This window comes from Papio anubis, chromosome 1, assembly GCF_008728515.1.
Source record: "Papio anubis isolate 15944 chromosome 1, Panubis1.0, whole genome shotgun sequence".
Taxonomy (NCBI): Eukaryota; Metazoa; Chordata; class Mammalia; order Primates; family Cercopithecidae; genus Papio; species Papio anubis.
The window spans coordinates 128935167-129006785 of NC_044976.1; the positions used below are offsets into that span (position 1 = coordinate 128935167).

Sequence of the window (71619 nt, forward strand, 5' to 3'; positions counted from 1 at the left end):
TTGAAGGTAAATGAGCTAAACACCCCACTTACAAGGCACAGAGTGGCAAGTTGGATAAAGAAACAAGACCTGGCCTCATGCCTGTAACCCTAACACTTTGAAGCTAAGGCAGGCAGATTGCTTGATCCTATGAGTTTGAGACCAACCTAGGCAACATGGCAAAACCCTATCTCTACACACACACACACACACACAAATACAAGAAAATTAGCTAAGAATGGTGGCACATGCCTGTAGTCCCAGCTACTTAGGCGGCTGAGGTAGGAGGATCACCTGAGCCTGGGGAAGTGGAGGCTGCAGTAAGTCGTGATCATGCCACTGCACTTCAGCCTAAGTGACAGAGCAAGATCCTCTCTCAAAAAAATAAAAAAATAGGCCGGGCGCAGTGGCTCACGCCTGTAATCCCAGCACTTTGGGAGGCCCAGACGTTGGATCACGAGGTCTGGAGATCCAGACCATCCTGGCTAACATGGTGAAACCTCGCCTCTACTAAAAATACAAAAAAAAAAAAAAAGAAAAAAAAAAGAAAAAACAACAACAACAACAAAAAAACACTTAGCTGGGCGTAGTGGCGGGTGCCTGTAGTCTCAGCTACTCCGGAGGCTGAGGCAGGAGAATGGCGTGAACCCGGGAGGCGGAGCTTGCAGTGAGCGGAGATCGCGCCACCGCACTCCAGCCTGGACGACAGAAGGAGACTCCGTCTCAAAAAAGAAAAAAAAAAAAAAAGGAAAAAAAAATTAAAAAAGAAAAGAAAAGATAAAAGAAACAAGACCTACCTGTTGTCTTCAAGAGACCCATCTCACATGCAAGGACATCCATAGGCCAAAACTAAAGGGATGGTGAAAAACCTGTCAAGCATACAGGAAAGAAAAAAGAGCAGGGGTTGCTATTTTTATTTCAGACAAAATAAACTTTAAACCAACAACTATCAAAAAGGACAAAGAAAAACTATTTAATGATAGAGGGTTGAATTTAATAAGACTTGGCTATCCTCAATGTATATGCACCCAACACAGGAGCACACAGGTTCATAAGACAAGTACTTAGAGACCTAAAAAGAAGCTTTGGTTATCATAGAATAATGGTGGTAGACTTCAACACCCAATTGACAGCATTAGATAGATCATCAAGGCAGAACACTGATAAAGGTATTTGGAACTTAAACTTGACACTTGACCAAAAGGACCTAATAAACATTGACAGAACACTCCACCCAAAACCAAAAGAATATACATTCTTCCCTTCTGCACATGTTGCATACTCTAAGATTGGCCACATGCTGAGCCATAAAGTAATTTTTTAAAATTATACTTTAAGTTCTAGGGCACATGTGCACAATGTGCAGGTTTGTTCCATAGGTATACATGTACCACGTTGGTTTGCTGTGCCCATCAACTCATCATTGACATTAGGTATTTCTCCTAATGCTATCCCTCACCCAGCCCTCCAGCCCCTGAGAGGCCCTGGTGGGTGACGTTCCCTGCCCTGTGTCCAAGTGTTCTCATTGTTCAATTCCCACCTATGAGTGAGAACATGCAGTGTTTGGTTTTCTGTCCTTGTGGTAGTTTGCTCAGAATGATGGTTTCCAGATTCATCCATGTCCTTCCAAAGGCATGAACTCATCCTTTTTTATGACTGCATAGTATTCCATGGTGTATAGGTGCCACATTTTCTTAATCCAGTCTATCATTGATGGACATTTGGGTTAGTTCCAATCTTTGCTATTGTGAATAGTGCCACAATAAACATATGTGTGCATGTGTATTTATAGTAGCATGATTTATAATCCTTTGGGTATATACCCAATAATGGGATCACTGGGTCAAATGGTATTTCTAGTTTTAGATCCTTAAGGAATTGCCACACCGTCTTCCACAATGGCTGAACTAATTTACACTCCAACCAACAGTGTAAAAGTGTTCCTATTTCTTCACATCCTCTCCAGCATTTGTTTTTTCCTGACTTTTCAACGATCACCATTCTAACTGGTGTGAGATAGTATCTCATTGTGATTTTGATTTGCATTTCTCTGATGACCAGTGATTATGAGCATTTTTTCATGTGTCTATTGGCTGCATAGATGTCTTCTTTTGAGAAGTATCTGTTCATATCGTTTTCCCACTTTTTGATGTTTTTTTTTTTCCTTGTAAATTTGTTTGAGTTCTGTATACATTCTGGATATTAGCCCTTTGTCAGATGGGTAGATTGCAAAAATCTCCTCCCATTCTGTAGATTGCCTGTTCACTTTGGTGGTAGTTTCTTTTGCCATGCAAAAGCTCTTTAGCTTAATTAGATCCCATTTGTCAATTTTGGCTTTTGTTGCCATTGCTTTTGGTGTTTCAGACATGAAGTCCTTGCCCACGCCTATGTCCTGAATGGTATTGCCTAGGTTTTCTTCTAGGGTTTTTATGGTTATAGGTCTAACATTTAAGTCTTTAATCCATCTTGAATTAATTTTTGTATAAGGTGTAAGGAAGGGATCCAGTTTCAGCTTTCCACATATAGCTAGCCAGTTTTCCCAGCACCATTTATTAAATAGGGAGTCCTTTCCCTATTTCTTGTTTTTGTCAGGTTCATCAAAGATCAGATGGCTGTAGATGTGTAGTGTTATTTCTGAGGACTCTGTTCTGTTCCACTGGTCTATAAATCTGTTTTGGTACCAGTACCATGCTCTTCTGGTTACTGTAGTTTCATAGTATAGTTTGAAGTCAGGCAGCATGATGCCTCCAGCTTTGTTCTTTATGCTTAGGATTGTCTTGGCTATGCGGTCTCTTTTTTGGTTCCATATGAACTTTAAAGTAGTTTTTTCCAATTCTGTGAAGAAAGTCATTGGTAGCTTAATGGGGATGGCATTGAATCAGTAAATTACCTTGGGCAGTATGGCCATTTTCACGATATTGATTCTTCCTATCCATAAGCATGGAATGTTCTTCCATTTGTTTGTGTCCTCTTTTATTTCATTGAGCAGTGGTTTGTAGTTCTCCTTGAAGATGTCCTTCACATCCCTTACAAGGTGGATTTCTTTATTTTCTTTGTAGCAATTGTGAATGTGAGTTCATTCATAATTTGACTATCTGTTTATCTGTTACTGGTGTATAGGAAGCTTGTGGTTTTGCACATTGATTTTGTATCCTGAGACTTTGCTGAAGTTGCTTATCAGCTTAAGGAGATTTTGGGCTGAGATGATGGGGTTTTCTAAATATACAGTCACATCATCTGTAAACAGGGACAATTTGACTTCCTCTTTTCCTAATTGAATACCCTTTATTTCTTTCTCTTGCCTGATTTCCCTGGCCAGAACTTCCAGCTCTATGTTGAATAGGAGTGGTGAAAGAGCGCATCCTTGTCTTGTGCCGGCTTTCAAAGAGAATGCTTCCAGTTTTGCCCATTAAGTATTATATTGGCTGTGTGTTTGTCATAAATAGCTCTTAGTATTTTGAGATACGTTCCATCAATACCTAGTGTATTGGGAGTTTTTAGCATGAAGGGCTGTTGAATTTTGTCAAAGGCCTTTTCTGCATCTATTGAGATAATCATGTTTTGTTGTTGTTGTTGTTAGTTCTGTTTATGTGATGGATTACGTTTATTAATTTGCATATGTTGAACCAGCCTTACATTTCAGGGATGAAGCCGACTTGATTGTGGTGGATAAGATTTTTGCTGTGCTGCTGGATTTGGTTTGCCAGTATTTTACTGAGGATTTTCGCATCAATGTTCATCAGGGACATTGGTCTAAAATTCTCTTTCTTTGTGTGTGTGTCTCTGCCGGGCTTTTATCAGGATTATGCTGGCCTTAAAAATGAGTTAGGGAGGATTCCCTCTTTTTCTCTTGATTGGAATTGTTTCAGAAGGAATGGTACCAGTTCCTCTTTGTACCTCTGGTAGAATTCAGCTGTGAATCCGTCTGGTCCTGGACTGTTTTTGGTTGGTAGACTATTAATTATTGCCTCAATTTCAGAGCCTCTTATTGGTCTATTCAGAGATTCAAATTCTTCCTGGTTTAGTCTTGGGAGGGTGTATGTGTCCAGGAATTTATCCATTTCTTCTAGATTTTCTAGTTCCTTTGTGTAGAGATGTTTATAGTAATCTCTGATGGTAGTTTGTATTTTTGTGGGATTGGTGGTGATATCCCCTTTATTATTTTTTATTGCATCTATTTGATTCTTCTCTCTTTTCTTCTTTATTAGTCTTGCTAGCAGTCTATGAATTTTGTTGATCTTTTCAAAAAACCAACTCCTGGATTCATTGATTTTTTGAAGGTCTTTTTTTTTGTGTGTGTGTCTATATCATTCAGGTCTGCTCTGATTTCAGTTATTTCTTGCGTTCTGCTGGCTTTTGAATGTGTTTGCTCTTGCTTCTCTAGTTCTTTTAGTTGTGAAGTTAGGGTGTCGATTTTAGATCTTTCCTGCTTTATCTCGTGAGCATTCCGTGCTATACATTTCCCTCTACACACTGCTTTAAATGTGTCCTGGAGATTCTGGTACATTGTTTCTTTGTTCTCGTTGGTTTCAAAGAACATCTTTATTTCCGCCTTCATTTTATTATTTACCCAGTAGTCATTCAGGAGCAGGTTGTTCAGTTTCCATGTAGTTGTGTGGCTTTGATTGAATTTCTTAATCCTGAATTCTAATTTGATTTCACTGTGGTCTGAGAGTTGTGATTTCTGTTCTTTTACATTTGCTGAGGAGTGTTTTACTTCCAATTATGTGGTCAATTTTAGAATAAATGCGATATTGTGCTGAGAAGAATGTATACACTGTTGATTTGGGGTAGAGAGTTCTGTAGACGTCTATTAGGTCAGCTTGGTGCAGAGCTGAGTTCAAGTCCTGGATATCCTTGTTAACCTTCTCTCTTGTTGATCTGTCTGATTTTGACAGTGGAGTGTTAAATTCTCCCATTATTATTGTGTGGTAGTCTAAGTCTCTTTGTAGGTCTGCAAAGACTCACTTTATAAATCTGGGTGCTCATGTATTGGGTGCATATATATTTAGGATAGCTCTTTTTGAATTGATTCCTTGTAATGGCCTTCTTTGTCTCTCTCTTTTTCTATTTCTTTTTTCTTTTCTTTTTTTTTTTTTTTAAATGGAGTCTCACTCTGTCACCCCGGCTGGAGTGCATTGGTGTGATCTCAGCTCACTGCAAGCTCCACCACCTGTGTTCACATCATTCTCCTGCTTCAGCCTCCTGAGTAGCTGGGACTACAGGTGCCCATCATCATGCCCAGCTAATTTTTTGTATTTTTAGTAGATACAGGGTTTCACCATGTTAGCTAGGATGGTCTTGATCTCCTGACCTTGTGATCTGCCTGTCTCAGCCTCCCAAAGTGCTGGGATTACAGGCCTGAGCCACTGCGCCTTTGTCTCTTTTGATCTTTGCTTTTTTAAAGTCTGTTTTATCAGAGACTAAGATTGTAACCTCTTTTTTTTTTTTCTTTCCATTTGCTTGGTAGATCCTCCTCCATCCCTTTATTTTGAGCCTATGTGTGTCTCTGCACGTGAGATGGGTCTACTGAATACAGCACACTGATGGGTCTTGACTCTTTATTCAATTTGCCCATCTGTGTCTTTTAATTGGGACATTTAGCCCATTTACATTTAAGGTTAATATTCAGTGTGAATTTGATCCTGTCATTATAATGTTAGCTGGTTATTTTGCCCATTAATTGATGCAGTTTCTTCCTAGCATCAGTGGTCTTTAAAATTTGGCATGTTTTTGAAGTGGTTGGTACCAATTGTTTAGTGCTTCCTTCAGGAGCTCTCGTAAGGCAGGCCTGGTGGTGACAATATCTCTCAGCATTTGCTTGTCTGTAAAGGATTTTATTTCTCCTTCACTTATGAAGCTTAGTTTGGCTGGATATGAAATTCTGGGTTGAAAATTCTTTTGTTAAAGAATGTTGAATATTGGCCCCCCCTCTATTCTGGCTTATAGTGTTTCTGCCGAGAGATCTGCTGTTAGTCTGATGGGCTTCCCTTTGTGGGTAACCCTACCTTTCTCTCTGGCTGCCCTTGACATATTTTCCTTCATTTCAACTTTGGTGAATCTGGCAATTATGTGTCTTGGAGTTGCTCTTCTCGAGGAGCATCTTTGTGGTGTTCTCTGTATTTCCTGAATTTGAATATTGGCCTGCCTTGCTAGGTTGGAGAAGTTCTCCTGGATAATATCCTGAAGAGTGTTTTCCCACTTGGTTCCATTCTCCCCGTCACTTTCAGGTACACAAATCAAACATAGATTTGGTCTTTTCACATAGTCCCACATATGCAGAATTCACCCATCTTCTGCGTCAGTCACGCTGGGAGCTGCAGACTGGAGCTGTTCCTATGAAGCCATCTTGGGGGATGTTGCAATTTTCAACACATTAAAAAAACCAAAATCATACCAACCACAAACTTGCATCACAGCACAACAAAAATAGAAATCAAGATCAAGAAGAGTTCTCAAAAACTATACTATTAAATAGCAATTAAACAACTTCTGGTCCTGAAAGACTTTTGGATAAACAATGAAGTCAGAAATCAAGAAATTATTCTAACAAATAAAAACAAAGATACTACATGCCAGGATCTCTGAGACAGAACTAAAACAGAGTTAAGAGGAAAGTTTATAGCACTAAATGCCCACATCAAAAAGTTAGAAAGATCTCAAATCAGTAACGTAATCTCACATCTAAAGGAACCAGAAAAATAAGGAAAAACAAAAAACAAAAAACAAAACCTAAAGCTAGTAGAAGATAAGAAATAACCAAATTCAGAGCTGAACTAAATAAAACTGAGACATGAAAACTATATAGAAGATAAACAAAACAAAAAATTGGTTATTTGAAGGAATAAATAAAATTGGTAGACCACAGGCTAGAATAATACAGGAAAAAAAGGAGAAAAAATCCACATAAACACAATCAGAAATGACAAAGGGGACATATAAATACAAAAACCAGTCAGAGACTGTTATGACCACCTGTAGGCACATAAACTAGAAAACCTAGAAAAAATGGATAAATTATTGAAAATATGCATTCCCAAAATTGAACCAGGAAGAAATTGAAATCCTGAACAGATCAATAATAAGTTCCAAAGTTGAATCAGTAATAAAAAGGTTGCCAATCAGAAAAAGCCCTGGAGCAGAGAGATCTACGGCTGAATTCTAACAGATGTATAAGGAAAAGCTGGTACCAATTCTTTGAAAACTATTCCAAAAAATTGAGGGGGAGTGATTCTTCCCTAACTAATTATATAAGAATCATTGTGATATCAAAACCCAGTAGAGACACAGTAAAAAATTAAAACATCAGGCCAATTTCCCTGAAAAATATATATGCAAAAATCCTCAACAAAATATTAGCAAAGTAAATCCAGGAGCATATCAAAAAGCATTATCAAGTAGGCTTTATCCCTGGGACACAAGGTTGGTTCAACATACACAAATCAGTAAATGATTCATCACATAAGCAGAACTAAAAACAAAAACCACAAGACTATCTCAACAGATGCAGAAAAGGCTTTTGATAAAATTCAACATCTCTTCAGGTTAAAAACCCTCAAGAAACTAAGCATTAAAGGATCATACCTCAAAACGATTAGAGGCATCTATGACAAACCCACTGCCAACATCATACTGAATAAAAAAAAGCTTGAAGTATTCCCTTTGAAAACTAGAACAAGGCAGTGATGTCCACTCTCACCACTGCTATTCAACATAATACTGGAAGTCCTAGCCAGAGCAATCAGGAAAGAGAAAGAAATAAAAGGCATTCAAATAAAAAGAGAGGAAGCTTCAAGGTATAAAATCAATGTACAAGAATCAGTTGCATTTCTATATACCAATAAAGTCCAAACTGAGAGCTAAATCAAGAACACAATCACATTCACTATAATCACAAAAAGAATAAAATACTTAGGAATATAGCTAACCAGGAAAGTGAAAGATCTCTACAACAAGAATTATGAAACACTGCTAAAAAAATCAGAGGTGATACAACCAAATGTACAAATATTTCATGCTCATGGATTGAAAGAATTAATGTTGCTAAAATTATCATATTGCTGAAAGCAATTCAGAGATTCAGAGCTATTCCTATCAAAGTACCAATGACATTTTTTCACAGAACTTGATAAAAGTATTCTAAAATTCATATGGAATCAAAAAAGAGTCTGAACAGCCAAAGCAATCTTAAGAAAAAAGAACAAAGCTGGAAGCACCACGCTATCTGACTTCAAACTATAGTACAAGGCTACAGTAATGAAACAGCATGGTACTAGCAGAAAAACAGACATGTAGATCAATGAATAGGTTAGAGAACCCAGAAATAAAGCTGCACACCTTACAACCATCTGATTTTTGACAATGTCAACAGTAAGAAGCAATGGAGTGAAGACTCCCTACTCAATAAATGGTGCTGGGCTAACTGGCCAGCCATATGCAGAGCATTGAAAATTGACCTCTTCCTTTCACCACATACAAAAGTTAACTCAAGATGGATTAAAGACTTAAATGTAAAACCTAAAACTACAGAAACCTTAGAAGAAAACCTATGAAATTTCATTCTGGACATAGGCCCTAGCAACGATTTCATGATGAAAACTTCAAAAGAAACTGCAATGAAAACAAAAATTAAATGGAACTTAATTAAACTAAAGAGCTTCTGCACAGCAAACAAAATTTTCAACACAGTAAGCAGACAACTTATAGAATAGAAGAAAATACTTGCAAACTATGCATCTGACAAAGGTCTAATACCCGGCATCGATAAGGAACTTAAATTAACAAGCAAAAAAACACAATCTCATTAAAAAACAGGCAAAGAACATCAACAGACACTTCTCAAAAGAAGACATGCACATAGCCAACAAGCATATTTGAAAATGCTCAACATCACTAATCATAAGAGAAATGCAAATCAAAACCACAATGAGATGTCATCTCACACCACTCAGAATGGCTATTACTAAAATGTCAAAAACTAACAGATGCTAGCAAGGTTGCAGAGAAAAGAGAATACTTACACTCTGCTGGCGGGAATGTAAATGAGTTCAGTAACTGTGAAGTGCAGTTTGGAGATTTCTCAAAGAACTTAAAACAGAACTTAAAAACTACCTATGGCTACTATGCTAATTACCTGTGTGACAAAACATTCCGTACACCAAACCCCCACAACGTGCAATTTACCCATGTAACAAACCTTCACATGTAGCTGCCGAACCTAAAATAAGAGTTGGAAAAAAATAATTTTTTAAAATCTATCTGCTCTTTAATGGGCATGTAGTATATTTCTAGCTTGAGACTTTTAAAATAAAATCTATTTTTTAAAATGTGTTTTGTTATTCATTTGCTTGTGTTTAGTTACCAGCTTGGAATAATTCAAACTGGGGTGAAGTAATATCTCATTGTGGTTTTGATTTGCATTTCCCTACTGATTAGTCATGTTGAGCATATTATATTTACCTATTGGTCATTTGTATGCCTTCTTTTGAGAATTGTCTAATCAGGTCTTTTGCCCTTTAAAATTTAAATAACTTACTTTTTGCCATTGAATTGTTTGAGTTCCTTATATATTCTGGATATTAATCCCTTTGGATACATAATTTGCAGATATTTTCTACTGTTCTGTAGCTTATTTCCTTTGCTGTGCAGAGCTTCTTAGTTTGATAAAATTTCGTTTGTCTAGTTTGTATTTATTACCAGTGCTTTTGAGGTCTTATCCAAAATCCTTTCCCAGACCAACATGAAGCATTCCCCTATATTTTCTTCATGTGGTTTCACAATTTTGGGTCTTACATTTAAGTCTTTAATCCATGTTCATTTGATTTTGTATATGGTGAGATATAGGGCTCTAGTTTTGTTCTTCTGCATATGGATATCCATTTTTTCCCAGCACTATTAATTGAAGAGACTGTTCTGTCCCCAGTGTGTGTCTTGGCACTTTTGTTAAAAATCAGTTGGCTGTAAAGGCAGGGATTTATTTCTGGTTTATATATTCTGTTCCACTGATCTATGTATCTGTTTTTATACCAGTACCATGCTGTTTTGGTTACTACAGTTTTGTAGTATCTTTTGAAATCAGGTAGTGTGATTTCTACAGATTTGCCCTTTTTTGCTCAAGATTACTTTGGCTTTTGGGGTCTTTGGTGGTTCAACATTAATTTAGAATCATCTTTTCTATTTCTATGAAGTGTGTCATTGGTATTTTGATAGAAATTACATTGAATCTGTAGATTGCTTTGGGTAGTATGGACATTTTAACCATGTCAATTATTTCAATCTGTGAACATAAAATATATGATTTGGCCCCATGTCCCACCCAAATCTCATCTTGTAGCCCCCATAATTCCCATGTGTTGTGGGCGGGACCTGGTGGGAGATAATTGAATCATGGGGACAAGTCTTTCCTGTGCTGTTCTCATGTTAGTGAATGAGTCTCATGAGATATGATAGTCTTAAAAACAGGAGTGTCCATGCACAAGCTCTCTTCTCTCTTGCCACTGCCATGAAAGAAGTGCCTTTCACCTTCTGGCATGATTGTGAGGTCTCCCCAGCTACGTGGAACTGTGAGTCCGATAAACCTCTTTCTTTTGTAAATTGTCTAGTCTCAGATATGTCTTTATTAGCAGGATGAAAATGAACTCGCACAAAACACTTTTCCAATAATTTCTGTCCTTTTCAATTTCTTTCATCAGCGTTTTATAGATTTTTTTTGTAGAGTTTTTACCTCCTTTGTTACATTTATTCTTAAGTATCTTATATTTTGTAGCTATTGTACATGGAATTGTTTTCTTGATTTATTTTTCAGATATTTTGATGTTGTTGAATGGAAATATTACTGATTTTTGTATATGCATTTTATATCCTGAAATTTTACTGAATTTGTTTATTAGTGCTCATGGCTTTTTGACGAAGTAATTAGTATTTTATGTATATGAAGTTGTGGCATCTGCAAACAGGGATAATTTGACTTCCTTCTTTTTAATTGTATGCCTTATATTTCTTTCTCTTGCCTAATTGCCCTGGCTAGGAGTTCCAGTACAATGTTGACTAGAAGTAGTGAAAGTGGGCATCCTTGCTTAGTTCCAGATTTTAGAGAAAATTCTTTCATCTTTTCCCCATTTTGTTTTATATTAGCTGTGGGTTTCTCATATGTGGCTTTTATTGTGTTTAGTTATGTTCCTTATATACCTAATTTGTTGATAACTTTTATCATGGTGGGGTGTTGAATTCTATCAAATGCTTTCTCTGTTTCTATTGAAATGATTATGTGGTCTTGTCCTTTATTCTATTAATGTGATGCAGTACATTTATTGATTCAAATACTTTGAATCATCCTTGCATCCCTGGAATGAATGCCACTTGATTATAATGATTGATCTTTTAAATATTCTGTTAAATTTAGTTTGCTAGCATTTTCTTGAGGATTTTTGAATGCATTTATTAGGGATATGGGCCTGTAGTTTTTCTTATTTTATTTTATTTTTTTGAGAAAGGGTTTCACTCTGTCCCCCAGGCTGGAGTGCAGTGGCACAATCATATCTCACCACAGCCTCAACTCCCTGGGCTTGGGTGATCCTCCAACCTCAGCCTCCTGAGTAGCTAGGACTACAGGCGCCCACCATCATGTTTCATTAATATTTGTACTCTTTTTAGAGACAAGGTTTCATCAGGTTAACAGGCTGGTCTTGAACTCCTGGGCTCAAGTGATCCACCCTCCTTGTCCTCCCAAAGTGCTAGGATTACAGGCATGAGCCACCACTTCTGTCCTGTAGTTTTCTTTTTTGTTTTTGATGTATCATCTAGTTTTTATGTCAGGTTAATGAATGTTAGTCTCAAATAATAAGTCTGGACAAATTTACCCTTATCCACTTTTTGGGGGATAGTTTGAGAAGAATAGGCATTAGTTATTTGTAAAACATTTGGTAGAATTCAGCATCAAGGTCGTCAGCTCCTGTGCTTTCTTTAATGGGAGACTTTAAACTATTGTTTCAATCTTGTTACTCATTATTGGCCTGTTCGAATTTTCTGTTTCTTCATGATTCAATCTTGTGGTTGTATGAGTCCAGGCATTTATCTATTTCTTCTAAGTTTTACAATTTGCTTTCATATAGTTGTTCATAATGATCTCTTACGATCCTTTGTATTTATTATATTATTTGTAATGTCTCATTTTACATCTCTGATTTCATTTTTTTGATTCCTCTCTTTTTTCTTAATTTGTCTAGTTAAAAGTTTGTCAGGTTTGTTTTTGTTTTTGTTTTTGTTTTTGATTTTTGAGACAGAGTCTAGCTCCGTTGCCCAGGTTGGAGTGCAGTAGCACAATCTCGGCTCACTGCAACCTCTGCCTCCCAGGCTCAAGTGATTCTCCTGATTCAGCCTCCCTAGCAGCTGGGATTACAGGGCCCTGCCACCACACTCAGCTAATTTTTGTATTTTTAGAAGAGATGGGGTTTCACCATATTGGTCAGGCTGGTCTTGAACCCTAATAAGTGATCCACCCTCCTTGGCCTCCCAAAGTGCTGGGATTACAGTTGTGAGCCACTGTGCCTGGCCAGGTTTTTTATCTTTTGAAAAAGTCAACTCTTTTTTTGTCATTCTTTTGTGTGTTTTTTATTTTTATTATTTATTTATTTATTATTATTATTATACTTTAAGTTCTAGGGTACATGTGCATAACGTGCAGGTTTGTTACATATGTATAGTTGTGCCATGTTGGTGTGCTGCACCCATCAACTCGTCAGCACCCATCAACTCGTCATTTACATCAGGTATAACTCCCAATGCAATCCCTCCCCCCCCCCCCCTTCCCATGATAGGCCCCGGTGTGTGATGTTCCCCTTCCCGAGTCCAAGTGATCTCATTGTTCAGTTCCCACCTATGAGTGAGAACATGCGGTGTTTGGTTTTCTGTTCTTGTGATAGTTTGCTAAGAATGATGGTTTCCAGCTGCATCCATGTCCCTACAAAGGACACAAACTCATCCTTTTTTATGGCTGCATACTATTCCATGGTGTATATGTGCCACATTTAAGGCTCTATTTCATTTATTTCTGTTTTTACATTTATCGTTGCTTCTCTTCTACTAGTTTTGGCTTGATATTGTTTTTCTAGTTCCTTAAGGTGCAACATGAGGTTATCTGAAATCTTTCTACTTTTTAAATGTAAGCCTTTATTGCTCTATGCTTCCCTCTTAGAAATGCTTTTGTTATATTCCATAGGTTTTTGTGTGTTGTGTTCCCATTTCCATTTTTCTCAAGAAATATTAAAATTTCCTTTTTGAATCTTTTTTTCACTGTACCACTGGTTGTTCAGGTGTATGTTGTCTAATTTCCATGTGTTTGTACAGTTTCCAAAGTTCCTGCTCCTATTGATTTCTAGTTCTATACCACTATTGTTGGAAAAACATTTTTTGATTTTTAATTTTTGAATTTGTTAAGACTTTTACAGTGGCTTAACATAAGATATATCCTGGAGAATGTTCCATGTACTGTGGAGAAGAATGTGTATTCTGCAACTGCTGGATAGAATATTCTTTAAACATCTATTAGATTCATTCGGTCAGGAGTTCAGTTTAACTCTCATTTTTATTGATATTCTGTCTGGATGATCTGTTTATCACTGAAGATAGGATGTTCAAGTCTTACACCATTATTGTATTATACTCTATCTCTCCCTGTAGGCCTATTAGCATTTGCTTTATATATTTGTATGTCCAATTGTTGGGTACATATATATTTATAATTGTTATATTCTCTTTCTGTATTGACCCCTGTATCAGTATGCAATTAGCATAGCTGTCTCTTTTTACAGTTTTTTTTTTGGCTTAAAGCCTATTATATCTGATATGAGTACAGCTACTTCTGCTCCATTTTGCCTTCCATTTGCATGGAATATCTTTTTTTATCCCTTCACTTTCAGTCTATTTGTGTTCTTCTGGGTGAAGTGAGGCTCTTATAGGCAGCATATAGTTGAGTCTTTTAAAAAAATCAATTTGGCTACTGTATGTTGTTTAATAGGAAAATTTAATCCATTTACATTCAAGGTAACTACCAATAGGTAAGGACGTACTACTGACATTTTATTACTTCTTTCCTAGTTATTTTGTAGATCCTTTTTTCTTTCTTTTTTTTTTTTTTTGAGACGGAGTCTCGCTCTGTTGCCCAGGCTGGAGTGCAGTGGCCGGATCTCAGCTCACTGCAAGCTCCGCCTCCCGGGTTTATGCCATTCTCCTGCCTCAGCCTCCTGAGTAGCTGGGACTACAGGTGCCCGCCACCTCGCCCAGCTAGTTTTTTTTGTATTTTTTAGTAGAGACGGGGTTTCACCATGTTAGCCAGGATGGTCTTGATCTCCTGACCTTGTGATCCACCCGTCTCGGCCTCCCAAAGTGCTGGGATTATAGGCTTGAGCCATCGCGCCCGGCCCTTCCTTCTTTTCTACCACTCTTGCTATATCCTTTTGTGGGTAAGTGACATTCTCCAGTATTATGTTTTGATTCCCTGCTTTTTATCTTTAGTGTATGTATTATAGGTTTTACTTTGTGGTTATCACACGGCTTTGAAATGCATATTTTGTTTATACTGAGTTGTTTTATTTTATTTTAAAGTTTCCTACTTTTAAGTCCAGGGGTACATGTCCAGGATGTATAGGCTTATTGCATAGGAAAACGTGTGCCATGGTGGTTTACTGCACAGATCATTCCATCACCCAGGTATTAACCCCAGCATCCATTAGCTATTCTTCCTGATCTTCTCCCTCCTCTCATCCACCACACTCAGGCCCCAGTGTGTGTTGCTCCCCACTATGTGTCCATGTGTAACAAGTTATTTTAAGTTAATAAGAACTTAACTTTGATCAGAAAAGAAAGGAAACAGAAGATGGCCAAATAAGAACAGCTCCAGTCTCCAGCTCCCAGCCTGAGTGACACAGAAGATGGGTGATTTCTGCATTTTCAACTGAGGTACCGGGTTCATCTCACTAGGGAGTGCCGGACAATTGGTGCTGGTCAGCTGCTGCAGCCTGACCAGCCAGAGCTGAAGCAGGGTGAGGCATGGCCTCACCTGGGAAGCACAAGGGGGAAGGGAATCCCTTTTCCTAAACAGGGGAATTGAGACACACAACACCTAGAAAATCGGGTAACTCCCACCCCAATACTGTGCTTTACCAAGGGTCTTAGCTAACGGCACACCAGGAGATTATATTCCACACCTGGTCGGAAGGGTCCCACGCACAGGGAGCCTCCCTCATTGCTAGCACAGCAGTCTGTGATCTAACTGCAAGGCAGCAGCGAGGCTGGGGGATGGGCGCCTGCCATTGCTGAGGCTTAAGTAGCTAAACAAAGCCGCTGGGAAGCTCGAACTGGTTGGAGCCCACCACAGCTCAAGGAGGCCTGCCTGTCTCTGTAGTCTCCACCTCTGGGGACAGGGCATAGCTAAACAAACAACAACAACAAAAAAAAACAGCACAAACCTCTGCAGACACAAACAACCCTGTCTGACAGCTTTGAAGAGAGCAGTGGATCTCCCAACACGGAGGTTGAGATCTGAGAATGGACAGAATGCCGGCTCAAGTGGGTCCTTGACCCCTAAGTAGCCTAACTGGGAGACATCCCCCACTAGGGGCAGACCGACACCACACACCTCACACGGTGGGGTACACCCCTGAGACGAAGGTTCCAAAGCAAGAATCAGACAGGTACACTCGCTGTTCAGCAATATTCTATCTTCGGCAGCCTCTGCTGCTGATACCCAGGCAAACAGCATCTGGAGCGGACCTCAAGCAATCTCCAACAGACCTACAGCTGAGGGTCCTGACTGTTGGAAGGAAAACTAACAAACAGGAAGGACATCCACACCAAAACTCGATCAGTACATCACCATCATCAAAGATCAGAGGCAGATAAAAACACAAAGATGGGGAAAAAGCAGGGCAGAAAAGCTGGAAGTTCAAAAAATAAGAGCACATCTCCTCCTCCAAAGGAATGCAGCTCATCGCCAGCAATGGATCAAAAGCTGGACGGAGAATGACTTTGACGAGTTGAGAGAAGGCAGCTTCAGTCCATCAAACTTCTCAGAGCTAAAGGAGGAATTATGTACCCAGCGCAAAGAAACTAAAAATCTTGAAAAAAGAATGGAAGAATGGATAGCTAGAATAATCAATGCAGAGAAGGCCATAAACAAACTGACAGAGATAAAAACCAGGACACGAGAAATACGTGACAAATGCACAAGCTTCAGTAACCGACTCGATTAACTGGAAGAAAGAGTATCAGCGATTGAGGGTCAAATGAATGAAATGAAGCGAGAAGAGAAGTCTAAAGAAAAAAGAGGAAAAAGATATGAACAAAGCCTTCAAGAAGGCTTATGTGCCTTCATTGAGGCAATAATTAATAGCCTGCCAACCAAAAAGAGTCCAGGACCAGATGGATTCACAACCGAATTCTACCAGAGGAGAATTTGGTAGAACTCCTCCTACAAGGAGGAGCTGGTACCATTCCTTCTGAAACTATTCCAATCAATAGAAAAAGAGGGAATCCTCCCTAACTCATTTTACGAGGCCAACATCATCGTGATACCAAAGCCTGGCAGAGACAGAACAAAAAAAGAGAATTTTAGACCAATATCCCTGATGAACATCGATGAAAAAATCCTCAATAAAATACTGGCAAACTCAATCCAGCAGCACATTGAAAAGCTTATCCACCATGTTGAAGTGGGCTTCATCCCTGGGATGCGAGACTGGTTCAACATACTCAAATCAATAAACATAATCCAGCATATAAACAGAACCAAAGACAAAAATCACATGATTATCTTAATAGATGCAGAAAAGGCCTTTGACAAAATTCAACAGCCCTTCATGCTAAAAACTATCAATAAATTCGGTACTGATGGAACATATCTCAAAATAATAAGAGCTATTTATGACAAACCCACAGCCAATATCATACTGAATGGGCAAAAACTGGAAGCATTCCCTTTGAAAACTGCCACAAGACAGGGATGCCCTCTCTCACCTCTCCTATTCAACATAGTGTTGGAAGTTCCGGCTAGGACAATCAGGCAAGATAAATAAATAAAGGGTATTCAGTTAGGAAAAGAAGAAGTCAAATTGTCCCTGTTTGCAGATGACATGATTGTATATTTAGAAAACCCCATTGTCTCAGCCCAAAATCTCCTTAAGCTGAGAAGCAACTTCAGCAAAGTCTCAGAATACAAAATTAATGTGCAAAAATCACAAGCATTCTTATACACCAGTAACAGACAAACAGAGAGCCAAATCATGAATGAACACCCATTCACAATAGCTTCAAGGAGAATAAAATACCTAGGAATCCAACTACAAGAGATGTAAAGGACCTCTTCAAGGAGAACTACAAACCACTGCTCAGTGAAATAAAAGAGGGCACAAACAAATGGAAAAACATACCACGGTCATAGATAGGAAGAATGAATATTGTGAAAATGGCCATACTGCCCAAGGTAATTTATAGATTCAATGCCATCCCCATTATGCTACCAATGACTTTCTTCACAGAATTGGAAAAAACTGCTTTAAAGTTCGTATGGAACCAAAAAAGACCAAGACAACCCTAAGCCAAAAGAACAAAGCTGGAGGCATCATGCTACTTGACTTCAAACTATACTACAAGGCTACAGTAACCAAAACAGCATGGTACTGATACCAAAACAGAGATATAGACCAATGGAAAAGAACAGAGTCCTCAGAAATAATACCACACATCTACAGCCATCTGATCTTTGACAAACCTGACAAAACCAAGAAATGGGGAAAGGATTCCCTATTTAGTAAATAGTGCTGGGAAAATTGGCTAGCCAGAAGTAGAATGCTGAAACTGCATCCTTTCCTTACTCCTTACATGAAAATTAATTCACGATGGATTAGAGACTTAAATGTTAGACCTAAAACCATAAAAACCCTAGAAGAAAACCTAGGGAATACCATTCAGGACATAGGCATGGGCAAGGACTTCATGTCTAAAACACCAAAAGCAATGACAACAAATGCCAAAATTGACAAATGGGATCTCATTAAACTAAAGAGCTTCTGCAGAGCAAGAGAAACTTCCCTCAGAGTGAACAGGCAACCTACAGAATGGGAGAAAATTTTTGCAATCTACTCATCTGACAAAGGGCTAATATCCAGAACCTATAAAGAACTCAAACAAATTTACAAGAAAAAAGCAAACAACCCCATCAAAAAGTGGGCAAAGGATATGAACAGACACTTCTCAAAAGAAGACATTCATACAGCCAATAGACACATGAAAAAATGCTCATCATCACTCGCTATCAGAGAAATGCCAATCAAAACCACAATGAGATACCATCTCACACCAGTTAGAATGGCAATCATTAAAAAGTCAGGAAACAACAGGTGCTGGAGAGGATGTGGAGAAATTGGAACACTTTTACACTGTGGGTGGGACTGTAAACTAGTTCAACCATTAAGGAAAACAGTGTGGCGATTCCTCAAGGATCTAGAACTAGAAATACCATTTGACCCAGCCATCCCATTACTGGGGATATACCCAAAGGATTATAAGTCATGCTGCTATAAAGACACATGCACGTGTATGTTTATTGCAGCACTATTCACAATAGCAAAGATTTGGAATCAACCCAAATGTCCATCAATGACAGACTGGATTAAGAAAATGTGGCACATATACACCATGGAATACTATGCAGCCATAACAAAGGATGAGTTTGTGTCTTTTGTAGGGACATGAATGCAGCTGGAAACCATCATTCTCAGCAAACTATCACAAGAACAGAAAAGCAAATACCGTATGTTCTCACTCATAGGTGGGAATTGAACAATGAGATCACTTGGACACAGGAAGAGGAACATCACACACGGGGTCCTATTGTGGGGAGGGGTAGTGGGGAGGGATAGCATTAGGAGATATACCTAATGTAAATGACGAGTTAATGGGTGCAGCACACCAACATGGTACATGTATACATATGTAACAAACCTGCACATTGTGCACATGTACCCTAGAACTGAAAGTATAATTAAAAAAAAAAAAAAAAAGAGCCCTTAACTGCCGGGGAAAGGGCAGAAAGCCCTGCTGCCTTAAGGCACAGGTGAAAACCCTAAAGTAATTGAAGTCTTGCTATGGATATCTTGACAAATACTACCATCTGGTATCAATAGTCAATCCTCATTATCCAAAAATGTTACATTTGCTAATTTGTCTACTTGCCAAATTTTATGTGTAGCCCCTAGGTATATATTCATAGCACTTTCACAATCATTCATGAATATGTGCAGAGAGGTACAAAATTTGAGTCCCTCAAAGAACATGTTTCTAAGGTAGAAAAAGGTGGTGCTCTGTCTTCACATTCCAGCTCTCACACAGTAAACAAGCGTCCTTTTTGTAGTCTATATAGTGCCAACTTTTTCACATTTTTGTGTTTTTGGTTGGTGATTTCACAATCTTAAATGGCTCCCAAGTGTAATGCTTAAGTGTTGTCTCATTTTCCTAAGCATAAGAAGGCTGTGACATGCCTTACAGAGAAAAATGTGTGTGTTAGATAAGCTTTGTTATAGTTACATGGCTGTTGACAATGAATTCAATGTTAATAAATCAACAGTGCAGTACATGCAGGAAAAGGGGGAGGAAATTCACCCATCTGTAGGTGAGGTTGCTTGGGAAAGTAATATCTATAACGCTATGCTGAACATATGGGAAAATAGCTACATTTGTGGATTTATGAAATGACAACCATTTTTTTTAAGTATAGTGGACAGCAATGTTGTGAGGCTGAAAACCAAAGAAATTTATGATCATGTTAACCAAGGTCAGGAATATACTAAACACTTCTTAGATAGTGTTTATTATATGGAAATACTGCATATAATGAATTAATTATAAATATATACATATATAAAATAAGATGTCTTTAAACAGAAACACACATAAAACAAGCTTATGTATTCATCAGTTAACAAAAATGTTGTGAAAAAGCTCACAAGAACCTAACACCTGTATTTCCCTGGGAACAATGGCTAACTGCTCACGAATCCAGTGTTTGCAGCAACTGCAGAGAATATAACTGTCGTGAATAATAAGAATGTGCAGTACGATATTACTTGCCTTGATCTCACTTCAATCTTGAGGAGCAACACTCTTGTTCCCTTTTTTGATCATTTTCTCTTCAGTGACACACTTGTACTACATCTCAGGCATCACTAGCATCAGTGCCTCACAAATTTTAGTGGACTTGTGAGTATCCTGCTGATTTTCCAAAATACGAATTATAATTCAGTAAATCTAAGGTGAGGCCCAAATTCTACCTTTCTAACAAGCTTCAATGTGAGAACTCTGCTGCTTGTCCCTGAACCACTGAATGGTAAAGATATACATCCTGCCTTGCATACCTGCAACACTAATTTAACTCGAATAACTCTCCATAGTTGAATGATAGGAGTAGTGAGAGACAAAATTGTGTTTCTGCTCTGGAGCTCAGAGAACAAACTATAGAACTAGGAATGTGTAAAATTTCCTCCAACCAAGAAGGCTTTTAACCAGAAGAGTATCAAATGTCTCAACTACTTCAAAAGCACCAGGAAGGAAAAGAATAAGAAAAGACTACAAATTTGGCATAAATTCAACAAAGAGTTTTATTGAGAACATGTTTCATGAAGGCAAGATCCTTCACCAGGTATGTATATATTAAAAACACACATACTTTGCATTGAAGGAGAAGAAAAATTAGAAGGAAAAGGGGGACCTAAATAGCTGCAACGAAGGAGAGGAAGTGAGGAGTACAGTTAGCAAAATACGGCTGAAATGTGGTGGGAGTTCAGACCAGGAAGAGTCCGTTTCCCACCTGTGAGTCAGGGAAGGCCCTCGGGAATAAGGGACATCTATAACAAGCCTGATGATCCATTAATAGTTGAACATGTGAAGATTGCTAGGATCCCATTCCATTTGGAGATAAAATTTGAATTTTAAAGTCCCAGAACCCAGGTCAGAACAACAAATCCTGCAAAACTAAATTGAGCTTATATTGACAAATGATCATTAATCAGAAACAAGCAAAACTGACAAAAGTTTTACAAGGAGAGTTGAGAGGACGTCATCACCATGATGTGTTCAGGTGTATCCTGAGCTGTTGAACTGCTGGTCTCTCACCCCAAAAGGAGAAGGGTGACAAGGAGGATCATGGTGTATCTTAACGGAAACTGGATGAAAACAGAGATAGAAGTCACTCTGAATAAGGTGGAGCTAAGAATTGAGGAGTAAGAGGGAAGGGGACTGGGGAGAGAAGAACTGAGGAGAGAGAAACAAAAATCATGGGAAGACAAGTGGGGTAGGGACTAAGAGTAGGAAAGACACATGCCAAGAACTCACCAGCATTTCCTGAACCAAAGCACAAGACCTATCAGAAGAAGCAAAGGCGCTATCACTGCCAAGATGATCAAGCCCATGGAACTGTGATGTTCTGTGAATTTGAGGAGACACCAAGGATGTTATAATCCACCCCATTTTACCTCATCCACTCCCTGTTTCACTGAATTTCCTTGGCTTCTTTTTTTCATTTGAACATCCAACTTACCAATCTTCTTTTTTTGTTTTTCTCTCATCCCTGCTCAAAGATGGATTCTTCATCTTATCCTCAGCATCCTCCTGCATCTACAGTGCCCTCATTTTCAACACTGCCATTTCTTAGCTTACCTATTTTTATTCATGTTGGGGCTATAATCCCTAAAATCCTAAAATTTTCAGCTTGCCCTCCCTCTATGCCTGAAGACCACCTCTTGGCATTTCCAGCCTGGGCTCCAGCTCTTTCTCACCCCAGTAGAGGATGATGTCCTGGCCCTCTAGACTGCTGTGCTTCACCCGACAGGACAGGCCAGCTGCCTCCCCAGCGGCCACCTCCAGGGTTGCTCGGAGATACCATGTCCCGTCAGCATTGGGCAGGATGTCCCCTCGCTGAGTGCCCTGCTGCTCCTGCTCACCCCGCATCCACTTCACCCACACGGGCTTTGGGTAGAATCCTGAGACATGGCACACAAGCTGTAGATGGCCAGGTCCAGGACTGAGGCAACGGGACAGCCAGGCCTTGGGCTTCACTGCAAAGGACAGAAAACATATTCAAATACAGACTTGGAGTTTCATATCTCCACAGTAGTTTAGAAGTTTAGATCGACACATCATTCCCATTTCTCTTTTCTTTTCTTTTTTTTTTTTTTGAGACAGGGTCTCACTCTGTCACTATGCTGCAGTGCAGTGGCATAATTATAATCATAGCACACTGTAACTTCAAACTCTTGGGCTCAAGCTATCCTCCTGCCTCAGCCTCTTAAGTAACTGGGACTACAGGTATGTGCTACCATGACTGGATAACTTATTTTTATTTTTCAGAGACAGGGGTCTCACTATGTTGCTCAGGCTGGTCTGGGACTCCTGCCCTTAAGCAGTCCTCCAGCCTCAGATTCCCAAAGCACTGGGATTCCAGATGTGAGCCACTGCACCCAGCCTTTCCCACTTCTGGGTGGCTCTTCCTTATTCCAAATTGGAAGGGGGTGGTGGAAAGGTATGATTTTGAAATCAAAAGTTCTTGGAGGGAGGGTGCAGGACTGACCTTGCCTCTGGAGATGTGCCTTTCCTGCATCAAGAAGACCCAAGATGAATCGTGGACAGGTGTCACTGAGGAGACTGTGTGTTATGTCATTTTGATGCTGATTCTGATTGAGCACTTTGCAGAGACGCTTGGCCATATTCCCAGCCACTGGAGATGGCAACCATGAATTGTTCTGGAAGCTCACAAAATCTGATCCTTGATAAGCCAACCTATGGAAGCTTCCTGAGAACTTTCCAGAGTGCAGTTCACAGCCTCCTATCACCTGTATCTCAAAAGGATCTGGGGTTATGAAATATGGGAAAGACGGAGAAAAAAAGATAAAATGAAATGAGTAGAAGAAAAGATTGTAGGAGTAGAAGCAAAGATTGCAGAAGCAGAAGGGGGAAGTTTGCAGGGTTTGACATAATGGAATAAAATTTGGTTTGGTCAGGGATTCAGAGAAAGAGGAATTGGCGGAAGCTGTAGGTGGAGGAAAAGATTAGTAACGTATGGGAGAGGGCAGATTGGTCAAAGAAAGTGATGTGAATGCTGTGGGTGAGGAAGGACTTGGTGTAAGACAACTGGGATTACAATATCTTAAGTTGAATGGAATGCAATGGGTTACAATTGAGTATATATAGAGAGACTGCTGATGAGAATGAATGAGAAAGTGAGAAAGCTGAAGGTATCTGGTTGTAAGGCAGGAAGAAGGGTGGCCATAGGATACCTGTAAGAAAAGGTAATAATGCATAACCCTGCAGTCAATAACAGAGGAGTTCATAAGTAGCAGAACTGTTTGAAGAATTAGGGTCTGGATAAGAGCCCTGCCCAAAAGTATCCAATTGCAGTTTTGTGGTGGAAAGAATAGAACAAGATACAGAAGATAGTCAGGCTGTTTCCTACAGGAATAAGAAACATTGAGACATCCCCTGTCTCCCACCTCCCTACTCCCCATGGAGGAAACTGAACTCACACTCAAACTGCAATTCACGGGAGTATCTACGTATTCCCTCGAAGAACCGAACGCAGCGTATATGGAATAACATTTCCAGTTCTTTCCACTCCTCGTTGCTGAAGTTTCCCCTGGACCAGGGCCACAGGAAAATGATGGTGCTGCAATTTCTGTCCAAAGTGTGGGTCTGCAAATCACCCAGATAACCTGAGATCAGATTTCGTTTCCAGGAATGGTTGTAAAAGGATGCGATCTGGATGACATGGAAGGAGTCAGGCTCCTTGAGCCCTGTGGCAAAAGAACAAAGAGAATGGGGAGAAGAAATTGAGAAAGAGAATGGAGAGAGGCCAGAGTTGGGGAACTCAGAATCTGGAGAAAAGGGGATCCATCATGGCCTTAGCAGACGTTTGCTTGCCACAGAGCTCCATGACTTATCAACCACCTTCATCAGAGCTCGGGGACTTGGAGTCATGGACAGTCAAAATGGAACCAGCCTGGCATTCTCACTTTCCAGGTATATGCTAGGGAAAGCACACACACATATACACACACACATACACACATGTGCACACACACAAACACACACACACACAGACCTTCATCCACCCAACTGGGCAGTTGTCAGAGTTCTTACCGTCTGCATTGCCACCACCTGGGAGAACAGCTAGCAATGGAAGTAGCAAAAACAGCATGTCATTTGCAGATGTTATTTCCTTCTCTCAGAAAAAATGGTCTTTGATTTCTGTTCCAAACAAACCTACCCCCACGATATCTCTATTCTGACTTCTTTCTGCAACCAACAGACAAACCTCTCCTGACTGCAACAAAGGAAATTCACTACAAAAACCCTGAGACGCCTATTTAGTCTCTCAGTTCCCTCTGGTTCTGACTCTCCTCTCTAGTTTCCAACTTCTCTCCTTGTCACCAACTTCCAACTTATTCACCTTCCCCTAATTCAACGGCTATGGAACAAGTCTGACGTGGCATTGAAAAGCCACTTAACCACTAAGGACCTTTTTTTTCCTCAATCATACAATAAGAGCATAAAACTAAAAGGCTCCCAGAGTGCTGCCCTATGTTCCCATGTCCCTGCTGTTTTTGATCACTCTGTCCTTTTCAATATTTTCCCATGTATTTTCTTCCCCTGTCTCTTCACCCCCTTACTACATTCTCATTTCTGATTTAACATTGATTGATTTGCTTTGTCAGAGTCTCCTATGACTGCCCTGTGTGACAGTATAAACTAACACCTTTTCTCCATTATTCTTAGAGAAGAGCCAGTAACCATCACAAAAAAAGAAAAATAAAACACTACTACTAAAATATATAAAGAAAATTTCCTCTGTTTGATTTTCATTGATATACATTCACTCACCCAACAGACTCTCTTAGCACCTGCCTGGAGTCAAGCATCTTGGTACTTATGAATATGCACTGGTTGACAACACAATCACTTTATTGAAGGAGTTTTTACTGAGGGAGAAAAACACAAGAACTATAAATCTTGGTGTACTGAGTTTCATTATACTGCATATACTCTCTGGATAAAAACAAGGCCTGCTTGAAATAATATTTTCTAAAATGGGGACTCCTAACTAAAGTTTGCCAGCCCAGAATTTTGACTTCAATGGTTGACTTGGATATTAGTTCCATGCCGTTATCACACTGTATCCCCACTTAACAGAGTACCTCGCAAGTGGTAGGTGCTTAGTGAATATTTGTCAAATGAATGAATGAATTCAGCCAATACATCCATTTTTTAATTATGGAGGAGATATTCCACATGAAACTTTTTAAAGATATCATAAAAGTTACTTGTAACCCTACATAGTGAGATGAGAATCTCATACACTTTTATTAAGGATAAAAGTACAAGTTATTGCCATGAGGTTTACATAAAGGATCCTGCTATAAATTTCCTATTACTTATAAGAAACTAGTCAGAACTTGAGAGCAGTGAAGTTAATGGAATATTCCAAAGTCTGTATCCGAGGATCCCTTTTTATTAGTCCTACTTGGATGTTTCAGGGTTGTTTTGTGATAAACGAGTCTTTGCTGGACAGATTTACATTCCTCTTTTATGCTGCTTGTTACTGTTCAAGGACTTCTAAATATATGTTTGTGCTTTGTAGGTATCATCCATATAAATGTGTTTGGGCTATTTACTTTATTGTCTGGTTTTCAAAAAAATTATCTGAAGCTAATTTAGGGGAAAAATTTTTTTTTTCTCGAGACAGGGTTTCACTCTGTTATTCAGGCTGGAGTGCAGTGGAATGATCATAACTCACTGTAACCTCAAACTCCTCAAGCAATCCTCTTGTGTCAGCCTCAGAAAGTGCTGGGATTATTGGTATGAGCCACCAGGCATGGCCTGCAAATAATTTTTGTTTGTTTGTTTGTTTTTTGTTTTGTTTTGTTTTGTTTTGAGACAGAGTCTCACTCTGTCACCCAGGCTGGAGTGCAGTGGTGTGATCTCAGCTCACTGCAATGTCTGCCTTCCAGGTTCAAGCAATTGTCCTGCCTCAGCCTCCCAAGAAGCTGGGATTACAGGTGTGTGCCACCATCCCTGGCTACCTTTGATATTATTAATAGAGATGGGGTCTCACCATCTTGGTCTTGAACTCCTGACCTCAGGTGATCCACCTGCCTCAGCCTCCCAAAGTGCTGGGATTACAGATAATTTTTTTAAAGTCAAGATTAGCATGCAAAAAGCTGTAAAGAGCTTCATTTTCATATGTACAATTTTTTGAAGCTGGACCATCAAAATCACAACTTGAATTTATCAAAGAACTGAAATATCAGGGCAACCAGTTAACCCAAAGAAAGACAGACTCCTCCAAGGACAGAAGGAATACAAACCCTTGTTTACTTGGGACAGATGCCAGACACTCTACAAGCCAATAAGAAGAAAAATTCAGCTAAAATTTTAAACAAATTAGTAAAGGCTAGCATGAGTATATAGAAGCTCTGGGAGTCATAGAAACAGGGAATTTCATATCAGTCTCTAAGCCCTTTTCTGTGAACCTCACTAGAGTCTTCTGAAAGATTAGGATCAGAGATGTAGACCACATAAATCCTCTCCCATGATGCGGGTCTGAGGTATGAGAACAGCTACTGCATGGGAAAGGTAGTAAGTCCCAACTAGACCTGTCTCCTCTATTGCAAGAAAGAAAGAAAAAAAAAAAACCTGGCCAGTAGTGATGGGTCACACCTGTAATCCCAGCACTTTGGGAGGCCAAGGCAGGCAGATCACAAGTTCAGGAGTTTGAGACCAACCTGGTCAACATGATGAAACCCTGTCTGTACTAATAATACAAAAAATTATCCGGGTGTGGTGGTGCACACCTGTAGTCTCAGCTACTTGAATCCAGGAGGCGGAGGTTGCAGTGAGCCGAGATCATGCCACTGCACTCCAGCCTGTGCAACAGAGCAAGATTTGGCCCAAGATGGCCTAATAGGAACAGCTCCAGTCTCTAGCTCCGTGTGAGTGGCACAGAAGATGGGTGATTTCTGCATTTTCAAATGAGGTAGCAGGTTCATCTCACTGGGTCATGTCGGACAGGTGGTGCTGGTCGGCGGGTGAAGCCCTACCAGCGAGAGCTGAAGCAGGGCGAGGCATTGCCTTGCCTGGGAGGTGCAAGGGAGAAGGGAATTCCTTTTTCTAGCCAAAGGAAATTGGGACACACAACACCTGGAACATCGGGTAACTCCCACCCTAATTCTGCGCTTTATCAAGGGTCTTAGCAAATGGCACACCAGGACATTATATCCCACACCTGGCCCAGAGGGTCCCACGCACAGGGAGCCTCCCTCATTGCTGGCACAGCAGTCTGAGATCTAACTGCAAGGCAGCAGCGAGGATGGGGGAGGGGCGCCCGCCATTGCTGAGGCTTAAGTAGGTAAACAAAGCCACCAGGAAGCTCGAATTGGGTGGAGCCCACCACAGCCCAAGGAGGCCAGCCTGTCTCTGTAGACTCCTCCTCTCAGACAGGTCATAGCTAAACAAAAAGCAGCAGAAACCTCGGCAGAGGTAAATGCCCCCATACGGCAGCTTTGAAGAGAGCAGTGGATCTCCCAGTATGGAGGTTAAGATCTGAGAATGGACAGACTGCCTGCTCAAGTAAGTCCCTGACCCCTGAGTAGCCTAATTGGGAGACATCCCCCACTAGGTGCAGACCAACACCTCACACCTCACACAGTGGGGTACACCCCTGAGACGAAGCTTCCAGAGCAAGAATCAGACAGCAACACTTGCTGTTCAGCAATATTCTATCTTCTGCAGCCTCTGCTGCTGATACCCAGGCAAACAGGGTCCGGAGTGGACCTCAAGCAAACTCCAGCAGACCTACAGCTGAGGGTCTTGACTGTTAGAAGGAAAACTAACAAACAGAAAGGACACCCACAACAAAACCTCATCAGTACATCACCATCAACAAGGACCAAAGGCAGATAAAACTGCAAAGATAGGGAAAAAGCAGTGCAGAAAAGCTGGAAATTGAAAAAATCAGAGCGTATCTCCCACTCCAAAGGAACGCAGCTCATTGCCAGCAACAGAACAAAGCTGGACGGAGAATGACTCTGAGGAGTCGAGAGAAGAAGGCTTCAGTCGATCAAACTTCTCAGAGCTAAAGGAGGAACTATGTAACCAGCGCAAAGAAACTAAAAACCTTGAAAAAAGACTTGACAAATGACTAACTAGAATAACCAAAGTAGAGAAGTCCTTAAAAGAACTGATAGAGATGAAAACCATAACATGACAACTACATGACAAATGCACAAGCTTCAGTAACCCACTCGATCATCTGGAAGACAGAGTATCAGTGATTGAAGATCAAATGAATGAAATGAAGTGAGAAGAGAGGTGTAGAGAAAAAGAGTAAAAAGAAATGAACAAAGCCTCCAAGAAATATGGGATTATGCGGAAAGACCAAATCTACGTCTGATTGGGGTGCCTGAAACTGATGGGGAAAATGGAACCAAGTTGGAAAACCCTCTGCAGGATATCATCCAGGAGAACTTTCCCAACCTAGTAAGGGAGGCCAACATTCAAATTCAAGAAAAACAGAGAATGCCACAAAGATACTCCTCAAGAAGAGCAACTCCAAGACACATAATTGTCAGATTCACCGAAGTTGAAACGAAGGAAAAAATCTTAAGGGCAGCCAGAGAGAAAGGTCGGGTTACCCACAAAGGAAAGGCCATCAGACTAACAGCGGATCTCACGGCAGAAACTCTCCAAGCCAGAAGAGGGTGAGGGACAATATTCAACATTCTTAAAGAAAAGAATTTTCAACCCAGAATTTCATATCCAGACAAACTAAGTTTCATAAGTGAAGGAGAAATAAAATCCTTTACAGACAAGCAAATGCTTAGAGATTTTGTCACCACCAGGCCTGCCCTACAAGAGATCCTGAAGGAAGTACTAAACATGGAAAGGAACAACAGGTACCAGTCATTGCAAAAACATGTCAAAATGTAAAGTCCATTGATGCTAGGAAGAAACTGCATCAACTAGCAAGCAAAATTACCACCTAATATCATAATGACAGGATCAAGTTCACACATAACAATATTAACCTTAAATGTAAATGGACTAAATAGTCCAACTAAAAGACACAGAGTGGCAAATTGGATAAAGAGTCAAGACCACCAGTTTGCTGTATTCAGGAGACCGATCTCACATGCAGAGACACATGTAGTCACAAAATAAAGGGATGGAGAAAGATCTACCAAGCAAATGGAAAACAAAAAAAAAGCAGGGGTTGCAATCCTAGTCTCTGATAAAACAGACTTTAAACCATCAAAGATCAAAAGAGACAAAGAAGGCCACTGCATAGTGGTAAAGGGATCAATTCATCAGGAAGAGGTAACTATCCTAAATATATATGCACCCAATACAGGAGCACCCAGATTCATAAAGCAAGTCCTCAGAGACTTACAAAGAGAGTTAGTCTCCCACACAATAATAATGGGAGACTTTAACAGCCCACTGTCAACATTAGATAGATCAATGAGAGAGAAAGTCAACAAGGATATCCAGGAATTGAACTCAACTCTGCACCAAGTGGACCTAATAGACATCTACAGAACTCTCCATCCCAAATCAACAGAATGTACATTCTTCTCAGCACCACATCACACTTATTCCAAAATTGACCACATAGTTAGAAGTAAAGCACTCCTCACGAAACGTAAAAGAACAGAAATTATAACAAACTGTTTCTCAGACCACAGTGCAATCAAAGTAGAACTCAGGACTAAGAAACTCAATCAAAACCGCTCAACTACATGGAAACTGAACAACCTGCTCCTTAATGACTACTGGGTACATAACGAACTGAAGGCAGAAATAAAGATGTTCTATGAAACCAATGAGAACAAAGATACAACATACCAGAATCTCTGGGACACGTTTAAAGCAGTGTGTAGAGGGAAATTTATAGCACTAAATGCCCACAAGAGAAAGCTGGAAAGATCTAAAATTGACACTCTAACATCACAATTAAAAGAACTAGAAAAGCAAGAGCAAACACATTCAAAAACTAGCAGAAGGCAAAAAGTAACTAAGATCAAAGCAGAACTGAAGGTGATAGAGACACAATAATACCTCCAAAAAAATCAATGAATCCGGGAGCTGGTCTTTTGAAAAGATAAACAAAATTGATAGACCACTAGCAAGACTAATAAAGAAGAAAACAGAGAAGAATCAAGTAGATGCAATAAAAAATGATAGAGGGGATATCACCACCATCCCCACAGAAATACAAACTACCATCAGAGAATATGATAAACACCTCTATGCAAAAAAACTAGAAAACCCGAAGAAATGGATAATTTCCTGGACACTTACACTCTCCCAAGACTAAACCAGGAAGAAGTTGAATCCCTGATTAGACCAATAGCAGTCTCTGAATTGAGGCAATAATTAATAGCCTACCAACCAAAAAAAGTCCAGGACCAGATGGATTCACAGCCGAATTCTACCAGAGTTACAAGGAGGAGTTGGTACCATTTCTTCTGAAACTATTCCACTCAATAGAAAAAGAGGGAATCCTCCCAAACTCATTTTACGAGGCCAACATCATCCTGATACCAAAGCCTGACAGAGATACAACAAGAAAAGAGAATTTTAGACCAATATCCCTGATGAACATCCATGAAAAAATCCTCAATAAAATACTGGCAAACCAAATCCAGCAGCACATCAACAAGCTTATCCACCATGATCAAGTGGGCTTCATCCCTGGGTTGCAAGGCTGGTTCAACATACGCAAATCAATAAACATAATCCAGCATATAAACAGAACCAAAGACAAAAACCACATGATTATCTCAATAGATACAGAAAAGGCCTTGAAAAAATTCAACAGCCCTTCATGTTAAAAACTCTCAACAAATTCGGTATTGATGGAAGGTATCTCAAAATAATAAGAGCTATTTACGACAAACCCACAGCCAATATCATATTGAATGAGCAAAACCTGGAAGCATTCTCTTTGAAAACTGGCACAAGACAGGGATGCCCTCTCTCATCTCTCCTATTCAACATAGTGCTGGAAGTTCTGGCTAGGGCAATCAGGCAAGAGAAAGAAATAAAAGGTATTCAGTTAGGAAAAGAAGAAGTCAAATTGTCCCTCTTTGCAGATGACATGATTCTTTATTTAGAAAACCCCATCATCTCAGCCCCAAATCTCCTTAAGCTGATAAGAAACTTCAGCAAAGTCTCAGGATACAAAATTAATGTGCAAAAATCACAAGCATTCGTATACACCAGTAACAGACAAACAGACAGTCAAATCATGAATGAACTTCCATTCACAATAGCTTCAAAGAGAATAAAATACCTAGGAATCCGACTTACAAGGGATGTAAAGGACCTCTTCAAGGAGAACTACAAACCACTGCTCAGTGAAATAAAAGAGGACAAAAACAAATGGAAGAACATTCCATGCTCATGGATAGGAAGAATCAATATCATGAAAATGGCCATACTGCCCAAGGTTATTTATAGATTCAATGCCATCCCCATCAAGCTACCAATGAGTTTCTTCACAGAATTGGAAAAAACTGCTTTAAAGTTCATATGGAACCAAAAAAGAGCCCGCATCTCCAAGACAATCCTAAGTCAAAAGAACAAAGCTGGAGGCATCACGCTACCTGACTTCAAACTATACTACAAGGCTACAGTAACCAAAACAGCATGGTACTGGTACCAAAACAGAATGGTACTGGTACCAAAACAGAGATATAGACCAATGGAACAGAACAGAGTCCTCAGAAATTATACCACACATCTACAGCCATCTGATCTTTGACAAACCTGAGAAAAACAAGAAATGGGGAAAGGATTCCCTATTTAATAAATGGTGCTGGGAAAATTGGCTAGCCATAAGTAGAAAGCTGAAACTGGATCCTTTCCTTACTCCTTACACGAAAATTATTTTTTCTTATTTATTTATTTATTTATTTATTTATTTATTTATTTATTATTATTATACTTTAAGTTCTAGGGTACATGTGCATAATGTGCAGGTTTGTTACATATGTATACTTGTGCCATGTTGGTGTGCTGCACCCATCAACTCGTCAGCACCCATCAACTCGTTATTTACATCAGGTATAACTCCCAATGCAATCCCTCCCCCCTCCCCCCTCCCCATGATAGGCCCCGGTGTGTGATGTTCCCCTTCACGAAAATTAATTCAAGTTGGATTAGAGACTTAAATGTTAGACCTAATACCATAAAAACCCTAGAAGAAAACCTAGGTAATACCATTCAGGACATAGGCATGGGCAAGGACTTCATGTCTAAAACACCAGAAGCAACAGCAAGAAAAGCCAAAATTGACAAATGGGATCTAATTAAACTAAAGAGCTTCTGCACAGCAAAAGAAACTACCATCAGAGTGAACAGGCAACTTACAGAATAGGAGAAAATTTTTGCAATCTACTCATCTGACAAAGGGCTAATATCCAGAATCCTCAAAGAACTCAAACATATTTACAAGAAAAAAACAAACAACCTCTTCAAAAAGTGGGCAAAGGATATGAACAGACTTTTCTCAAAAGAAGAAATGCATACAGCCAACAGACACATGAAAAATGCTCATCATCACTGGCCATCAGAGAAATGCAAATCAAAACCACAATGAGATACCATCTCACACCAGTTAGAATGGTAATCATTAAAAAGTCAGGAATCAGCAAGTGCTGGAGAGTATGCGGAGAAATAGAAGTACTTTTACACTCCTGGTTGGTGGGACTGTAAACTAGTTCAACCATTATGGAAAACAGCATGGCGATTCCTCAAGGATCTAGAACTAGAAGTACCATATGACCCAGCCATCCCATTACTGGGTATATACCCAAAGGATTATAAATCATGCTGCTATAAAGACACGTGCACATGTATGTTTATTGTGGCACTATTCACAATAGCAAAGACTTGGAATCAACCCAAATGTCCATCAGTGACAGACTAGATTAAGAAAATGTGGCACATATACACCATGGAATACTATGCAGTCATAAAAAAGGATGAGTTTGTGTCCCTTGTAGGGACATGGATGCAGCTGGAAGCCATCATTCTCAGCAAACTATCACAAGAACAGAAAACCGAACACCACATATTCTCACTCATAGGTGGGAACTGAACAATGAGATCACTTGGACTCAGGAAGGGGAACATCACACACCGAAGCCTATCACAGGGAGGGGGAAGGGGGGAGGGATTGTATTGGGAGTTATACCTGATGTAAATGACGAGTTGATGGGTGCTGATGAGTTGATGGGTGGAGCACACCAACATGGCACAAGTATACATATGAAACAGACCTGCAGGTTATGCACATGTACCCTAGAACTTAAAGTATAATAATACAAAATAAAATAAAATAAAATACCTAAAAATAAAAAAAAACCAAGAAAGGAAACAATAATATTGTACACTCTAACTCCTTTCTTCTCATGTATTTTGATTTTTCATGTACCAATTTACATCTTTTATATGGTTTATCTTTTAGTAAATTATTTTAGTTATCATTTTAAGAGCTTTGCATTTTAGTCTTCATACTAAAGTTATAAGTGGTTTACATACCATAATTACAATATTAGATATCCCAAATTTATCTGTATCCCTACATTTACTTATTTATTTAAAGGCAGGGTCTTACTCTGTCACTGAGGCTGGAGTGCAGTGACTCAGTCTTGGCTCGCTGCAACCTCTGTCTCCTAGGCTCAAGGAATTATCCTATTTCAGCTTCTTGAATAGCTAGGACTACAGGCACAAGCCACCATGGCTGACATTTTTTTTTTTTTTTTTTTTTTTTTCCCCGTAAGATGGGGTTTTGCCATGTTGCCCAGGCTGGTCTCAAATCCCTGAGTTTAGTCAATCCACCTGCCTCAGCTTTCTGAAGTGCTGGGATTACAGCCATGAGCTACAATGCCTGGCCTATATACTTACTTTTATCCGTGAATTCTATACCTTTTGATATTTTCTTGTCACACATTAGCATTTGTTTCTTTCAAGTTGAAGAACTTCCTTTGTTATTTCTTGTAAGGCAGATCAGGTGGTGTTGCATTTAGTTGGCTTTTGTTTGTCTGGAAAAGTCTTTATCTCTCCTTCATTTATGAAGGATATATTTGCCAGTTTCTTTATTCTTGGTTGGTAATCTTTTTCCTTCAGCATTCTGAACATATTGCCCTACACTTTTTGGCTTGCAAGGTTTCTGCTGAAAAGTCTGTTGCCAGGCATATCAACATTCCCTTACATGTTATTTGCTTCTTTTCTATTACTGTTTTTAGAATGCTCTGTTTCTGAGAGTCAAAGGGTATGTCTTGAGGTAGTTTCATTTGTGTTCAATCTGATTGATGGCATTTGACCTTCCTCTACAGCATTTACATCTTTTTCCAGGATTGTAAAATTTTCTATTATGATTTCTGTGAATAATAAGCCTTCTATCTCTTTGTCTTTTTCTGCACCCTCTTGAACTCCAATGACCTAAGTATTTACTCTCTCAATACCATCCCATAGACTCCATGAACTTCACTTGTTCCTTTTTTTCTTTTATTCTTTGTTCTCCTTTGGCAATATTTCAAATAGTCTATCTTTTATTTCACTGATTATTTTTTCTTCTGCTTGATTAATTCTGCTGTTAATGCTCTGTATTGCATCTCTTATTTCATTCATTGCATCTTTTAGCTCTAGGATTTGTTAGATTTTTCATTATTTTACTCCCTGTTAAACTTCTCTGATAAATTTCTGAATTGTTTTTCTCTGTGTTTTACTGAAATTCACTAAGCCTCCTTAACAAGCTATTCTGAATTCCTGAGAGATAATACTTCTCCATCACTTTAGGGTTTGTCACTGGCATCTTGTTATGTCTGCTTGGTGAGGTCATAATTCCCTGGTTGTTCTTGATGCTTGTGGATGTACATTGATGTATTTGCTTTGAATAAAGGTATTTATTTTAGTCTTCACAGTCTGGCTTTGTTTGTGCCTGTTTTTCTTCACTGGGACTGTCCAGAATTTAAGCAAAACTAATGTCAGAGTCCATGACTGCAGCAGCCATTTCAGCAGTAGAGGGAACGCTAAGCCCAGGTTCACTGTCTCATGAGGGCTGTCAGGTTGGCATGGAGCCCTTATGTAAAAGGACATGAGGAAGACCCAAGGAGGGTACCCAAGCTGTGTGAGGAAGCTGACCAGGGACCTAAGTCCAGAAGCCTGTCTCATTGGCTCAGATAGGTGCACATTTCCTGGTAGATGCCTGCACATTTAGGACAATTCCCCAATTGAATTAAAAGGTGATAGTTCTGAGACTGTCCCTGCTCAGGATCTGCTGTGGGAGGGTGGTTGACAAACTTACCTCAGTCTTACATCATTTCCAGATGCGTGCACTTCCTAGCAGTTTGCTGCATGGGCCGAGGAACTCCCTGACTACAATAGGAGGAGCTGGAGCTAAGACTGTGCATCCTCAGGATCCATTGTGGGATGGATGCTGGCAACACTCCCTGGTGGCTCAGGTGGGCACACAATCTCCAGTAGTCACATGTATGTGCAAGAGAATTTCCCAACTGCAGTGAGAGGAGCTGGAGCTGAGACTGGGTCCCCTCAGGATCTATTTTGGGACAAAGGTTGGTGGTCCCATCAAGGAGGTTCAGAAAAATGGGTAATTTCCTGGCTATGAGATAAGGGTAAGTCTTTCTCTAGGTATCCTTGTGTGAACAGTAACAAATTAAGATCACAGCTGAGTGGGTCTGGAGCCAAATTACAGGGTAAGTTTCAGATTCACTGCCAAAAATGTAATGGGCAGAAGAGCTTTGCTGCCAAGGCACTAGTGTACGTGATTCCTCCTAGACACATTGGCAGATGTATTTGGTTCAAGACTCAAGACAAAATTGGGGTGTAGCCAAGCCTTTGGTTAATGGGGATGTTCCAAGTTTGAAACCTGGAGTAGCATTGGTGGATCTGTTATCCAGGTGCTGGTCTGCAAACCCAAAGCTGCCTACCTAGGGCTTAGGTTCCACTGAATTTTCACAGATTCCTTCCTGATTCCTGAGGCTTCCTCAGAGAGACTTTTGTCTGTGGATGAGTAGACAATTCTTGGAGTGGGGGGATATGAGTGGGTTACCACCTATTCCACCATCTTTCTGACATAGTGTTCATATTTCTATTCTGACTGTAATGTATACAGTGGGATTAGGTGAATACATAATTATGTTGACTCATTGGAAACCAAGATTTTCCATGTGGGAGAAAAGAGAAGTATAAGTGAGACTGATGAGTTAAACATGTAGTTTTGAATTTGAAGTGAAAGTATAAATATGAGCTTGTGATGATATTTATCCTTAAACAAATTCCTAGTCTAATTTTTTTTTTTGGTTTTCCCCCTTAGAAGGCCTAGACACCAGGATTAACCCAGTAATTTCCATATCACATGTTTTCCACTAACAAGGACCGGAGATCCTTCCTAATTTCCAGTGTAGGGCAAGAAATTTCGGCAAGAACCTTGAGCAACTTTGCCACATCAGAAAGCAATAGAGTCTTGATGACAAAGGTGTATTGATGGAGTTCCGGAAGAACTGACTTGAAAAGAGTCTCATTGTCACAGATAAGACAATTTGAGCTTCAATAAAACAACTACTAAGAGAGATCCAAGCATTTTAAATAAGCTGAAATTCATGAGTATACGATTATGCAAAAAAATATTGATCGATTGTGGAGAATGCCATATAAAGCATTCATCCTCTTGAGAACTGGCAAATAAATAGAAAGAATAAATAATTTATTCTTTGATTCCCTCAAGGTAATAAGATAGTTACTGAGGGTAGTGTCTCTTTAGGAATATTCTAACTAATAAGTGAAGAATGTTTAACATATTTTTCTTTCACCCCTAGGCCATTCGTTCACAAGATGTGACCCACGGCACCTTGAGGTCCCTGACTCCTTTTCTGTGGGTTCATAGTTCACAATAAATCTTAACAATACTAACAGGTTAAATTTTTAATTCTGTTCTTCTCATGATTGTATGTTGTTCTCCAAAGACTACATGGAATATGATATTGCATCAGATTGGATGCCAAAGCAGATATGAAAATGTAGCTGTTTTCTTATTAAGCCAGACATTAAAGAGAATTGCCAAAATACTAAATAAATAAATAGATGCAGCTGTAAAACCACGCTTCTCACTACATTTTTGAAAAACTTTTAAAAGTAAAGATGTAATTTTTGTTGATATGTAATCCATGTTTAATTGTAAAGAAGTTTATAAATATTTTAATTATTAGTTTATTAGTTTTTACTTCTAAGATATATCTAGCTATCTGTCTGGACATACATTTTATACACACACACACACACACACACACACACACTCTCCATCACACAAAGAAAAGTTTTTCTGGTGATCTCAATCTTTTTTTATTGTGGTAAAATACACACACATAAGATTTACCATCTTTGCCATTTTTAAGTGTACAATTCTGTGTTATTAAGTACACTCACACTATTGTGGCACCCTCAATAACTTCTACATGTGTAAAATGTGTAAGAGTAGAGACTTATTAATCTAGTAATGAATGAAGACTATCAAGCATTATATGCCTCTTGTGAGATATACACAGTATAATAAAACCTGAATCTGATCACATCACAAATCTATTTATATATAGTAAATAAAGAGAACAAAGGGGCATGTTAAATGACACTATAGCTATGTCATCAGCAAAATCCAAACTGTGGATACATGGATGCAGCTGGAAACCATCATTCTTAGCAAACTATCACAAGAACAGAAAACCAAACACCGCATGTTCTCACTTATAGGTGGGAACTGAACAATGAGATCACTTGGACTCGGGAAGGGGAACATCACACACCGGGGCCTATCATGGGGTGGGGGGGGAGGGATTGCATTGGGAGTTATACCTGATGTAAATGACGAGTTGATGGGTGCTGACGAGTTGATGGGTGCAGCACAGCAACATGGCACAAGTATACATATGTAACAAACCTGCACGTTATGCATATGTACCCTAGAACTTAAAGTATAATAATAATAAAAAATAAATTAAAAAAAAAAGAATCATGAAATTTCTTAAAAAAAAAATTCTAGGATAAAAATGAGAGAAGAAACCTACAGATTAAAAAAGATTTATGAAACATATCAACTAATTTTGATGCACGAACCTTATTTTTATTCCAATTTAATGAATAAACTGTAAAAAACAATTCATGAGACAGTTGGAAAAAATTTGCTGACCAACTATATATTTAATGATATTAAGAAATCTTTTATTTGGGGATGTCATAATGTAATTTTGGCTATATGTTTAAAAAGTCTATATGTTACAGAAAGACATGTTGAACTAGTTAAGGAGGAAATGATACAATATCTGAAATTTATTTTAATCACGAGTTGATAATTTTTTCAAAACTGTCTAATGAGCAAAGGGTGATTTTTATACTGCTTTCTTTATCTTTTCATTTATAAAATTATTATTATTACTATTATTGTTATTATTATTATTTTTGGGGGCAGAGTCTTGCTCTGTCACCTAGGCTGGAGTGCGGTGGCACAATCTCGGCTCACTGCAACCTCCACCTCCTGGGTTCAAGTGATTCTCCTGCCTCAGCCTCCCAAGTAGCTGGGACTACAGCCACTCACCAGCATGCCCGGCTAATTTTTGTATTTTTAGTAGAGACAGGGTTTCACCATGTTGGTCAGGCTGGTCTCAAACTCCTGACCTCAGGTGATCCACTTGCCTGGGCCTCCTAAAGTGCTGGGATTATAGGCATGAGCCATCACGCTTGGCCCCTATAAAATTATTAATTAAAAAGCTGAAAAGAAGTCATTCTTTACCTCATGGTTTTAAGTCACTTAGTAGCTGGTTTGGTTATCAGATTGACTGCTGTAGTATCACAGTGCTTGTAGAGTTACTACAAGCACAGTTCAAGTAACTCTTATTTTACTTATTAATGGCTCCAAAGTACAGAAGCAGTGATGCTAGCAATTTTGATATGTGAAAGAGAAGCTGTCAAGTGCTTCCTTCTAGTGAAAAGGTGAAAAATAAGCAAAGAAAAAAACTGTATGCTGAGGTTGCTAAAATCTTCAGTAAGAATGAATTTTCTATCCATGAAATTGTGAAGAAAAAAGAAATTTGTGCTAATTTTGCTGTTACACTTCACACTGCAAAAGCTATGACAGAGTGCATGCATGATAAGTGCTTAGTTAAGATAATTAAGGCATTAAATTTGTGGGTGGAAAATATAAACAGAAATGTGTTCCAACTGATGGCAATTAGGTTTGGCACTATCTGCAGGCTTTAAGCATCACTGGGGGTATTGGAACACATCCACTGTCGATAAGGGGTAATGACTGTATTTTAATATTTTGGCCAAAATAGCACAAACACATACACATGCACACACTCTCTCATAAATAAAAACAGTCAAGAAGGCCTTATAATTTGAGGTGGAAGATCTACTTCCGAAAGTCGTTCATTCAGAGGTCATAGTTAAAATCACGAGTAAATTAAGATTTACCAAGGTAAGGACCCTTAGAGGAAAATCTTACATCCAAACAAAACAAAACAACAACAATCCCCCCACCCCCCACACAAAACAACAACAACAACAAACCACTGTTGAGGGCTGGTAATTTGGAAAGAAAAAAAATAAGAGTAAAGAAAACAGAGAAAAAAATAAGAAAAATATAAAAAAGCTGGTTTAAGACATCAGAGATCACAGTAATGTCAGCATTTTCAACCCAACTGAAAATTCAATCTCTATTGGCTTAAAAGGAAAAAATGAGACTTACTAGGTTCATATACTAAATTGTCCAGAGGTAGTTTAGTTTCCAGATATAGTTTGATCTGGGCTTTGGCCCTGTTATCTCATTTGCTCGTTTATCTTTTTTGTTTGTGAGCTTCAATTCTAGGCCAGGTTTTTCTATGGAATAAAATTCTACAGCAATTTTAGGCTTTGCACACATTACACCATCCAGACAGAATTCCTCTTTCCTCAACCAATAAACATTAACCCAAGGCTTCAGTTGGATTTGGCCAATCGGGTCACATATAAACTATGAACCAATTATTCTGGTTAAGCAGGGGCATACCATTCTGAGTATTATCTTAGATCTTGGTTCTCATCTGGTGTCAATTTTGCCTCCTAGGAGATATTTGGCAATGTCTGAAGATATGTTTGGTTGTCACAGCTGACGAGATACTATTGGCATCCAGTGAGCAGATGCTGCTAAACATCCTACAGTGCACCGAAGAGCCTTCCACAGCAAAGAATTAAATGGGCCAAAATGTCAATAGTAGAATAGTGGTCAATAGTGGCTAAAATAGTCAATAGTCAACAGTAAGAGAAACGATTAGACCAAGGGTTCTTAAACTTGAGTGTGCATCAGAATCACTGGAAGTCTTTAAAACAGATCACTGGCTCTCATTCTCAGATTTTCTGATTCAGCAGGTCAGGGAGGTAGGAAGGCTAAATATTGCTTTTTCTAACAAGGTGCCAAGTGCTATTGCTGCAGATAGTTCATAGTTTATATTCCAAGAACCACAGACTAACTAGGGCCCAAGACTGTACTTAAGGTGCAGTCAAGCATACAACAAAACCATGGCTATGCTACAAAATGGGGTCAAGTTGAATGCATTCTGGAGAAGCAACCAGCTGTCTTAGTAGGGGAGACAGCTGTGTTTTCACCCATTTCCTACACTTCTCAAGTTCCAAATGCCACATTGTCCTAAAATTTCTAGGTGGGAAAATTGCTTCTAGTATTCCGGGCTTCTCCAAAACTTCTGTTTGCCCTGACCTATCTTCCTAAGTTCTACAGAAAATACATACTCAAATTGCGCCTGGTCTTCATTGTTTTAATAAAAATGAATTTAGATGCTTTAAAATGGGTTGTTTTAGAAAACTATGGAATAAACAAAAAATGAATAAAGGTAAATGCAAATCAAAGGTACAACTAAATTGATACAACACAGATATCAAAGACTCTGTGGGAAGAAATAGTGCTCTTTTTTCCTTGAATATATTGTAGTCTATCTAAACTATTACTCCTCACTCACCTTGCCTCTCTCACTCATTCTCACTGGAAAAATGAGTAGAATCCCATTTCTGTTGTGTCTAGAGTTGGTTCCTTCTGGTGGGTTCGTGGTCTCCCTGACTTCAAGAATGGAGCCAGGGACCTTCCGACCTTCGTGATGAGTGTTACAGCTCTTAAAGATGGCAGAGACCCAAAGAGTGAGCAGTAGCAAGATTTATTGTGAAGAGCAAAAGAACAAGGCTTCCACAGCCTGTAAGGGGACCAAAGTGGGTTGTCCAGCTGGCTGGGGTGGCCAACTTTTATTTCCTTATTTGTCCCCGCCTATGTCCTGTTTCTGTCCTATCAGAATGCCCTTTTCTCAATCCTCCCTGCAATTGGTTACTTTTAGAATCTTGCTGATTGGTCCATTTTACAGAGCACTGATTGGTCCATTTTACAGAGCGCTGATTGGCCCATTTTACAGAGTGCTGATTGGTGCATTTTACAAACCTCTTGCTAGCTACAGAGCACTGATTGGTGCGTTTTTTACAGAGTGCTGATTGGTGCATTTAACAAAACTCTTGCTAGCTACGGGAAAGTTCTCCAAGTCCCCACTCAACCCAGGAAGTCTAGCTGGCTTCACGTCTCACTATGACCCTTTAAAGCTAGACTATAGCTGTAGTAAGCCAAAGGCAGTTTTCTCCAAAGGAGTTTGAAACAGAAATAAAGAAAGCATAATATTTTTTGGCTAAGTGGAAACAATTTTAGTAAGAAGAGGAGGATCTACAATATCAAATAAAGAGAAAAAAAGAAAGAAAGTAGAGGACTCTGAAAGAAAACACTTAACTTGGCAGTTACAGCAACTCAGATTGTTTTTACCGAGAAAATGAATTTGCAGCTGAGAGATCTTTCCAGAGTTCTACAAATAGGGAACACTGTCCTTAAGGAACTTACAAATAGAAGGCGAGGAAAAACAAAAATAACTCCAACGCTGTGGGTACAGTGTAAAGTGGATCTCTGCATAGTTCCTTTTATTACAGCACTAGAAAAGGCTTCCTGAGGAAGAAACATCTCAGCTGAGCCTTCAGGGCTAGAAAGTCGTCCAGGCAGAGACAGAGAAGAAATTACATCAAAAAGGCTTGGCATCTCTGCAAAGGTGATACTGGTATAATTATATTTGGTTCACTTTGACAGATGATATTTAACCAGAAGCAGAAAAAGAAAAGTTTTAAAATAGGAAGCCAAAGGGAGTCACCATTAAGTCATATGTATTATATTTCATTTATTCTGAGACACATTCTTTCTAACATTTTAACTTGTGTAAAATCTGGGTGAATCATATACAGTCTCATAATAAATTTACAGTTTTAAGTACTTTTTTGCTGATGTTTACATTTAATTTATTTTAAAATACATGAAAACTCTGATTTCATCCAATTTGATAATCATTTGAAATATGGTAAGATTGACTTTTGGGTGGATAACTTGGGCTTCTTGGTACTTATTGCGAATGGGGGAGCAGACATGATGAGGGCTCATGGGATATTCTGATATGACCTGTTAAAAACAGAAGAACAAAAGAGCTCCACATAAGAGATGTTTGTACACTCATGTTCATAGTAATATTATTCATGAAAGTTAAAAGTGAAAGCAACCCAAGTGTCCATAGATAGATGAATGGATGAACAAAATGTGTTATACACATATGGTGGAATATTGTTCTGTTTCAAAAAAGGAAGGAAACCCTGTCACATGCTACAACAAGGATATTATGCTAAATGAAATAAGTCACAAAAAGACAAATACTTTCTAATTCCACTTATATTACCTAGAGTAGTTGAATTCATAGAGACAGAAAGTAGAACTGTCCTAACCAGGGCCTGGAGAAGAGGGGAAATGGGACCTTGCAGTATGCTAGGAATAGAGTTTCAGTCTTGCAAGACAGGAGAGTTTTGAAGATGGCTTGTGCAACAATGTGAATACACTTAACACCACTGAACTGTACACTTAAAAATGGTACAGATGGTAAACCTTATGTTATGTGTGTTTTAACAGAATTTTTTTTTTTAAGTCCACATAAAAGAGATGGGAGTTTGGGGAAAGGATATGGTGAAAGGATTGAGGATAAACAATTTTTAAATAGATAAAATGGTAAAAAAGAGTGGAAGGGTGAACAGAAGAGACACATTAAAAAAAAAACACGCAAAAAAAAGACACCCACAACTCACCGGCGCCTCATATACCATAATGCAAGGCATAGCAAAAGGAGCAAGGAAGGCACCATTACTGCCAAAACAATCGAGCCAGTGGAGGTGGGGTTTCCTGGCAAATGAGAGAGGACAAAAGGATGTCACTTCAGATCCTATACACAGAATTCCTTGGCCTTCCTTTGCCCACCTACTTCCAATGTATGGTCATCTCCAACTTCCTCTCTCATATTCTTGCCCACCATATATCTATCCTTTGATCTCCTCTACCCAGTTTACAGGTCCTTAATTCCTACCTTTTTGATAACTTGGATTATCTATTTTTACTCCCGTTGGGATTGGGGTCCTGGAAATCAATCAATCAATTTCTCTCTGCCTCTTTCATTTCTCAAGCTCTATCCTTTCCCAGTGCCTCCCTCTATGCCTGAAGATCACTTCCTGGCATTTCCAGCCTGGGGCCCTGCTATTTCTTACTCCAGTAGAGGACGATGTCCTGGCCCTCTAAACTGCTGTGCTTCACTCGACAGGATAGGCCAGCTGCCTCCCCAGCTGCCACATCCAGGGTTGCTCGGAGATACCATGTCCAGTTAGCATTGGGCAGGATGTCCCCTAGCTGAGTGCCCCGCTGCTCCTGCTCATCCTGCATCCACATCACCCACACAGGTTTTGGGTAGAATCCTGAGACATGGCACACAAGCTGCAGACGGCCAGGTCCAGGACTGGGGCCACTGGACAGCCAGGCCTCAGGCTTCACTAAGGCAGGAAGGGGAAGAAAAAGTGTCATGTTATAACTCAAGTTCAGAGGTTATGAACTCAGAAACCTACAAGCTTGGACAGTGACCACATTCACTTTGGGAACCAAATAACTTGTTAATTAAACTCCTATCCTTGGGTAGCTTCCTACTCTTGATCTTACAGGAGGTGGTGGGAAGTGAAATAACAGCAGGACTAACCTTGTCTTTGCAGATCTGCTTTTCCTGCATTGAGGACGCCCAAGAGATATCGGGGGCAGGTTTCATAGAGGAGAATTCTCACAGTTTCCATGATACCTTGATATTGCATGATTAGTGCACAGACCTTCTGTGCCCTGCTGCCACCTTCTGGGGAAGGCACACATGAAGCATTCTTGACACTTAGGAAATCCAGTCCTCCTAGAGCTCCCCTCAGGAAGCTTACTATGGCACCTCCAGAATGTAGCTCACAGCCTGCTATGCCCTGGATCTCAAAGGGGTCTATGTAGAAGGAAAACAGAGAGCAAATATTTGTGGTTATTAAACACAAATAAGAAAAAAAAGGCATGAGAAAAGAACCTAGGATTTTAGATTTTGGTGGGGATAAAGTTCTTGGGTGTAAAATGATGATGAGCTAAAAACTAATGATAACATTTAGACATTTTCAGAAACAAGAGTGAGCTTGAGGTTCTCAGCAGAAGGAGGGTGCAGGGAAGAGATGATTGAAAAGGTGGATTAAGGGAGAAAGCCACACGTTAGATCACTCAGGCATGGGGTAGGAGAAGTAAGGGCCCTTGAGGAGAAGTTTCACACAAGACAAACCAGCTGCCTTAGTCTGAGGGTAAGAGAAGAGTGCAGAGGCAGCAAGAATCTAAAATATGAGGTGTGAAGGTGTGAAGCTGGAGTGAGAGACTACTCTAGAAAAGCGTGTGCATGCAGTTGAGTAAAATAGAAAGGAAGGGAGAAGAATCAGAGAGAGCAACGCCTTGCAAAAAAGAGAGAAAAGAGAGTCCTTGAGAATCTTCCCAGTTCAGTGGACTGGACTCACATTTCATCTGGAAATCACCGGCAAAGTCTTGTACTTCTTGAGCGAATCCAAAGATGTAGACTCGGAATATCTCCTCTAACTCGGCAAACTCCTTATCACTAAAGTTACCTTTAGACCAAGGCTTCAGGAGTATGGCAGTGCCTGAGTCACTATCCCAGCCGTGAATCTGCAAATCATCCAACCAGCCTGAGCCTTGAGTTTGTGCCCAGGTACTGTTGGTAAAGGACGAGGTCTGGATGACATGAAAGGAGGTCGGCCCCTGGAAGGCTGTGAAGAGTGGAAAAGCAAGATGGTAACGATAAAGAGAGCAGTAGACAATTAAGAAGAAGGGGAATGAAAATGATTTAGGAAACAAGAACCTACAGTCTAAAGAACACAGAAAGTCTGACACATTTGACTGCCTTAGGGCTTCATGCTGTAGTCCCAAACACCAGAATGGCTGAAGAGGGCTGGAGACAGAAAGACCCAGACCCTTAGTGTCCAATTGCACCTAGGAAAGCGCTGCATGCTTTTTAAAATCCAAACCCTGCATCAGTGTTGGGAGCTTCCAGAGTGACTCTCACCTCGTTCACTGTCACCACCGGGAAAGAGAACAGCTAACAGTTGAAATGGCAGCAGCAGCATTTCACCGGGAGATGCAGCTTCTTACTGGCAGAGCTGGTATTTGATCTCCAATTTCAGCAAACCTTTTCCTCAGTACCCTGCAGTGACTTATTCTCTTTCCAACTGACAAATCTCTTCCTCATCCAAATTGCTTTTCAGAGAAAAATGTGCCTCCCACAGCCCTGAGCCTCTTACCTCACCTCTTATTTCCCTCAAGCCCTGACTTTTAGACTTTGTCTTACCCCCTGACTTCCAGCTGCTCTCCCTGTCCTCAACTTCCTTCATACCTCCTTGGGAAAGCCCCCGTATGATTTTGCATTTTCATTTCACCTTCCTTAGTCTTTATTCCCACGTCTATAGGATAGGATGATGATATTACACAATTGCTAAGCTTTTAGTCTGCTTTAACCTAAAAGGATGCTTTTGGTTTATCTACCTCACTTAGTCTTTCCCCCTCCTAGCTGCCTTATCTTCTCTGGCACTCTGTTACTGCCCCTTCCCAACGTTTTCAATGTCTTCTCTTTCTTATATTGCCCTCTTTGTCTGGTGTTCCTTACTCCACATTCTAAACTGGCTGTGCGTGTGTGTGTGTCTATGTCTGTGTGTGTGTGTGCATGTGTGTGTGCCGATATTCACTTACATAAAGGTAAAGCATTTAAAACATTGCCGGTACTATAGCACTACAAGCCAAAATGCCAGAATCAAATATAATAAAGACTGAAGTTTATAATTCAAACAAAATTATACTATAGCAAAATTTGAGGGAAAAAATGACAATTGCTACTAGCATATGACCTCCTCTTCAGGAGCTCTTGGCCTATGGAGTTTTGAGTAACAAATATTTATGAGATAAACAGAACTCTAGGAGCTATGCTATGTGCACCTCCAGTCTAAGTCAAAGATAACTTTTTGGATAAGGTTCTATAAGCAGCAGAGCTATCTTCTTCTCTTGTAATATCTCATAACTGCTGTCTACATTTGGGCCTTCATAACACCACATGAGGTATTAACAATAGAGCAAAGAGGCCGCTATTTTTTTATGCAAAAAGTTCAGAGATACTTGATTTAAAATGTCACCTCCTATCTTCTTGTATGCCTATGAAAAATTTTAAGAATTTTTGGATTTTCTCCATTTGGGAAAAAGTCACGTATTTGCCTAGATCTATGTGTCATGCAGAAATGTAGCGGCAAACAATTCCAAGTGTAGAGGGTTACCACTAACTAATTCTATTACGTGCATAAGAAAATGCAAAGTGAATAGTATAGTGTTCTCTATTCCTGGGAACAACTGGTTCACAACATTAATAAGACTAGCCTTCATCCAAGATTATCACTAATTGATAAATACATAGCAGCTCTCCAAATTTCAATATATGTATCTCTTAACAATATTCCCACACTCCAATACATGACAGAATTGAATCTACTTTTTGGATAACAGCCATAGACAACAGCAGAGACTTAACATTGGCCGTCACAGACATGAACATTATTGTTTTTGTGTTTATAAGCTTTTTATTTTGGGTAGAACCCCCAAAACAGAGTTCAGGAAAAGCTGGTAGACAACCTGAGCTATTTTCCATTAAAATGAGTGAGTTCTTCCAAGACTCCCAAAGTTGAATTGATACAAACTAAATCTGAAATGTTCCTGATTTAAAAAAAAATCCAAAAGAGTTGGTAGGGCACAAGAGACTATCACAACACTAGCCCCACACACATCCAACTTTTTTTTTTTTTTTTTTTGAGACAGAGTCTTGCTCTGTTGCCCAGGCTGGAGTGCAGTGGCATGATCTCGGCTCGCTGCAGCCTCCGCCTCCTAGGTTCAAGTGATTCTCCTGCCTTAGCCTCCTGAGTAGCTGGGACTGCGGTGCCTGCCACCATGCCTGGCTAATTTTTGTATTTTTAGTAGAGACGTGGTTTCATCATGTTGGCCAGGATGGTCTCGATCTCCTGATCTCGTGATCCACCCACCTCAGCCTCCCAAAGTGCTGGGATTACACGCATAAGCTACCACACTTGGCCACTCATCAAATTTTTAAACAAGGTAAGCCTAAAACATGAAAACAGTAATCCAGTCAAAATTATGTTACCAGAAAGGAATATTAGTGTTGCCAAAGACCACGTTAGAAATTGAGTTGTGCCTGAGAGAAGGAAGATAGAGGAAGAGGTCTCGGTTTCAGTTTCAACAGCGTGTAAGTTTTTGCCAAATATGTGCAGAATGTCTACCTAAATAACAAACAGAAAAAGAGGCTCTCTAAAAGAAAAATATATTTATATGGGAATAGAGCATTGCAATGGAAATATATATGCCATAGTAAACTATGAGCATATTCAGGGAGGTAAAGGAAGGCAAAATTTTTAAAGAAAAAAAATGAAGAGATTACATATTTGTTTTGAAATAATTATCCTTGCTTACAAATATCAGTAACAAGGGTGACACCAGTCAGAGGTTAAACAGACAGTTGCTGGCAAGGCAGGTGTCTTTGAGGCATTTTTCGTGTAAGGTTGTGATGGCCTTTTCAAGGTTGTGGTTTTTGCAAAGTCTTTCATGGTAGTTGTTCTTATTAGGTATACAAGTGTGAGAACCCTCTCTGCATAGTCTTCCCTAGCTCTGCCAGTTTTTTTTTTTTTTTTTTTTTTTTACCTTAGTGATTCCGTTTTGTTTCTGGCAACATTTGCAAGAAGATGACTGTAAATTTAAAATTAGTTAAGAAAATCGCCAGACAAAATGAAAATTTTGGAATTCTTCAAATGTCATATTTAAGGGAAAAATTTACTTTATACACTGTCTTTTCCATGAAAAGTGGAGCAATTGAGATTGTTTGAAAGGTCTAGAAATGAACCAGGTTTTCAAGTTACATTCTTTCCCACATATCGTATCCAGTATTTCATATTTTCTTTCTGTTTCAAAAGTACAGAAACGGACATCGCAGTGTCCACAGGGCCCACACAGCAGAGTCTCACATTTCCATACTATGCTCGTTCAGTGCTATGGCATGGTTTGTATTTCCACTCTGCATTAGTACCATTGTTACTTGACATATGAAACCCGTCTTCCAGGGAAAGATTATTCCTAGTTCCAGTGTTGGTTTCAAATTAAAAAATCAACATGTGCACACTTCTAAAACGAAACTTTAATTGATGCTTCTGACCCATATTCTCCGATGGGCCTAAAGACAATGCACACTTCCAATAAGCTCCTCAGGACACAGGTTTTCTCAGATACTGATTGCATAATCTCACTTATATGTGGAATCTTAAAAGAGTTGAGTACACAGAAATAGAGAATAAAACACTGATTACCAGGGGCAGGAAGCAGGTGGTGGTGGGAGGAAATGAGGAGATGTAGGTCAATGAACACAAAGTAGCAGATGACCCTGGGTGGATGCCCAAAACCACAAATAGTGTTGAACCTGATTGCTGCCAATTGGAGCCCCTTTCTGCTCATGTCCTCCACCCACAAATTTGATGGCTTTTTAAGATCTTAACTAAGCACTTACCACACACTCTGATCATAACCTTTGCAATTTGAAGTGTGACGGTAGAATTTGTACAATTACTTTTTTCCCATCACAATTTTATGGGAAGATAATTCCTTTTTATTGTAGATCATAGCAACATCAGCATTTTTTTTTCTTTCCTTACTAAGTCAAAAACTTACACCTTTTAATTTAAAGGAAGCACTTTATGGCTTCTCTTTGGCATATTTGAATTACAGGCATCACTACTTCTGTGCTTGGTGCCGTTGCTAAGCAAAATAAGGGTTACTTGAACACAAGCACTGTGAGACCAGCACAGCTGATCTGATAACTGAGCCAGCTACTAAGTGACTAATGGTTGGGTAGCACATACAGTGTAGATACGCTGGATTAAGGGGTGATCTGCATCCTCGTCCGGATGAAGTAGGCTGGCGTGAAATTTCATCATACTACTTAGGACGGTGCACAATTGAAAACTTATATAGACAGTTTATTTCTGGAATTGCGCATTTAATATTTTCAGACTGCCATTGACCATGGCTAACTAAAACTCAGGAAAACAAAACCATGAATAAGGAGAGGTCTACTGTATGTTACAAATAAAAAAAATATTTTGACCTTGCTACCAGTATCCATGTTAAATTAACTTATTAAGCTTGATGTTTTATCTATAGATCCTTTTGGATTTTCTAATGGATATCTCTAGATACGAAAGTTTCATTAGTTTTCTTTCAATTGTTATACCTTTGATTATATTTTTTACCCATTTTCACTGGCCTATTACCTCCAGTAAAATGAGAAATAGAATTTTTTTTTTTTTTTTTTTTTTTTAGACAGAGTCTTGCTCTGTCACTCAGGCTGGAGTACAATGGCGCGATCTCGGCTCACTGCGACCTCCACCTCCCGGGTTCAAGCAAGTCTCCTGCCTCAACCTCCCTAGTAGCTGAGATTACAGGCGCCTGCTACCATGTGTGGCTAATTTTTTGTATTTTTAGTAGAGGCGGGATTTCACTATGTTGGCTAGGCTGGTCTCAAACTCCTGACCTCAGGTGATCCACCCGTGTCGGCCTCCCAAAGTGCTGGGATTACAGGCATGAGCCACCGCGCCCAGCCGAGATAAGATTTTTTAAAAGGTTAACAAGAGTCATATTTGCTGGGAGTGTTTTGTGTAAACTTTTCTTACTAGATTAAGAATATTCTCTTTTAAATTTGTTAAAATTTTTTGTTATTATTATTATGGAGATCTGTTTATATAGGTGCTTATTTTATTGTTTATTCATTTAAATTTTTTTTTTTTTGAAATGGAGTCTTGCTCTGTCATTCAGGCTGGAGTGCAGTGGTGCAATCGCGGTTCATTGCAAACTCCGCCTCCCGGGTTCAAGCTATGCTCCTGCCGCAGCCTTTTGAGTAGCTGGGACTACAGGCGCCTGCCACCACGCCTGGCTAATTTTTGAGTTTTTTTGTAGAGACAGGGTTTCACCATGTTGGCCAGCCTGGTCTTGAACTCCTGAACTCAAATGATCCACCCGCCTCAGCCTCCCAAATTGCTGGGGTTACAGGTGTCAGCCACTGTGCCTGGCCAGGGTCTTACATTTTAATCATTAATCCACCTTGAGTTAATTTTTGTAAATGGTGAAAGGCAGAAGTGCAGTTTTATTCTTCTGCAATATGGTTAGCTGTTTTCCCAGCACCATTTATTGGATATTGAGTTCTTTATCAATTACTCATTTTTGTTCACTTTGTTGAAGAACAGTTGGTTGTAAGTATGCTGCTTTATTTTTGATTTCTCTATTATGTTCCATTGGTCTCTCTGCTAATTTTTGTATCAGTACCATGCTGTTTTGGTTATTGTAGCCTAGTAGTAAAGTTTGAAGTCAGGTAGTGTGATTCCTCTGACTTTGTTCTTTTCCCTTAGGATTGCTTTGGCTATCTGGGCTTATTTTTGGTTCCATGTGAATTTTGGGATAGTTTTTTTCTAAGTCTGTGAAAAATGATGTTGGTGATTTGATACAAATAACATCAAATCTGTAGATTGCTTTGGGCAGTATGAACACTTTAATAATATTGATTCTTCAAATCCATGAGCATGAAATGTTTTTCCATTTGTTTGTGTCCTGTATGATTTCTTTCAGCAGTGTTTTGTAGTTCTCTTTGGAGAGATCGTTTGCCCCTTTCGTTAAATGTATTCATAGATATTTTACTTTTTTTGGTGGATACTGCAAATGGGATTGCATTCTCTATTTGGCTCTCAGCTTGAATGTTACCAGCGTATAGTAATACTACTAGTTTTTGTACGTTGACTTTGTATCTGAAGTTTTATTGAAATTGTTTATCCACTCCAGGAGCCTTTTGGTGGAATCTTTAGAGTTTTCTACAAATAAAACTATATCATCAGTGAAGAGAGATAATTTGGCTTCCTATTTAGGTATTTGGATGCCTTTCATTTTGCTCTCTTGACTGACTGCTTCGGCTTGGTCTTCCAGTACCATGTTGAATAAGAGTGGTGAGAGTAGGCATCCTTGTTCCAGCTCTTAAGAGGAATGCTTTTGGACATTCAGTATGATGTTGGCTATGGGTTTGTTATATATGGCTTTTATTATTTTGAAGTATGTTCCTTTGATGCCTAGTTTGTTGATGGTGCAGGGACTTTTTTGGTTGGTAAGTTTTTATTGCTGATTCAGTTATGGAATTCGTTATTACTCTGTTTAGGGTTTCAATGTCTTCCTGGTTCTATCTTGAGAGATTATGTGTTTGCAGGAATTTACCCATTTCCTCTAGATTTTATAATTTGTGTGCATAGAGGTTTTTATAGTAGTTTCTGGGGATCTTTTGTATTTCTGTGGGATCAGTTGTAATGTCACCTTTTCCATTTCTGCTTATGCATATTTGGATCATGTCTCTCTCTTTTTTTTTTTTTTACACTTTTATCTTAAGTTTAGGGGTACTTGCTTGTTACACAGATAAACTTCTGTCATGAAGGTTTGTGGTACAGATTATTTAATCACCCAGGTACTCAGCCTAGTACCCACCAGTTGTTTTTCCTGATCCTCTCCCTCCTCCTACCCTGCAACCTCCCATAGGCCCCACTGTGTGGTGTTCCCCTCTATGTGTCCACGTATTCTCATCATTTAGCTCCCACTTATGAGAACATGTGGTATTTTGATTTCTGTTCCTGTGTAGTTTGCTGAGGATAATGGCCTTTATTTAGCTCCATCCATGTCCTATAAAGGACATTATCTCCTTCCTTTTGTGGCTGTATAGTATTCCATGGTGTATATGTACCACATTTTCTTTATCCAGTCTATCATTGATGGACATTGAGGTTGACTCCATGTCTTTGCTATCGTGAAAATGCTGCAATAAACATTCACCTACATGTGTCTTTATAATAGAACAATTTATATTCCCTTGGGTATATACTCAGTAATGGGATTGTTGGGTTGAGTGGTATTTCTGTTTTTAGTTCTTTGAGGAATTGTCGCACTGTCTTCCACAATGGCTGAACTAATTTATACTCCCACCAACAGTGTGAAAGCATTCCTTTTTCTCCACTACTTCACCAGCATCTGTTATTTTTGGACTGTTTAATAATAGCCATTCTGACCGATGTGAGATGGTATCTTGTTGTGGTTTTGATTTGCAGATCTCTAATGATCAGTGATGTTGAGCATTCTCTCATATGATTGTTGGCTGCATGTATGTCTTCTTTGGAGAAGTGTCTGTTCATGTCCTTTGCCCACTTTTTGATGGGATATTTTTTCTTGTAAATTTGTTTAAGTTCCTCATAAATGCTGGATTTAAACTTTATTGGATCTTGTTGAGCTTCGTTAGCATCCAGATTCTGAGTCCTATATCTGTCATTTCATACATTTCAGTCTGGTTAGGTTCATGCTAGGGAGTTAGTGTCATCTTTCCAAGGTAACAAAACACCTCGGACTTTTTGAATTGCTGGAGTTATTGTGTTGATTCCTTCCCATGTGAAGGAGCTGGCACTTCTTTTTCTTTTTGAATTTGTTGCCATTTGGATGAAGTTTTTAATTATATATATGTATATCACACTGACTATATATATAGGTCACACTAACACTATATATATACACACACATATATACATATATATGTATATATACGTGTGTGTGTGTGTGTGTGTGTGTATATATATAGAGAGAGAGATAATGAGTTATTTCAGAGGGCCAAGGCTCTGTACAGGTTCCTAGGTTGCAGATAGTTTCCTGCAGTGGGTTTCACAGGCAATGAGTGTTGGTGAAATGCATTTTTGTTTGGTGGTGTACTTCAGGCTGCAGTCAAGTAGATGGTGCTTAAGAGTAGGGCTGAAAAATAGTATCTTAGTCAGCTGTACACTTCTTTTGTTTTTCAGTGTGTTTGCAACAGTGCTTTGGGAAGTGGAGATGGGGGTCAATATATGGATCCCTCTACAAGTCCATTCCCATGTTTGGGTAACATCCCCTTCAATTACTGGTGCTTTATCCACTTTTTCTTTGTCATTTTTCTGTGTCTACTTTAATGTCTTTCATTAGTATTTTGTAATTTTCAGTGCATGAGTCTTTGATTAAGTTTATTCCTAAGTATTTTATTCTTTTTATGCTACTATAAATGAGATTGTTTTCTTAATTTCCTTTCATGGTAGTTTATTGTGTATAGAAACACCATTGATATTTGTGTGTTGATTTTTGTGTTCTACATCTTTTACTGAATTTATTAGTTCTAATCATTTTTTTGTTGAGTCTTAAGGGTCTTCTGTGTACATCATCATGTAGATTTTATATATCACATCGATTTTGTAGATTATTGCTGCAAAAGGTAATTTTACCTTTTACTTTCTGATTTTGATGCCTTTTATTTCCTTTTCTTATCTACTTGCTCTGTCTAGGGCTTCTAACACTGTGTTGAATAGAAGTAGGGAGAGTAGACATTCATGCCTTGTCCTGGATCTTAGAGAAAAGATTGATCATGATGTTAGCTGTGGGATTTTCATATATGCCCTCTATTATGGGATTTTTTTTTGGATATGACACCAAAAGCACAGGCAATAAAAGCAAAAATAGACAAACGGGATTGTATCAAACTAAAAAACTTCTGTGCAGCAAAGGAGACAATAGAGTGAAGAGGCAACCTACAGAAGGGGAGAAAATACTTGCAAACGACCGGGGGCGGTGGCTCACGTCTGTAATCCCGGCACTTTGGGAGGCCGAGGCAGGTGGGTCACGAGGTCAGGAGATCGAGACCATTCTGGCTAACACGGTGAAACCCCTCTCCACTAAAAATACAAAAAATTAGCCAGGTGTGGTGGTGGGGCCTGTGGTCCCAGCTACTCGGGAGGCTGAGGCAGGAGAATGGCGTGAACCTGGGAGGCGGAGCTTACAGTGAGCCGAGATTGTGCCACTGCACTCTAGCCTGGGCGACAGAGCGAGACTCCGTCTCAAAAAAAAAAAAAAAAAGTAACTATGCGAAGTGATGGATATGGTAATAAATTGACTGTGGTGATTACTTCACAGTATATACATATAATATCATGTTGTGCACCTTAAGTATACTCAATTTTAAAAAAAGGTAGAATATAAATATATAATTTATCATCTTTACTATTTTAAAATGTACAGCTCAGTGGCAATAAATACTTTTTTTACACTCAGTTTTTATTTGTTGGTTGTACCTCACTAAAGCTGAAAAACATATTTGAATAAATGTTAAAGAAATGTAAGTATACACAAAACAAGAAAATAAGTATGTAGAAATTGCAATCTTTCCTGAAAATAAGTCAAAAGAATAAAATTCTTATTTAAATTCTTTGAAAAAAAATTAGCAGATGGAACATTTTCTTACATTTCTACAAATGTACTCAAACGTTTTATTTTAAATCAATTTTAATGGTTTATCTCCCATAAATTTCTTACATAGAAAAATTAATTTGTCCCAAGTCACATCTTGTAATATGTTTTGAGAGAATTTTCTGGTTTTGGCAAAAGGGGATCTGCAAATGTGACTGTGGGGCAGCCTCAGAAAAACATAGGAGGGGGAATTTCTTTTTAAAAGAGATCTCTGGCCACAGACAGTAAGTATTTTTAGTAAAAAATGTGGTTAGGCACTGATGGAATTTTTTTTCTTTTTTTTTTTTTTGAGATGAAGTCTTGCTCTGTTGCCCAGGCTGGAGTGCAGTGGTGCAATTTTGGCTCCCTGCAACCTCTGCCTCCCAGGTTCAAGTGATTCTCTTGCCTCAGGTTCCCGAACAGCTGAGACTACAGGCACGTGCCACCATGCCCAGCTAATTTTTTGTATTTTTAGTAGAGACAGGATTTCACACTGTTAGCCAGGATGGTCTCGATCTCCTGATCTCCTGATCTGCCTGCCTCAGCCTCTCAAAATGCTGGGATTACAGGCATGAGCCACGGCACCTGGTCTACTCACTGATGGAATTTTGTAAAGCAGGAAGGAAATAATTGTACCATATAATGTTACAAAAATTTTTCTTTGGAATTTAACTTCTGGAAAATTTTAATTTAGAAGGAATCTCATTAAATATTTTGTTAATGATTATTGGGCTGCTATCAGACATTATTTCTACTTTGCTTACTAATTTGCAGTTATCTGTGAGTTCTGTAACCTCAAAATTAAAAACTAGGGTGTGGTTATCTTTACTTGTACAATAGTGCAATTGTTGTGTGGAATAACAAAATTGCTTTATTCTCCAATTATGCTTAGCTTTATTTTACTTTGCAAACTATACAAAAATTCTCTCTCTCTCTTTTTTTTTGAAACAGAGTCTCCCTCTCTTGCCCAGGCTGGAGTACAATGTCACAATCTCAGCTCCCTGCAACCTCCACCTCCCAGGCTTAAGCAATTCTCCTGCTTCAGCCTCTCCAGTAGCTGGAATTACAGGCACACACCAAGGTACCCAGCTAATTTTTGTATTTTTAGTAGGGACAAGGTTTCGCCATGTTGGCCAGGCTGGTCTCAAATTCACCTGTCTCGGCCTTCCAAAGTGCTGGGATTATAGGCATGAGTCATCGTGCCTGGCCTGGTTTAAAAATTCTAATGGAGCAGGCACGGTCCCAGCACTTTGGGAGGCCGAGGCAGACAGATCACGAGGTCAGGAGATCAAGACCATCTTGGTCAACATGATGAAACCCTGTGTCTATTAAAAATAGAAAAATTAGCTGGGCACGGTGGCGCTTGCCTGTAATCCCAGCTGCTAGGGAGGCTGAGGCAGGAGAATAGTTTGAACCAGCGAGTCGGAGGTTGCAATGAGCTGAGATCGTGCCACTGCACTGCATCCTGGGCAACACAGCAAGACAGCAAGACTCCGTCTCAGGAAAAAACAAAACAAAACAAAACAAAAATTCCAATGAATACAGTTACTTGTAGTATTGATGTCTGGCATAGGTCATTCCAATCTTTTTACTATGTGTTATGGTTTTCATAGGTTAGCATATATTCTCATGAATATTTATCTTTGTTTACTGTTGATAATTTTATTATGAAACCAATTTTGGATTTACATAGCGATTTATAGATAGATTTACATAGCAACTCATAGCTTTGAATGTATTTGTAGAAAAGAAAGAGTATTGAAAATAAATGTAGACATTCTACTCAAGAAACAAGGAAACTTTTTATCTTTTTTTAACCTCAGAATTTAGAAATGATAATAAAATGAAACTAGATTTGGACCTTTTTCAATAATTCTGACCACCGTTCTGCAAATTCACTCTATAAGAAAAGTAGAGGTTTGGGGCTGAGTTTTGTTTTATTTTTTTCCCAAAGACTTCTATCTCTGATATCTTAGGGTCTGGGAATTGTTTTTGGTCATAGGGCTCTGAATAAATGTCAGTTGAACAAATGTATAAAAACCAAACAAAGGAATGTTATTTCAATTGCCTTCAGGGTGTCACAACAAATACCAATGAACAAGAAACAAAAATAAAGACTCAATACAGTAATTAATTCTCCAGTGAACACTTCAGTCCTCTAAGGCTACTTCCCCGTGTCCACCAAAACTGCTTTCTAAGCAAACGCAAGCAAGGGAACGCCAATGCTCTCAGGCCATGAACTAATGAGAAGCTTCATGCTTGTTCTCAGTCTTTCTTCATACCCAGGGTGAAACTGGCCCACAGACTTCCAGACATGCTCTCTTCATCTGGGTAGGGATGGGGATCCAAGCCCCCTGTGTATTTCTTCCAGACCCACCTGTAAAACATGGGTGAAATCTACCTGCCCTTTAGCTCACCACTTCCAGGTCAAGCCCACTCATGGACCACTTTAACAGTGACAGTTGGCTTGACTGGGGAAACTGAGCAAAAGGGAGCTTTCTTTAGATTATCTGATAATCTGCATTGCCATTGCTGCTCCTTTTTCAGCAGCACGGAGAGTTGGATTATGGAGGGTTGCATGCGGATTATGCAGCTACATCCAGGATGCCGAGTGTCTTCTGATCATGATCAAGAGCAGAGTGAAGAGACACAGGCAGAGGAGAGGAGCACAGAAAGGTAGAAGTGGGAGACTGGTGGATAGGCACCACCAAGTGACTACCATCACTTCTCACAGATTAGATTATTGACAACCCAAGTATGGATTTGATTTCTTCAAGGTGAAAAGCTACTCAATTTTCTAGCCAGACCATAGATTTGCTTTAAGCCAGGACCCGTTTTCCAGCAGTTAGTGCAATTACGGAGGTTGGGAGGATGTAGACAAGAGCAGGGAGAAAATTTGGAGCCAGAGAGTGGGAGAGATAGAGGGGAAATGAACAACCCCGTGGGAGGCTGTGGCAAAGGGAGGCAGTGGGGCTTCTCTGACAGGGAAGTCGCCAGAGGGAGAGGTTTTTCTGTCTGTGCAGTAAGGGAAGTCAGATGAGAGTACAAGAGGGCGTGGAGAGGGGTACTGATATCTGAATTCTGAGGGCAGGTGTCCTGCCAAAGAATCCTTGCTTTAATAGAGCTTCAATGCTGCTCCTGTTCCTCCTCTTCGAGGGACTCTGCTGTCCCGGGGAAAATACAGCAGGTAAGAAGAGTGCAGGTGGAAAGTTACCTATGGTAGGGCACCAGAGGACTGAGAAGTTCTGGGGAGGTCCTGGGGGAAGGGAGAAGTACTCCTCTAGGATGCCCTTGGAGTATGACTTTCAGGCTAGTTCCAGGCAGAGAATTCTTGCCCTCAGTCTCAGTTTTTGTCTCTGATTTTGGGGAAAGGAAGCTGGCCCCAGAGGAAAAGCGTACGTGCAAATTGCCTAACTATCTCTCATCTCTAAGTTCCTTTTTTCCTTTGGCATCACTTTTCCCATTCCTTTACATTCTCTCTACTTGTCATTTCCCTCTCTCTCAGCTCCCCAGGCTCTACAATCCTACCGTCCAGCAGCAGAGGACCCCCTGTCCTTCCGCATGCTCCAAATTTCCTCCTTTGCCAACCACAGCTGGGCACACAGTGAGGGCTCAGGATGGCTGGGTGACCTGCAGACTCATGGCTGGGACACTGTCATGGGCACCATCCGCTTTCTGAAGCCCTGGTCCCATGGAAACTTCAGCAAGCAGGAGCTGAAAAACTTACAGTCACTGTTCCAGTTATACTTCAGTGGTTTTGTCCGGATAGTGCAAGCTTCTGCTGGTCAATTTCAGCTTGAATGTAAGTTCGTCGCTCTAAGCTGATAATTTGCCTGGGAACATCAACTATTTTCCGAAGTGGGGATGGTATATAGACTCTGACCATCATTTAACCTTACTAACTTTGTTCCCCACTCTCTGGCTCCCACTCCCTCCTCTGCTTCACCCTTCCTCACCACCCTCACTCCACTATATACACAAAAGAGCCTGCGTGTACATATCTCAACATGAATATACCTTCGTGTCTGGCTCTTTGGAATGACTGTCTCCTCTGGATCTTCTGCCCCTCATTCCTGCCCTCAGACTCAGCCTTTCTCACCCCGCTTTCTACCCTTCTTTATCTTTTGCCTAAGTGTTGACCTGGACTGGCCTGTACCTAACCATTTTCACGTGAATTATTTGTGACCAATGCCCTATCTTCCTGATAACCTTCCCATCTACCACTTTCCCATTAGTTATTTGAAAGAATCTTTATTATCTTCACATTTTCTTCCCACAAATTTTCTTCCCCTTTGCCACTAAACTCTAGTCTCCATATGATTTCCCAGCAAATTTTTCTTCCCTTGAATCTCTTTACTCTCTAAATTGTTTGTTTTTCTTCCTTGTCATTCTTTTCATATTGATCTCTCGTCCCTGTCTACTCTCAGACCCCTTCGAGATCCAGATATTAGCTGGCTGTAGAATGAATGCCCCACAAATCTTCTTAAATATGGCATATCAAGGATCAGATTTCCTGAGTTTCCAAGGAATTTCCTGGGAGCCATCTCCAGGAGCAGGGATCCGGGCCCAGAACATCTGTAAAGTGCTCAATCGCTACCTAGATATTAAGGAAATACTGCAAAGCCTTCTTGGTCACACCTGTCCTCGATTTCTAGCGGGGCTCATGGAAGCAGGGGAGTCAGAACTGAAACGAAAAGGTGAGCCCAACTCTCTCTCTCCCCTCTTGTTCCTAGTACTGTAACCCTCCTATTTGAATTTGCCTCTCATCATCATTTTGAAAGACAAAGTGAGAGACTAGAGAATGAGACGTGTGGGTTTAGGACTGTTTCTTAGAAAAGAGAAAGAAGTGATTATTAAATCACTCTTAGTATTACTACTTAGGCACACAAGTGCCTGAGCTCTGGCCCGGGGTGCCCCTCAAAATTCCATTTTTTTCTTATCTTCTTCTGTCTAGTGAAGCCAGAAGCCTGGCTGTCCCGTGGCCCCAGTCCTGGCCCTGGCCGTCTGCAGCTTGTGTGCCATGTCTCAGGATTCTACCCAAAGCCCGTGTGGGTGATGTGGATGCGGGGTGAACAGGAGCAGCGGGGCACTCAGCGGGGGGACATCCTGCCTAATGCTGACGAGACATGGTATCTCCGAGCAACCCTGGATGTGGCGGCTGGGGAGGCAGCTGGCCTGTCCTGTCGGGTGAAACACAGCAGTATAGAGGGCCATGATCTAATCATCCATTGGGGTGAGAAAGAGCTGAGGCTCTGCTGGGAAATAATGAAAATAGCCCTGGGGCTTTTGAGGGTGGGGGCTGAGGAAATGGGTAGGAACGCTAGGCACAAGAAGGGTAAAACTAGGACAATGAAAATAAAGGATAGAGTATGACAGTAGTTAAATTTTAAGAAAATGGAAGTAGGGAATTAGACACACTAACAAAAAAAGGAGGAGGAACTAGTGATTTAGTGGGAGAGCACTGGGAGGAGATCACAGACAAAGGATCAGGAGGAATTGAAATGAGGGCTCTGGAAAACACAGATAAAACTCTAGGAAGATACCACCCTTGCAAAATGGGAAATCTCAGCTTGGTGGAATAGAGTATTTTAGGGATGATATTCTTATTCTATCCCCAACCAGGTGGATATTCCATCTTTCTCATCCTGATCTGTTTAACTGTGATAGTTAACCTGGTCATATTGGTTGTAGTTGACTCACGGTTAAAAAAACAGAGGTGAGCCTTTTCTTGTTCTTTGTTTCTTCAACCTGTAATCAACTCATTCTTTTTTTTCCTCTATCTTCTTTTTTTCTCTCTGCTTTTCCCCTTTATTTCCTTTCTTTGAGATTAATATCCTCCTCTTTTCCCACAGTTCAAATAAGAACGTTCTTTCTCCCCGTGCACCCAGCCCTATGTTTCCCATGGGAGCCAACACCCAGGACACCAATAATTCAAGACATCACTTCTGCTTGGCACAAGTATTGTGGATCAAAAACAGATTCTTGAAGTGGAAGACACGCCTAAACCAACTCTCGTGACATTTGCTTTACCTTATACATAAAGTCCTTGTCTGCATCTTCTGAAACACCATCCAGGTCCCATAAGGGAAGCATGCTTTAATTTAAACAGTTTCTACTAGCAAAGATACTGATCCCTTTAGGCATACTTTTTTCCTCAACTTCCAGAGATTTTTTTTTTTCCTGCTTTGGCTACATATCCACCATTGTTGATTTTTCAAACTATAATCCAGATACTTCTTTTTCATGGATTCCCATGATCACCCAATTAAGAGCTCTTCTGTACTCTCCAAATTGAACAGATCTTCACAAGCACATTCATTTCTTCCTACTCTGAACAGTGGTTAATTAGGTTTTTGCTTTTTTTTTTTTTTAATCTCAGTTGCTTGAAAGTAGGATGTAGGTATTTGTGTCTGTGTTCACGACCAAAAATCTTATCTGAATTCAGGACCAGTTTCATAAGCATGTGATCTGTGCAGACACATGGAATCGTATGCTCTGCAGGAACCCATGCTAGATTCAATGCTCTGCTGTTGTCATCTTGGAATCCTTAGTCATTTTCAAACAAGAGATATTGTATTTTCATTTTTCACTGACACCACAAATTATATAGCTGATTCAGTTTGAATGTAATATTCCTCAATAAATGCGGACTGAATAAATTTGTTGTCAGCTCAAGTGATGTTGTTTTACTCCATTCCTTCTCTGGTATCTCTGCATCATTTGACTGTGCTCTTACTAAAATTCTTCCTATCTCCCTTTGTCTCTCACCAGAGGTGAAGGAGGCAGATGAGTGCCTCAATCTGAGTGATTGGGATGTTAATGAATTTTCAGGGATATTTAGGAAAATAATAACATAAGGGCTATCTCCTTTCAAAGTTAGGACAGGTTTGAACTGGCATTCCTACTTCCCTGAGCTGTGTTTATCTATGTGTGTCTTTGTGGATGTGCATATTCATGGGAGAAATTCATATTTTGAGCAATTAGAAAGAGGACATAGGGTTTGAGCCAGAGCTAAGGTAATGAAGCAAAAGAGTGATTGGATGCCAGTTAAGCTACATGTTTGTTTTTGTATATTAGTCTGGCTTATTATTATTTACAGTTTGTTTTTCTTTAGTTTTTATATGGATTCTTACATTTATATAATTTACTTCAATTGAGATACATTTGGTTGAGCCTACTGGAGAACAGGAATTTGGTACAGGTGCAGTGTTTATATACATGTCCAGTCAAGCCCTCCCTTAGATACAATAATTGAAAAATGTGTGCAGATTTGTTAGTGGAAGTTATAAACTTCATGCTGGCCATTTTCAAGTAATCAGCAAGGGTCCCATGATCACACATCCAGACTGCACTCTTACTCATGAACAACGTATCGAGGACAGACTTTTCACTGTTGAGAGTCCATCACCTTCCATATGGCACATCCAATCAGTCTATCTACAGTCAGGCCACTAGAGTCCAGAGAGGAAGGCAGAATTTTAAAGGGTTGTTTGGAGCAACAAATAATGAAAGGTCAGGCCAGGGTTGCATCACGTGGTGTAACTCTACAGCGGAGAGTTATAGTAATTCTCGAATTCCTGATCTGCCTCATGCTACCTTCTCTGGTCTCCTGTCCAATATTTTCCCCACTGTATATTATGCTTCTGTGACACTAGATTTTTTTCTGTCTCTTAGTTATGTCAAACTTTCAGTTCAAGTGTCATACTCTGATTAGCCTAAGCAGCACACTCCATCTCAGTCATATACTAGTTCAATTTATTTTGAATACTTAATTTAGTTGAAATTACCTTTTTATGTCTTCATGGTCTTTTTCATCTGAAATGTGAGCACTATAATATCCTAGATTTTATCCATCTTGATCACATTTGTATCTCAGTGCCTAGATTATAGCCTGACATATAGTGGGTGATTTTAAAAAGTTTTGTTGAGTGAAAAAACGGGATTAAACTTTGACTTGCCAGAAGAGATTTTACCAGTGTCTATCTGATAGGCCATAGATTTTCAGGTACTGATATATTTCCAAAGTGCTGGTGTCACTAAAAAAACCAGGTGAATCATAGATATTGTGCAAAGATGGTAAAATGGTCACTCTTTGAAGGCAAGAGCCAAGTTCTCTCTTTCCTTCAAGTCATTACCTTTACAAGTCTGCCAACAATCTAAGATACAGATAAAGCTTAGTAAGAAGGGAGGAGACCCCAGATCAGAATTCTCTGTACTATGAGTAGCAACCCCAGTTAACCACAAGTGCCACTTTGTTTTTTTCTTCTGTTGTATTTTGGTGATCCCCATGGAACTGCTTAGGGACAGATGACTGTTGTCTATAGTGACTGTTGTGTATAGACAGTGTCTATAGCTTTTAAGAAGCTCCAGGTTCTTGAACAAAGTACCTTAATGCATTCAAAGTCAATTTTTCACAAGGCCCTTTAGCTGAGAAGTGGGCATATATTTGGGTGAGGTACAAGTTATACCTCCTGGAGACCATAGATCTGGGCTGCCTGCACATATACATTCTCCTTCCCCATAAATTGACATAGAAGGGTCAAAAAGAGAGCCTGAGGACAAATAATTTTGTTATAAGAAGTATCAGCTCAATAGGACTTGAGGGAGTTTAAATATCAGTCCATAATAGTGTCAAAGAAGCTGTGGGTCTTCCATGTAGTGTGATAAACCTTTGGGCTAGATAATTTCATTATAACTCCTGGATGATGGAGTACTTAAGAGCAAAACATGTTGCTAAATTGCCCTGAGACAGAGATGTTACCTAGTACTATTAACCGCTTCATTCTGGCTGAAACTCTGGGACGTGAGACTTACTCTAGAAGACCAGGGTAGTTTTTTTTCAGAAGCTAAGGATACCAATTTCCATTCCCACCAAATATAGAACAAAGAAGGTAATCTGCTTTGCTGACAGTACACATCTGGAGCTTTCTGCATTCTGTTGTGAACACAAATACAGTAGGAATGAGAGTAGGTAGTTTTGGAAAAAGAGATGGAGGGGGTATTCTTGATGGTTGCTAAATTTCTCTACAAATAGCATTTATTGTTTGAGGGAGGATGCAGTGGGACTGGTGGAATCAGAATATGCTGGGGCCAAAGCCCAGAACAGTGCAGTATCCACATGCCCTGGATAAACCATGACCTAATCTGTCTGCTGTCTTGTATCTAATGAATGAGGTAAGCTGAGGATATAGAAGACTTGATAAGTAGAACAATATAAACTGAAACAGGGGTCCAGGCCTCCAAGTGTACCACCTGCAAATGAAGAAAGATGTTTACGCAGCACCTGCTCTGGAGCTAGTGTTCAGAGGAGGAGGAGGTATCATTAAAGGCACATGACTTCTTTTTCAGGTTACGCATAGAAGGTACCTATAGAGTTTTAAAACTTCGACTTTACTCTTAAGGAATTAGAATTAATTCATAATCTTTCCTCATTAACCATTTTCTCTTTCTCACTTCCTTATGTAAATGGTTCCATTATCTTACTAGTTTCTCAAGACTAAACTGTCTTCTGCTTGCTTCATTATTCTTCCTGAATAGCAAGTTATCAAAGCTTTCTTTATAAGTTGTCTTCTTCCTTGATCCTGACTGCCAAAAATGTAATGCAAATTACTAATCCCATTATCAATAATGCAATAATGATCACATATTGAGCATGAGCTCTTATTATAGCAAATAAGAGAAGTATCTGTTTTATGGTTAAAGCTGATTGAATAATAAAAGTTATTTGAATGGGGCCTGCTGTAGGCCAGGCACTTTTCTCCATACTTTACAAATATTAACTCATGTAATCTTCTTATCAATCCTGAGCATATAATATTATTCCCATTTTATATATGAGGAGACAAAAGTCACATAATTAGTAAGTATGTAGGCAATTTTGCTCTGAAATTCCTGCTTTAACTATGACACTAAACATTCACTAAATAACTATTGGAAGCTTGTTATGTGATAAATGCTATTATGGTAATGAAAAGCATTAAAGACACAAAAATAAATTACCCTGTCCTCACAGAATTTACATTGGTAGTGGAGGGACTGGAAAGACAGACAATAAGCAAACAAAAATATTATATTAAGGTGATGACATATTAAGATTAATAACTGAATCAGGGGAAACGAATCAGAGAGAAATTATTTATTATTTCAAAATTTGTAGACAGAATGGGCCACTCTGAGAATGTGGCACTTGAGAAGGGAACTAAAGCAAGAACAAACAACAAGTCATGCAGTATCTGGGGTAAGAACATTTCAGTCAAAGGAACTACAAAGAAAAGTGGCATTGTAACGACTGTTTTCTAAAACCTGTGAGAATTCCAGTGCAGATGAATTGGAGTAAGTGACAGGGAACATAGGAAATGAGGCCAGTGAGTTGGAGTCAGATCATAAAGGGGCCTTAGAGGCTATTGTACAGTGATTAAAAGCCATTGCAGGGTTTTAAATAAATGTATAATTGTTGTTAGGTAAAAGGAGATGAGTTCCGAGAAGCAGAGAGTAGAATAGTGGTTGTCAGGGCCTAAGGGGAGGGGTCAATGGAGAGATTGTGGTCAACGGGCACAAAGTTTCAGTACGTAAGATAAATAAGTTCTGGAGATCTACTGTACAGCACAGTGCCTATGACTAATAATGTTGTATTGCATTCTTAACATTTGCTAAGAGAGAACTTGTGTTTAGTGTTCTTACAACATACACAAAACATTACTATTACTAATAAAGGGGGTGTGAAGAGACTTATGGTTTGATAGTGGTGATTATTATAGGTGTATACTTACCTCTATACTCATTGCATTATATACATTAAACATTAACTGCTTTTTACATGTCAACTCTACCTTAATACAGTGGTTAGCAAAAGGAGATGAGTTCTTAAACGCAAGTGTCACCTGGGTTTGCCATCTGTGACTACAAAATGGGACATGATTATATCTACACTCAAATTATGGTGATCCCAATCTGCTTATCTTCACTAGTACAAACTTATCCCCACTAAAAGTGTGCCTCACCTGTGCTCACAACCCAGTCTTTCAGCATCAGTTATCAAGTAACACCTGCTTTTTTTATTCCTCTCCAGTTCATGCTTTCCTTTGCCAACTGTCTGCTGTTCTCAGGGTTGCTTGGAACAGCTTCATAACTGCTGGTACCCATGGCAAAAAGATGATTTTTATTCCAAGGGTAGCTACCACATATTTCTCCAAAGCTTCTGCCCAGTCCTCAGATGGCTTTTTGTAGGGGTGCTCCATGGGCTATGGGCTATGCTTCCATTCTTTGACTCATTTGATACCCAGTTCCAGAAGTTGCTTGGCTTGTGTTGTGTTCTTAAAGCCTCTATGTACAATAACATCAGATTCTGACTCTCACCCAACTGTTGGGGTTCAGTGAAGAATCTGTTAGCAACTTTCCCTTCAGTTTTGGTTGATTGGCCAAATTAGCTAGGTAAGTCATAGCAGTAAATGAAATTACACGGGTTGCAAAGGATTAACATAAACTCAATTAGTTAAAATACCTAAAATACATTCTCAATTTCTGTTACTCTTAATGTAAGTGCCTTGTTTACCACTACGTATCATATGTATGTGCCCCAGTGCCCTGATTATACATTTACAGAAAAGAGAAATTCCACCAAGGGAGGTAGTTGGTTCCATTTCTTGTGTCAAGAAAAAATTTAGATTACCAACATTCTTCAGATAAACAACAACCATTCTAAAATATGAAATAAAAATATTGAGTTTCCAAGCAAATTTGTTTGAGTGTTATAGTATGTTTAATTTTTATTGATTTTAATAAATGGTAGTGTTTTTTATATCTATAGTATATATCATTCTATTAATATACCATTCTATTAATTATGGGTTATTTATATGCATATTTGTTTGCATAAGCAGGCAAGACTAAAGAGGAAATAGTAAGCACAGTAATCACGAAAATGTATGTATTGAAATCAATACAGGGAGATTGTTTATCAGCCATAATTATTTATATAATTATTAAGTGAAAAAGGGGTCCTACAATTAATCATAAATAGTCATTGTTAAACAGAACACTGTGCACCAGTTACCATTGTTGGAGGGGGACTCCAATGACATGGAGAGTAGCAAAGATCATCACCATGCCAACCATCAGGAATAGAAACCCAAACGCTTCTGCTCAATGCATCTTGATGTCAGAGTTTCCACGAAAAACACAACACAGTCAGGTCCTGGATAGGATAACACTTTACTTACATAGAAAAGAGACAGAGCAAAATCACTTTCAATGGTGTGTGTCAGTCCCTCTTGGCCTATGGATCCCTCCTGGCAGCCCGCACAGGGCAGTTGGCCTGTATACATCTCTCTTGTGCTGCAGCAGAAGGATACTTTCCTTTTCTTCTTGGAGCCTGAAATACTGAAAGCTGGGAGGGTGCTACAAAAGTGGGCCATTTATGCACACACTGAAGCAAAATGGAGGAGCACACATTGAGTTTGAAATAGGGAAAGATTTTCCCACACAAGAAAATAAGCTTGGCAAAAGCTATGGTGGCTCTTTGTCTCCTGGTAAGAAAATGCTCCAGGCCTAAGGCCCATTCTTATGTGCCCAAGTCGTGGAGTTGAAAGACCACATGCATAAGACAGCCTTTCCCTACAGCCCATCCCAACTCTTGTCTGGCCACTGAAACAGCAGATAAAACATATCAAATCACCCACCTTGATTTGGAGGTGTAGTTGGGTCCCATGGAGCCCCTGAACAATTTGTGCAGATGCAGTTTGCTCAAAGAGCCTCTTTTATTTTGAAAGAGTACTTTACCAGAGTCGATAGGGGAACCAAAACCAGGAGAACGGTTCTCATCAGAAATCCCAAGTACTTGGATTAAGGTAAACAAAGAGGTAAAAAATGAGTCTGGGTGGATTGTGGATACATTGCTGACAAGCATCTCACTGAGCGTGGATATTCAGGTTGGTTTCTACCCTCCCTAAACTATTGATATACATATAGGAAGCTGTGTTGACCATAACACAACTAACACCCTGTTCTGCCAGCAGATAACTGAGGGCAATTCAGTTATCCATCACCCCCTTGGCTAGTGAATTTAGTGACCTTTTTTCTTAGATGGCTCAGGCAGTAGTGTTAACTAACTCCACCACAGTCCATGGCAAATTGTGTATTGTTTTTCCAGGATCTGTATGCCTATGTTGGATCTGAGGACACAGACAGTAGAATAGAGCCAGCTGTCAGTTTGTCCACCTGGCAGAGTGTCTCAGGCAACCCTGTGATGTGTCAGAAACGTGGATCCTTCCAATTCAGTGTCATTTTGAAAAAGCACCTGAGATCCTCACATTCCCAAGCAGCATGCCCATGTGAGGGTGACAGGCACTCCGAAGTCTAGTATGCCCCACAGAGGAACATGTAATCCAGGGGAGCATATGTAAAGCTGGTCAGGGAGCAGTTGTGTCAAGAGTCTGTAGTCCAACTGTACAAAGCTTTGTTTGATTTAGCCATGAGTTAGGTGGCAGGGTAAAGTTGTCCAATGTATGGACCTTCCCATGCTAGCTGTGATGTTTAATTTGCCTTTGATTTTTTTTTTTAACCTCTGATTAATTTATGTCTGTGGAAGAGGTAAGATTCATGCATGGAGTATTGGGTGCCCTGCATATTTGAACTGCACTGAGGATGTCACTCTTCAACTGGAACCTCTAATGACCATTGGAAATCCTATCAGGCTGGTGATGGGCCACACATGGACTATTTGAGGAAATTCAGAGGAAACGTTCTGAACACATGTGTGGCAGATCCAACTCTTCAAATTTCCACCTGCTGCTACTGCTGGGCTGAGCTTCACCAATGTGTTGTCAATCCAGGCACTCCAACTACATTATTATATCCATAACACACTGGGTATTATTAAGGAACAAATGGGAGAGAGATTAGCATCCCTACTGACTACCTGCTTCTGGTACTTCCAGTGGCTGGAGGCATTCCTGTCTATTAGTTGGGGTGCTAGATGTCCAAGAATTACAACCCAGGCTATCTGTCCCAGTCCTGAGGCTACTATCTCTGTGGGCGCTCATTGTCCTTATTACTTGATCCAGATCTTTTGGACTTGAATATCCAGTCCAGAAAGGAAGGTCACACCCTGCACAAACTTGACATGTTGGTTAATGTCACCCATGAGAATGGAAGAATTGGATTTCCCAGTGCCTCTGGAGTGATCTTAGCACCCTGACACTCCTGGGTTCCATACCCCACCCCAGTACAATCCCATAAAAAGGAGGACCCCAGGAGTAAGTATTGACTTCAGATTACAGTCAGAGAGGTGGTATTTAGGGTACAGTGGCTACCTGAACTGCAAACCATCTCTAAGACTTGCACTGTAAGGGGAAAGAAAAGGAAAAAAAAATGGCTGGGAATACTGAGTTTGAGATTTTGAAGTCCAAGCCTGATATGGCTTGGCTGTGTCCCCACCCAAATCTCATCTTGAATTGTAACTTCCCTAATCCCCACATGTTGTGGGAGGGACCTGGTGGGAGGTAATTGGAGCATGGGGGCGGGTCTTCCCCATGCTGTTCTTATGATAGTGAATAAGTCTCCCGAGATCTGATGGATTTATAAAGAGGAGTTCCCCTGCACAAGTCCTCTCTTGCCTGCTACGATGTAAGAAGTCCTTTTGCTCTTCCTTCATCTTCCACCATGATTAGGAGGCCTCCCAGCCATGTGGAACTGTGAGTCCATTAAACCTCTTTTTCTTTATAAATTACCCAGTCTCGAGTATGTCTTTATCAGCAGTGTGAAAATAGACTAATACACAGTCTAGTCAAATGGTCGCCTGATCTACCATGACATCCGCCATATCAAACACCAAGCTCAGTGTTTCCCAACATGCATTGCAGTATCCTCTTCCCCTTGCAATGGAGTGCAGTGTTTAGTGTCCATGCTGTCCTAGCCAGATGTGGGTACCACTCCACTAGCAAGCCTTATTTGTTGTCCTATTTTTAGTTGTTACAGCACAGTCTACTGTTTCATTGTTTGATGGTTCCATTGACTTGCAAGTAAGAGTGCACATCATAAGCCCATTGCATTTTATGAGAGTGCATCCACTGTTGTTTTGCTTGGGCAGTGAAAGATATTTTGTGGTCAGAGTAAATTCTCATATGTTATCTATAAACATGACACAGTGTTTTTCAAAGGGGGCTATGGTGATTCTATCATCCACATTTTGGGCTGTAATAGCAATATCATAGCCTGAATAGGTGTCAATAGTGGCAAGGCACCATCAGTACTTGTGGCTAGGGGCCATGGGTTTGATGTGGTCAATCTGTCAAATTCAGGCAGGTCCTAGTCTTTGGTTAATTTGTCCTTATTTTTCTCTTTGGATGATGTGAGCCCATTAGCAATAGCCACCATATTATACAGTGTCCTTAATCTTGGCATTTTCCAGGATCATCTCATCTCTTGGATCTTATCAAATTTTTATATCTAAGATGAACATCCATTTTCAGTCCTGATAGGTAGTAGGCTACCTATTGGCCACAAGTGTCATCAGCAGGAGAGTTAATTTATATTTTGTTTTAAAAGATCATTTGTTATATGATTAGCATATATTTTTTTCCTCACAGGCAGCAAGATGCTGCCATAGTTCTTGTCCACACACAGACAATCCTTTAATAGTTCAGTCATTTAGTTGACCTTCTCCTGGTCAGGTAGCTAGGCAGTTCTCAGCCCGGGATTTAAGACCCTATGGAGCATCCTTTGAAATATAGTTGGAGGTAGTTATGTCCTCACAGCCCTTGAATTATGTGCACCTGAAAAGTTAGCACCATAGGATGCTGCCAAGATTTATCACTTGTGCACTTTGGAGGAGTGGTCTGGGCCCACTTGAGCCACAGCTGGATTGCCAAAGAACTCTGCCGTGGAGTGCAGAGAGATTTGAAATCTTTCTGCCCCCAAGGTCCTGGCCTTCTGGGCATGTGATGGTTGGAGCAGCTCTGAAGATCTCAAAAATGCCTTTGGGATCATTCTTCCATTGTCTTAATATCGCCAGGCTTCTGCCCATTCATACTGGTCTCTTTATTATAAGGTTTCTTGACCACATCCTTGGTGTCCTCTCCTGAACTATCTTTTCTATTTTTTACAACATAGCCAGGCTGAGAATTTTCCCAATCTTTAATGTCTGCTTCTCTTTTGATTATACATTCTATCTTTTTATCCCTTTCTTTTCACATTTTACTGTAAGCATACCAAGAGTAGCCCGACTACATCCCAACACTTTGCTTAGAGATTTTTCCACCAAATATTTTTTTTTCATTGTTTGTAAGTTCTGCCTTCCACAGACCACTAGGGCATAAATAGAATTCAGTGAAGTTAATTGCCATTTTATAACAGGGATTTTTTTTTTCTCCAGGTTCCAATAATGTTTTCCAAATTTTGGTTTGAGATCTTATCAGAGTAGCCTTTACTGTCCATATTTCTGCCAATATTCTTCTGATCATAATCACTTAGGTAATCTTTAAGAAGACTGAGGCTTTGTCTACAGCTCTCCTCTTCTTCTGAGCCCTCACAGAAATCACACGTAATACTCTGTTCACAGCAATATAGGCGTTTTCTTGCATTAACATCCAAACTCTTCCAGTTTCTACTTACTAGTCAATTCCAAAGCTGCTTCCACAATTTCATGTGTTTATTACAGCAGCACT

The 71619-nt window shown here is 39.7% G+C and overlaps 3 protein-coding genes across 8 annotated transcripts; 1 reads left to right on the forward strand and 2 right to left on the reverse strand.

The window, feature by feature from the left end:
* Window positions 1–20602: 20602 nt before the first annotated feature.
* CD1A (CD1a molecule) lies at window positions 20603–24840 on the reverse strand. Of its 4 annotated transcripts, none has more exons than XM_009184147.2 (6): window positions 24160–24840; window positions 23547–23712; window positions 22595–22873; window positions 21804–22082; window positions 21361–21451; window positions 20603–21191 (listed from the first exon to the last, which is right to left on the reverse strand). In XM_009184147.2, the coding sequence occupies exons 1-6, from the start codon at window positions 24166–24168 to the stop codon at window positions 21182–21184; spliced, it is 834 nt and encodes a 277-aa protein (XP_009182411.2). In that variant the 5' UTR covers window positions 24169–24840; the 3' UTR covers window positions 20603–21181. The 4 variants fall into 4 exon arrangements, with proteins under 4 accessions (XP_009182411.2, XP_003892913.2, XP_017803734.2 ...); XM_003892864.5 differs by having other exon boundaries at window positions 23547–23813; window positions 24160–24837; XM_017948245.2 differs by lacking the exon at window positions 24160–24840 and adding an exon at window positions 24122–24149.
* A 17597-nt stretch (window positions 24841–42437) lies between these two features.
* CD1B (CD1b molecule) lies at window positions 42438–46275 on the reverse strand. Its single transcript, XM_003892865.5, has 6 exons — window positions 45612–46275; window positions 45049–45315; window positions 44223–44501; window positions 43744–44022; window positions 43291–43384; window positions 42438–42619 (listed from the first exon to the last, which is right to left on the reverse strand). The coding sequence occupies exons 1-6, from the start codon at window positions 45670–45672 to the stop codon at window positions 42598–42600; spliced, it is 1002 nt and encodes a 333-aa protein (XP_003892914.1). The 5' UTR covers window positions 45673–46275; the 3' UTR covers window positions 42438–42597.
* Window positions 46276–56239: 9964 nt separating this feature from the next.
* On the forward strand, window positions 56240–61633 carry LOC101023567 (T-cell surface glycoprotein CD1e, membrane-associated). Of its 3 annotated transcripts, none has more exons than XM_021925303.2 (6): window positions 56240–58145; window positions 58464–58760; window positions 59386–59655; window positions 59913–60191; window positions 60581–60674; window positions 60811–61633. In XM_021925303.2, exons 1-6 carry the CDS (start codon window positions 58088–58090, stop codon window positions 60974–60976), a joined length of 1164 nt encoding a protein of 387 aa, XP_021780995.1. In that variant the 5' UTR covers window positions 56240–58087; the 3' UTR covers window positions 60977–61633. The 3 variants fall into 3 exon arrangements, with proteins under 3 accessions (XP_021780995.1, XP_021780998.1, XP_021780999.1); XM_021925306.2 differs by having other exon boundaries at window positions 56240–57735; window positions 60811–61617; XM_021925307.2 differs by lacking the exon at window positions 60581–60674.
* The last annotated feature ends 9986 nt before the right edge of the window (window positions 61634–71619 follow it).

Bases quoted from the DNA above. Each gene is read 5' to 3' on its own strand.
- CD1A (XM_003892864.5), bottom strand. From the start codon at position 24,217: ATGCTGTTTTTGCTACTTCCATTGCTAGCTGTTCTCCCAGGTGGTGGC. The intron at 23,814-24,159 runs GTAAGAACTCTG...CTTTTGCCACAG, and splicing joins AGGTGGTGGCAATGCAGACG to GGCTCAAGGAGCCTGACTCC. The intron at 22,083-22,594 runs GTCAGTCCTGCA...TGTCCTTTGCAG, and splicing joins GGCACATCTCCAGAGGCAAG to TGAAGCCCAAGGCCTGGCTG.
- CD1B (XM_003892865.5), bottom strand. From the start codon at position 45,672: ATGCTGCTGCTGCCATTTCAACTGTTAGCTGTTCTCTTTCCCGGTGGT. The intron at 45,316-45,611 runs GTGAGAGTCACT...CACTCTTCACAG, and splicing joins CGGTGGTGACAGTGAACGAG to CCTTCCAGGGGCCGACCTCC. The intron at 44,023-44,222 runs GTTAGTCCTGCT...TTCCTGCCTTAG, and splicing joins AGCAGATCTGCAAAGACAAG to TGAAGCCTGAGGCCTGGCTG.
- LOC101023567 (XM_021925303.2), top strand. From the start codon at position 58,088: ATGCTGCTCCTGTTCCTCCTCTTCGAGGGACTCTGCTGTCCCGGGGAA. The intron at 58,146-58,463 runs GTAAGAAGAGTG...CCTCTCTCTCAG, and splicing joins TCCCGGGGAAAATACAGCAG to CTCCCCAGGCTCTACAATCC. The intron at 60,192-60,580 runs GTGAGAAAGAGC...ATCCCCAACCAG, and splicing joins TGATCTAATCATCCATTGGG to GTGGATATTCCATCTTTCTC.